This window comes from Aplidium turbinatum, chromosome 6, assembly GCF_918807975.1.
Source record: "Aplidium turbinatum chromosome 6, kaAplTurb1.1, whole genome shotgun sequence".
In the NCBI taxonomy this organism is placed as follows: Eukaryota; Metazoa; Chordata; class Ascidiacea; order Aplousobranchia; family Polyclinidae; genus Aplidium; species Aplidium turbinatum.
The window spans coordinates 28384363-28456451 of NC_137477.1; the positions used below are offsets into that span (position 1 = coordinate 28384363).

A 72089-nucleotide genomic window follows, 5' to 3' on the forward strand; every position below is an offset into this window, starting at 1 on the left:
GGTTTCATTTTGCCTTGTTTATACGTTGGCCAGGGGTGTCCAAGCGTTTCTCCAGGCGGCCAGATTTGATGAAGCGAAAGTTCTTTCGGGCCAACAATTTCTGATAATCTTGTTTTTTGTAAAGAAAAATGCATATTTAGTAACATTGCATTGTTCAATGTCATTTTGATACAATGAAGCAACATGCAGGTTTAACTCTTTTGTTAGCCTATAGTGTAGCCTAGGCTAGGCCTACATATCACGAAATATGATAAGTTAGGCAATATCAGTCATCTGCCTTTTCATTATAAATTGAAACACCCTGAAACTTTGTAAAACGCGACTGTTTTGGTGTGAAGAATGAAACTGGCGCCTTGATGTCAAATCCCTGGTCAAGTCTGGTTCGAGGTGAAGGACAAGCGTAAAACATCACGTTGGTGGCAGTCGCTTAGTTTTAATCTCAAGCGGTTCTTATTTAGGTTCACAACCGAAAACGTGGCTTGGTGTATTAATTTTGATGCAATTGCATGTTTAATTTGAAAATTCAACGCTCAAAGCTGTTCATCTGGTGTGGAAATTTAGGTTTTAGTTCGTGTTGTTTTTCGCCAAGCTTAATTTTGCAGTCAACATATGGCTATTGGCGATAGATGCTGCAATGCAAAAAACCTAACATCTTCAGGATGCAGTTAGAAAGTTTTGCATATTTTACATTATTATTGCGTAAATTGTGCTAACGTATACACCTAATCTCCGGCTGAACACGACAAAAAGATGTCAAGGTGCAAATATTAGGCTACTAATTTTAGATACTTATAGAAATCGGAAAATGACGGGTGTGTCATAGGTATGGTTGTAACAATTAGGACTCTTAGAAATTTTTCCAAATAGCAACATATTCAGCCGTGTTCTAGCACACCGTGGTGTAACTAAAGTTTCCTTTTTGCAAAACAACAAGCGTAAATCGACATGAAGCTTCTTTATTGCCCGTCTGATGAAAAATAGGAAAGGAAATAATTCTATATCAAAAAGTTTCAGAGTAAAAAATTGGACAGTTAATTCAAGAAGTGGACATTCCTTCGATAGGGGTCCCTAATTGAATTTAGCAGCAAAATCTTCTCCCTTCTTTATTGATTTCTGTAGTTCGGGCACACAATTTTGCACCAAGGTTTGTTCATATGCTGATAAGGGTCCAAGACCGAGGTTCGTTTTGATTCCATTCGGCTGCAAAACAAAACGTCGATCAAAGTCAAACAAGTTTCATAAAACACAATAGGCCAACAGGGATTCCCAGGGTTTTTAATCTGGGACACACGCTGACACAGCTCTAACTGATGCGAGATCGGTTTCCAGTGTAGGCTACGTTAAATAATTTGGCTTAGTTATAATGACGAAACCTATTTTGTAAACCTATACTTGCTCACCGTGGGGCGGGCCAACAATTTCGATTGTAGGTGACTATTATTTTTCAGCTATTCTGAAAAGGGGGTGCGAAAGCTGGTTTGTGATTTCTCTAGTGCCAACGAAGGAAAAGGTTAAGAATTACTGCACCAGTAGAATAATGTAGGTCGTCTTCTCTTGAGTAGCCTATAGGCTATGTGCCTTGATCAGATTTCTAGTACACTTTTACTTAAGGTTGCATTATGCAAAACTAAACTTTTGTTTTATTTTATTAATCTAGCTTCAATGAAAATATTCGCAGTAAATTTGGAACATCTATTAATAGTTTTCTAAATAGTATAAAAAAAATTGATTCAACCAGGCTGGCAATACCATAATATACCAATAGGCGATCATGATCTCATAAAAGGCAAAAAGGGTTTATATCAGAAAAGTAATCGTTTGAACTTTTTTATCAAGAAAACAATATTTTTGACAAAAATACTTGCAAAAAAGTATTGTCTGAAATTTCAAAATATTTTTTTTTCAGACTATTTTTATGCTCTCCGACTGACGTGATATCATGGGCGCGGTGACGTGAAAGCACAGACAACTGATCGTCACGTCAAAACCAAAAAGCTCTCACCCCAAGGACCAGAGGAGTTGAAAAATACTTTGCTTTTGTGACATCAGAACGCACAAAAGCACATTCCAACACTCCTTCTTTTCCACTCAACGCGTCCAAAGAGGATGAGACAAATCTTGCTCCAGCGTAGGCCATCGATAAAGTTGCCGAGCCCTGCAAAGAAAATCAGCAAAATGGTGAAGATTACAGGTTAACTCTGCATTACATGATTGGTATATCATTCTAAAATCACACATAGTTTTTAACGCTTACATTATGGATTAACAAGATGTGTCTGCGCAGTTTAAAACAAGACAAAAATGCATTTAATTCCATCAACACTTTTTAAGCAAGTAACTGTGTAACTGTAAGCATTACTGTAGTTGGTGTGCAGTCAGAGATAGGCATGATCTTGAACTTGAAGATCACAAGTCATCTTGTAAAGTCACTTTTTTTGGTGTGATTTTGAAAAACAATAAAATCAAGATACCTTTAAAATTGGAGTTTATTTACAAGTTAAAGGCATTTTTTTAGAACTCGTACAGTACAAAGTAATGAGTAGGAATTACTAACATTAAGCCACTGCTAATATGATATGAGTCCAAGAAAAATCGATTTGAATTTTTAATAATTTGGTCAGTGTTGCCATTTCAAAATTTAAAAAAATTTCTGAGTTGGTCATAATAAATAAGTCAACTTCTGTGTACTTTATGTTGACGTATGATAAAAAATGATTTAACTTTGTTCACAATTGTTTTGTGAATTCTAAAAAGTTGTTTGCATTTTTTGACCCAATTTTAAAATTGAATGTTCAAAAAGTTTAGAATGGAGGTGCTAAAAAAACTAGACTCGATAGCCGAGTTTGGTCACGTAGACCTAAGTGGTTTATTGCAGAAAATCAACCAGACTAATAATTAATTATGTAAGGTCTGAGTATAAACAAATATATTAAATTTGAAAACATATGCTGCTTCTTATTTGCATAACTTTTGTATTTTTGCTTGGAGTGGTTTATCTGACTGCAGACCTCTGAACGTACTTGATAGTGCAAACTCCATGCAAACAACAGTATCAAGGTTGCCAGACAGATAAATGGTGCAATAAACATTGATATAATCCAGTGAAAGTTGAAAATACATAGTAACATGAATCAAAACTTCCCATATAAACCAGATAAAAATTTGGGAAAAAATGATGTAGTTTAAAGGTGTTTTTTTTTTTAAATAAAAAGCATAAAACTAAATGCAAATTTTGTGACTTTTTCCGTAGCCTACTGTAATTACCCTCGGCCTTGGGTGTGACGTTGCGATTCTACGCAAACTACAACAACGATTGATAGGGCTAATAGCAGCCAAAAGTCAAGTATAGCAGCCAACTAACTTGCTACAATTCTAAGGCCAGCGATCAAGTAGTTGAAAGCAACAGTTAGCAATAAGCTAGCAACTACCTTTACCTAGGTTACTTATAATAAAATTCGGGTTTTTTTGCAACGTCATTGATCAAAAACTTCATTCTTTCAAGTTTAGAAAAAGGGATCTTGATCTTCAAGATCACCAAAATTGGTGATCTTTTCCATTAGTATGGGCACATTTGTCATGAAAAACGGTTTCGTGTATTTTTTTTGTTAAAAGCAAAAACTTTCTTGATTTTGTCAGATGATACTATAAAGATAAAAAAAAATTAGGGTGGCATTTTTTCTGTGCATTCTAATGACCTGAAATCCCCTATCAAAAGGGCTAAAAGGAAATTTGGCCCCATTCATTAACAGTAAAATATTTACAAAAATACTTTATGACGTAATTACTTTGTAACAAAGTTACTTTGTGACGCACATACAGCAAGCTTATTGAATTATTTTAATCAGCTGTTGTTTATAATTTGTGACGTCATAGATGAATGACAGCAGGCTATCAGAAAGAACCCAAGCTTGTATAACGGTTTTTACAGGTTTACTCAGGCTGCTGGATAAAAATAACAAAGAAGTGATACTGGAGTAAAGGGCGAAACAGCCTGTTAAAGATTTTTAATAAATTGAAGAACTCATAGTGGCTGCTTTTTATGTAGAAATAGTTTCTGGCGATGATCTGTGAAGCAAGCAGTATGCGAGTAGCCAGAGTGTCTAACGATCACATCATCATCATAATCCATCGTCGGTTTGTTCCCCACTAGTGGGGGTGGCCGATTGTTTCCGCGCAGCAATTGTTTTAATCCCTTTTCTCCATTTCACCCTGTCCCTTGCATCTTCCTCCTTCAGTCCGACTTTTTTAAATTCATCCTTCACTTGTTGTTTCCACGTTCTTCTTGGACGACCGCGTTTCCTCTTCTCATCCACCTTTAGATCTAGTGCCTTTCTAAGAAAACTTCCTTCCTCCCTCCTTATCACATGTCCATACCATCTTACTCCATTTGCCCTTGCCAGTTGGTCTATGGTCTCTCTCATCTCTAGCATATCCAACAATTCTTCAGTCCTTTTTTCCCTTCTCGTTTTCACCCCACACATTGCTCTCACCATTGACCTTTCCGTTCTTCTCAGGATTGCCAGTTCACTCTCTCTCAATATCCATGTCTCGCTACCATATAGCATTGCAGGCCGCACACAGCTCCGATATACTTTCCCTTTCATCCTTAGTGAGAATTTTCTGCCATACAACATTTCCCCACATTCCCTGAACTTTGCCCAGCCCAATCTTGCCCTTGTTGTCACCGCTGCTTCACATCCACCACTTCCATTTATCCGATCACCCAGATAACAGAAGTCTGTCACTGTTTCGATGCCATGGCAGAACTAATCATCATGGCCTTCCACTTCATTCCTTCCTTTACTGCATTTCCCACAAACAAAACACTTCGCCAATCTTGTTGCGGCTCTCTTGACATTAGCACATCTTGCATGTACCCACTTTCCACATTCCTTGCATTGCATTGCATTGAATTTCTCATCACTCTCTTGCCACATATTCCACAGGGATCTACTTTGCTCTCACCAACTGTTCCTTCTGCTCCACTCACCATCACTTTTGTTTTTTCAAGATTCACCTTCATACCCTTGGTTTCAAATGCTTCTTTCCATTTCTCAAACTTTCTCTCCAGTCCCTCCATACTATTACTTGTCAAGACCAGGTCGTCTGCATACAAAATTTCACTCAATAAGCCCTCCCTCACTCCTTCAGTTACAACGTCAACCACAATAGCAAATATCAGAGGTGACAAAACTGATCCTTGGTGTACACCAACCTTCACAAAAAACTCGTTTGAATAATTTGATCCAACTCTCACTTTTGTTCTTGCATCCTCATACATAGACATCACAGCTCTCACTAATACCTCCGGTATACCTCTTTTCCTCATTGCCCACTCCATCACTTTCCTTGGTACTCTGTCAAATGCCTTTTCTAAGTCGACGAAACACATATATAGTTTTCTCTGCTTCTCTCGGTATTCCTCCTGCATTCTTCTCAATATAAACAGAGCATCCACTGTACCTTTTCCTGGCATGAATCCAAACTGCATATCATTTAATTTCACCAATGTTCTCAACCTCTTTTCTAGTATTCGCTCCACAATTTTCATTCCATGCTCTAGTAGTTTTACACCTCTATATGCACTGCAACTTCTCACATCCCCTTTTCTCTTGAACAATGGAACAAGAGTACTATGCTTCCACTCCTCCGGCATTCCCTCTCCATCTAATACCCTTTGGCTAAGTTGTAGCATTACTTCAATTCCCAACTCTCCACTTGCTTTTATCATCTCTACGCTCACTTCTGATGGACCGGCTGCTTTACGCAGTTTCATTTGCCCCATTGCCTCCACCACTTCATCACGAGTAACCTTTCCCACTGGACCCTCCACCAGATCAACCTCTGTCATATGATCCCATACATTCTCCTTATTCATAACATTTTCCATGTGTTCCTTCCACACTTCTCCTCTGCTTTCCGGGCTGAAATGCAACTTCCCATCTCCACTCCTTATACATCTTCCCCCTACAATATCATTCCCATCCTTTTTCATTTGCTTTATGAGTCTGAATACTTTGTTTTGGCTTTCCCCCATTTTATTAAGTTCCTCCTCAGCACCATTCTTCATAGCTCTTGCAACAACCCTCTTTGCCTTCTTTTTCATACTCTTATACTTCTTTTTATTCTCTTCTGACCCATTTTTGCGCCACTGCTTGTATGCATCTCTTTTCTGTGAAATCGCATGCTTCACCTCTTCATCCCACCACCATGTGTCTCCACGATCCCTCCTCACTTTCTTTTTCCCACATACTTCATCACATGCTGCTAGGACACCTTTCTGAAATGAAGCCCACAAGTCCTGCGCACTCATGTTTACCAGCTCTTTTGCTCTTTTCATAAACTTAATTCTCGTTTCTTTTTCCTCCAGTTTCCACACATTTCTTACAAAAACTCGTTCTTTCTTCACAATTTTCTTCACTTTTTTCATATTTAAGTCTCCTACTACTAGTCTATGCTGCAACTCCCACGGAATTACTTTCACATTCTTCAAGTACTTTCTCTGTTCCTGCCCAACCACAATAAAATCAATTTCCGACTCATGTCCTCCTGAGCTGTAAGTCACCTTCCTTTTCTCTTTCTTTTTAAACCATGTGTTGGCAATACAAAGTTTCCTTTCATCACAAAATTCAAGTAGCATTCTTCCTTCCATGTTTCTCTCCCCAAAACCATACCCTCCATGAATGCCCTCGAACCCATTTGCTTGTTTTCCAACATGTCCATTAAAATCTCCTAATCCAAACACCAACTCTTTTGAACTCCGTAAATCCCATTCCTCTGCCAAAACATCATAAAAACTTTCCTTTTCTAAGTAATCCCTACCACTTTGAGGTGCATATGCACAGATTAGCCTCACTACCTCCTCTTCAAAAGCAAGTACCATTGTCATCACTCTGTCACTCCTTCTTCTAACTTCTATTACTTTCTCACACAATTCCTCTTTTACCAAGAAACCAACACCACCGATTCCTGTGTTATTTCCTGACCACCATAACTATATCTCCTCTCATTGACACCTAAAAACCGCGCTGACTGTCCCCTCCATCTTACTTCCTCTAGGCAACATATATCCACCCTTCTTTTTCTTAGTTCTTCACATATTTCAGTTCCTTTACCACACAAACTTCCCACATTCCAGCATCCGATTCTAACACCATAATCTTTTTTCAATGTTTTTTTTGTTTTCTCGGAACCCAGAGATTCTTCGCACCCCTTGCCCATCTAAGGGCTGCTGGGGACTAGGGGCCATTTTTAGCTTTTGCTGCATTTAAATAATATTTTGGAGCAAAGATTTTCCAGCCGGATGCCCTTCCTGACGCTAACCACAGTTATTGGCGGTGGGCCTAGCCTTTACTTAAAAAAGTATTTCCTGCAAGGCAGCAGGATTTCTAACAAGTTTTAGCCAACCAGTCGAGGTTGTTGCCCATGAGGTGGGACGTGGACCCACTTGTTAGTTTGGTGTGTGATCAAGACCAGTGTTCCCCGAGACCCATGGTGTAACAATCCATGGCGACTGCCCAGGGTTCAAAGGTGCTACTTGTATCTCACACCTACCACATGTGATGCACAAATAAACCACTATTGCCCATGAAGCCATGACCATTTAAATTATGCACGCCTTTTACCACTTTACATTCTACAATGCAGCAAGCAGAAAAGGAGCACCCAAAGATCTGGGCAGAGTTCATGAAAGGGAATTTCTGCGTAACCAAAGGTGTTGCTGGATTCACATCAATAGGTGCAGACCACGGGATTGAACAAGAAAATCGTAAACTCAAGGTTATTGGAGGCATAGTTGGAATTACACAGAATCAAAAGTCACTGGACAAATACTTTCTCATCGCACCCGAGCTCTCAAATTTGCAGCATGACTTTGAGAAAAAGTACTACTCTGGTAGCAAGGCAAAGAGAACGCAACACCATGAGCTCACAGGAGGAAAACTCTCCCGAATAACGCAAATGCTATCAAACTCAGCGTAGTATTTCACGAGCATAGAAACCCATTTGAATCCTCTGACGAAGATGAAATTTACAATTTTCTCACCAAAGCAGTTATGAATGAAACTGCTACCAACGACATCCTTCGGCGTGATGAGATTGGGCAACAGATTTTCGAAAGTTTCGTCACTGAACGAGTGAACGTCATGTAGAAGGAAAACTTTCCGTGTGGGGCAAAATGACCAGAAAGAAACTATCTACATTCAAAAGTGCCAATGCAATTGCAAAAATCAGCATGGGAGACAAGGTAATCAAAATTAAAGAAGAGCGAGGACTGTTGCAGCGTTTCATTGTAATATCAAGAAGTCAACCGGAGCTGGACCTCAAGGAATGCATCGGAACGTATGAGTTTGGTGTGGTGCCCCGATCACTCTTTGCTTCCGATGGATCCCTCCTGCTGGCATATGATAAGGCATCAATACTCCGTTATCTTGAGAAGCTGGATACCGGTGGTAACAGACAACGGGTACAAGTTGACAGGAATGAGGTAACTGTTACTTAGCTGTCTGATAACCATTCATTCCAAGTACCCTTAAAGATGGCAGACACAGCAGTTGAATATACCACTGTGGACCCACAAGATGAACTGACAACTCACCGAGTGATCATCACTGATGGGAGGGCTATGGTAAACGCAGTTACCAAAACGGAACAAATGAAAACATGCCAAAACTTTGCCGAAGCCATTCTTCAGATAATTTGTAACATGAGTGGGTACACAGTATGACGAGATCAGGTTGGTGTTTGACCGGTACATCGAAACATCACTCAAGCAACAGATGCGGACAAAGAGGACCAAGGGAATGTCAACATATCACCACTTGAAAGACAACACTTTAACTCAGAATATTTCCGTAAGGGACTTTCTCTCAGATATCCGCACCTAATGAGAACTGACCGAGTTAGTAGCTGAAAAGGCTGTACATCACAGCAAGGGCTCCAACAACAGACTGAAAAAAACTACTGGTGACATTGGAAACACAAACTAAGGGCAATGTTAATATTCCAGACTCGCTCTTGACTCACAGCCAAGAAGAGGCAGACACTTTGATTGTTCTGCACGCTCTAACTGTTCCCAATGAAACAGAACTGGTTGTTAGTTCCCCAGACTCAGACATCTTGTTGTTGCTCATCTACATGTATCCACACCTACCCGGGTCTAAAACTTTCCTTACGGGAAAGGGCAGATTAAAGAGGGACATTTGTGTGCGAAACATATACAACAACTTGGGACCAAAGTGTGCTTCTGCACTTCTAGGTTTTCATGCTCTGACTGGTTCCGATATGACTGGGAGATTTTCTGGCAGAACCAAAGACTTATGCTTCAAGGCATTTATGTCTTGTGATGATGAGATTTTGGATGCACTAGCAATGCTCGGAAATGACACTGATCTTCCTGCTGATGTATGCTCGCAGGTGGAACGCTTTGTCTGTGTTTTGTATCGATCCAAAATCTACACGAAAGTGAATGACCTCCGTTGGTTCCTCTTCTCCAATCGTGCAGTCGAAGGAGAAAACCTCCCACCAACTTCTGGTTCACTAGATTTGCACATTCGCCGGGCTCATTATGTATGCTTGATTTGGAGAAAAGCTAGCAAAGCCCATCCCTGCCTTCCAGCACCAACTGCATTTGGTTGGACGTTTGATGCAGGTTCAAGTCACTTCACGCCAGATCGTTGTTTAAATCCACCACCTTCTAAAGCAGTATTGCAACTCATAAAGTGCGGGTGTAAACTTAGATGCGAAGGAAGGTGCAGCTGCCACAAGAACAATATTCCATGTATAGAAGTCTGTGGCTGTGGTCTCAGCTGTAAAAACAAAACTATCCAACCAGTGATAAATGAAGACTGAAAATTTGAAGATGAATTGCTTTCTTTGACATTCAATAAATATTATAAATTCCGTAGATGTCGGTTGTTAACGATAACTGCTATTTAATCAGAAGGTCTAAGACTTCTTACATCTTTCGCGTGTCATACGACTTAAAGGCATACTAAGTGAAATTTTCAAACGGGAATTAAGCATTAAAATGCGTAAACTGAACATTCAAGAATACATTTCAAAAAAAAATTACCAAAAAAAAATTGTTTTCAATGGCGCTGGCAAGGCCCAAAGTCCAATGCTTCATTCATTTTCTTTTCAAAATGACCAAAAAGTGCAAACACAGCTCGAGAATACGTCATAAAAGACAGCAATAACAAAATAGAGCGAGAGCCAGGTCGATTTATTTGAATGTCTGGGTCAGTAAGGTTTGACAAGTGTTTCTAGACTGAAATTTTGTTTAGATTTCAAAAATAAACCTCTTACTTGCACTAGCCTGACCGTTTTTGTTATATTAAGCATTTTCCGAGATGATACCTGCCAATATCGCTATATCCGACTAAGGGTGCACCATTTGTCCCCGATCTTTAGCAAAAAGCCTGAACTTTTTTTTGCTTATGAGGTTATCTTAGAAAACAACTTTTGCAAAGTTTCATTTTGATTGGACAAAGTTTAACCGCCCAACCCGGCCATTTTCTAAGTAGACTAATGGCATTTTCTTCACATTATCGCCATTAGATGGAGCTGCTTACAAGATACAACTGCATATTTACTTTGGAAACATACCCCTCTTCATTCTGCATAATTTAAAAAAAAAATTTATCTGAATTGGCCAATGGGAAGCAGAAATATGGGCAGTTTTGTACTCTCCCTTAGCGCAATACTGCCTCTAGTGGCCAAAACAGAACAACAATTATCTCCTTAAATGTTCATCCGATTGAAGCAAAACTGGTGTCTAACCCCCCATTTTCAAGGGTGGTGAGTTCATTTTTGCTGCTAGTTTTAAAGATTCTAGCCACTAGGTGGCAGAAAACCTGCTTTTCATAAGTTTAAGCTAACGTAACCGCTTGGACTTGACTTTAAATATGCAAAGTTTCAACAAATGCAACTCATTGAGATGTATATCATTGAAAACAAACAAAGAAAGAACAGTGCAACATCTATTGTAATTGTGATAGATATTGTACAGCAATGACCTTACTCGAATTTCACATCATAAAGGTCACACAGGTAACGAAACAGTAAACTCGCAATTAGATTGTCAGATACCATGACGCTGAATCTATTTTCCTATTTCTTTGGTTTGGTAGTTTTTTTCGGGAATTCTCTACTACTTGTAAAATGTTTTGGTATCGTTCTTCCTTGAGAGCAGTCCCATGAAAATCCAGGACCAGTTTGACTCCTCGCTCTGCTGTGTCATTAACCACACTGATGTTATTCACAATTGTTTTTGCAATTTTGTAAGTCTCATTGTCATCCTAGCTTTCGATAGGTTCACTTAAAAATGCTGAGTCAATTTTCAAGATTTTAAAAAATGACCAAGAGTCTTCTCCAATCTAGTCCTGGAGATCCCTGGATGTGTCTGCTGGGAGTTCAGGGAAACAAGGTTTTCCAAATCCAGAGCCAAACCTTTTTGTGCACACACCGTCATTTTTAACTAAGATCATTTTTTGTGCCATCAGTTCTTTGATTGAAGTTTTCACACTCTGACTGAAAAAAGCCAACGGTACAAGCTCTTCTGTCAGATACCACATATGTTTTCCAAAACTTTTCAGAGCTACACCGGCAATGACACCATCTATTGCTTGATAATTAAGGAAGGAGTGAATGAACAGTTGGTCATTTTTTGGAGCAGTTGATGGTTCAGGAGCAGTTAGCCACGACCTGATATAACAAAATACAACAAATTTCACAAAGCGGCGAAGTTTCAACAATGACCTCTTCCAAAGATTTTTCCTGAACAATAACATCATTTATTCATAAGAATATGCTTGCAGTACGGTATCAAATGTTAGTCTAATACACAGATAAATTTGCATAAAGGGTAAGGTTGTTACACTTTCTTGTCTGTGCTGATTTAATGTTCGTTTGGTGTTGTTTATCTAATTAAACAATTTCTTAATTAACCGTGGACACTGGACAGTGCTGTTTCGACCTTGCGGGTCTCTTCAGCATGGTGAATATGACCTAGAAGCACAAATGCACAATTTCTTAATGTTGAAGGTCACTTACCTCTCATATTATCACATATTTTGGACCCCAATAAGTTCAGCTTTATAGCGTATAAGAGCTTAGACATCCACCGCGCTTTGTGCAAAGCACCAGATCTGTTAAATGATTTGAAAGTTTTTTTGTGTTATCATCAGCAAGGTATAAAAGAGTTAATAGAACCAACTCCTTGTAGTCTCCTCTGCGAAATGGATGTTCAAGAAGTCTGTTACATATTTCAACAATTTCTTCTCTTTTTTCAGCTAACTCATGTGAAATATCAAAGAAGTTAAAGTTTTTGTCTGCTACTGGAATGGCAGAGAAACATTTCTTAAACCCTTGGAAAATAGTAATTTCAGGACTCTTTGATGGTTCAATTTGTAAAGTGTCCCAAACATGGGTCAACACAATCTCACCAATATGGTGACGACATGCAAACCAAAGCAAAGGTTTTGAAATAATCTTTTGCAAAGCCACACATGCAGCTGTTATAGCTCCAGTGTTAGAGCTAGTGGTGTCAAACACCATTCCAGACAAGCTGCTTTTACAGTCCCATACCTTTATGAGCTCATTGGATGCTTTGGCAATGAGCTCACCTACGGGGTCAGAAGATTTGTGTGGGATAGCTGGTACAACTGGCAACTTCGTACCTCCAACCCCTGACAAAAGGATTGACAGTCTTTCTACTTTCTCATTCCCTTCTAATGTATCCATAAGCTTACCATCCCAATGGATGTTGGCAACTGATGGAGGTTTCCAGTTTCCTGCAATCCTTTCAGAGATTGTTTGAACTGCTTCAACCCGATATCTCTCAGTGGTAGTGTAACTTAAGTTTACTTTTGACATATCACCATCTGCTGTATCGATGACTGCATGCAACACAGCAGAAGCAGCAGAAGAAAATTGTTGAAACTTCGCCGCTTTGTGAAATTTGTTGTATTTTGTTATATCCTGTGGTGGCTAACTGCTCCTGAAGATCAACTGCTCCAAAATATGACCAACTGTTCATTCACTCCTTCTTTAATTATCAAGCAATTGATGGTGTCATTGCCGGTGTAGCTCTGAAAAGTTTTGGAAAACATATGTGGTATCTGACAGAAGAGCTTGTATTGTTGGCTTTTTTCAGTCAGAGTGTGAAAACTTCAATCAAAGAACTGATGGCACAAAAAATGATCTTAGTTAAAAATGACGGTGTGTGCACAAAAAGGTTTGGCTCTGGATTTGGAAAACCTTGTTTCCCTGAACTCCCAGCAGACACATCCAGGGATCTCCAGTACTAGATTGGAGAAGACTCTTGGTCATTTTTTAAAATCTTGAAAATTGACTCAGCATTTTTAAGTGAACCTATCGAAAGCTGGGATGACAATGAGACTTACAAAATTGCAAAAACAATTGTGAATAACATCAGTGTGGTTAATGACACAGCAGAGCGAGGAGTCAAACTGGTCCTGGATTTTCATGGGACTGCTCTCAAGGAAGAACGATACCAAAACATTTTACAAGTAGTAGAGAATTCCCGAAAAAAACTACCAAACCAAAGAAATAGGAAAATAGATTCAGCGTCATGGTATCTGACAATCTAATTGCGAGTTTACTGTTTCGTTACCTGTGTGACCTTTATGATGTGAAATTCGAGTAAGGTCATTGCTGTACAATATCTATCACAATTACAATAGATGTTGCACTGTTCTTTCTTTGTTTGTTTTCAATGATATACATCTCAATGAGTTGCATTTGTTGAAACTTTGCATATTTGAAGTCAAGTCCAAGCGGTTATGTTAGCTTAAACTTATGAAAAGCAGGTTTTCTGCCACCTAGTGGCTAGAATCTTTAAAACTAGCAGCAAAAATGAACTCACCACCCTTGAAATTGGGGGGTTAGACACCAGTTTTGCTTCAATCGGATGAACATTTAAGGAGATAATGTTTGGCCACTAGAGGCAGTATTGCGCTAAGGGAGAGTACAAAACTGCCCATATTTCTGCTTCCCATTGGCCAATTCAGATAAATTTTTTTTTTAAATTATGCAGAATGAAGAGGGGTATGTTTCCAAAGTAAATATGCAGTTGTATCTTCTAAGCAGCTCCATCTAATGGCGATAATGTGAAGAAAATGCCGTTACGCCCCTTAGAAAATGGCCGGGTTGGGCGGTTAAACTTTATCCAATCAAAATGAAACTTTGCAAAAGTTGTTTTCTAAGATAACCTCATAAGCAAAAAAAAAATTCAGGCTTTTTGCTAAAGACATGGGGAAAATGGTGCACCCTTAGTCGGATATAGCGATATTGACAAGTATCATTTCGGAAAATGCTTAATATAACAAAAACGGTCAGGCTAGTGCAAGTAAGAGGTTTATTTTTGAAATCTACACAAAATTTCAGTCTAGAAACACTTGTCAAACCTTACTGACCCAGACAGTCAAATAAATCGACCTGGCTCCCGGTCTAAAAGCCACGTTGCAACATCTGATGTTTTAACATCAGATCTGAGGTTTTGAGCAAACTGTCTGATGTTTTGACGTTGAAATCTGATGTTTTGATGTACATACATACATAGCCTACAGTTAAATCGCCGGCAGTAACAACTGTTGCGTGATCAGCTGATTGCTCGTCTTTTGTTGCGTAGACTGTACAGTCGCACGCTTCGCTGCTCAGGCTCATTCTGGTTTTGAAAGCTCTGACAAAAGTATGCGCGGAATGCTGATCAGACCGCAATGGGGCAAAATTTTATTGAAAATCGTTTTATGGTAGCAGGTTAAACACAAAGAACGTGGAAAATCGCCAAGTCAGGTTTTTCCTTTAGTATCCCTTTAAAGGATCGAACATTAATTCAAGTTTCATTGTATTTAGATCAGTTCATTGGCTTTCTAGTTACGTATTCTTTGTGAAAAATGCACGCATTTAAGTTAATACAGTCTTTGGTGTAAAATTACAAAATTACGTAAGTAGGTTAGCATACGTTTCGGGTGCGCGGGGTGTTTGACACATGTATCATGTATGTCATATGGGTCTGCTACTATTCGGTGAGTCCGATTCGGTGAGTCTGATTCGGTGAGTTCCTAACCTCTAACCCTAACTCCTAACCCCTAACCCTAAAACGGCAATGATAATTAGGCCACGGTACCCAATAATGAAAAAAAAAAAATGAAAAAATCCCCCGTTAAGGGATCGGACTCACCGAATCGGACTCACCGAAACGGGCCATTCCGATATCATATATATAAGTAACCTAAATTCGATGATCCCATTAGATTTCCTGGCTCAGAAAACATATATTCAGATATTTTATTTGTAATTGTAGGGTGGCATTTTTTGTTAAATATTATTTACACACAGAGATGTAGTGTAGGCATATTTATAATTTCGTGTTGTTTTTGTTAAAAGCAAAATCTCACTTGTTTTTGAAAGAAAACATAAGCTTAAAAAAAAATTAGGGTGGAATTTTTTCTAAACATTTTTGGGGCACGAAATCCAAGATGGCGTCCAAAATGGGGCACAACAGATAATTATGCAATATTTTCGCAAGTATATTGCGAAAATATTGCAAAAACTTACGAAAATTACTTGCGAAAATATTGCATAATTATTGTTGTGCCCCATTTTGGACGCCATCTTGGATTTCGTGCCCCAAAAACGTTCAGAAAAAATGCCACCCTAATTTTTTTTAAAGCTTATCATGTTTTCTTTCAAAAACAAGTGAGATTTTGCTTTTAACAAAAAAAAAACACAAAATTACAAATATGCCTACACTACATCTCTGTGTATAGATAATATTTAACAATTACAAGTTAGTTTTAGGCAAATCGTCGTGATCGATTTCAAGTGTTGTGGCGTAACAAAAAAATCTTGACAAATTTAGTACAGTATAATGATAATAAGACTAAAAGCCTGAAACACTGTCAGCTTTGAAACTTTATAAGCAAGAATCCTACATATCCTACGAAAGAGAGCGGGGAGGTAGCCATCAAGTTTCAGAAAAGATTATCTTGGCTGAGATATCCATCGAATTTCTAATCAAAACCAATCGTTTCTTCAGATTTTAAGCTGAAGTCTGTTGCACCTATTTAGGACAAACAAACTCAGACTAATCAAAACAAAATCTACTTGAAACAAGGATGGTAGCCTACCTTCCTTCAAGCAAACGATGAAATACAAACCTCTCCAGCTTTTGCTCTGACCACTTCGGTGCCAGCTTCTTGAATTCTTTGTGTGATCGCCTTGATAGCTTCTTCTTCAATTCGGGGCCGGGATTGTGACATCAAAGGTACGATGGTTATACCGGCATGGCCCCCAACAACATGAACGTCTACTTTTGACACGTCCAAGTTCTGATAGATAGAATTCATGATAGAAATTTCACATTAAACATCAAAATGCATGAAACTATACGACATAGTTTCAAAACACACCTATGTGGTGGTAGGTTATTCGTTGTAGGCTACTAGACTTTTTAAGTCACTCAAAATGGTATATTCGTGAATAACCAAAAATTTAAAGTTTTGTAAAGTGGAATAATAATATAATTAAGAGATCGAAAACAGAGATTAATGAACCACACGAGGTGAACATCTTTAGTTCAGACAGTTCGCCAGCAGGTATACAAATGTATTGCAGAGAGAAAATAATCTTATCATCATAAAGAAAATTCATTTAGCCTACAACTAGACTGCTCGGCTTTCAACTGTGATCGTATCGTTGTCCGAATAACTATAGTCCCATGGTCCCACACACGCAGCAAATGCTTATCTATAGTTTTCAAGTATTATAAGCGGAATTATAAAATTACAAATTGCTCATAAGGATTGTGCTAGAAAGTGGAAAAAGCGATCTGGTACTGAGACACTTCCTCAAATGGGCGATCTAACCAGCAATCATTAAAAATCAAATTAATGGTTTTGTATCCAAAGTCTAAACCAACGGTGGGCAAACTGCGGCTCGACAACATAAATTTTGTGGCTCTTGTATTGAATGGTAATTTTACAAAAAAATTCAGATTATAGTTTATAAATGTTATCTCGCGCTGTCAACCAAGCAGTGGCGTACCTAGGGTATGGCAGGCATGGCTCGAGCCATGGGCGCCACATTGATAGGGGCGCAAAAATCGGTTGGTAAAAATTAAAATTTGTAACACTTTATAAAATCTAATTTGCGCCCAATACAATACAAAAATCAAAAAAGGAGTCTCTCTTTTACTGTAGCCATTGTTAAACAATAGAATTGTGACGTTGCAAATTTACAGGAGCTAAAGCCATGCATTGCATTCCTTGTAAATCCATTCATCATCATCAATCATCATTTTACTTTTCGTCATTAACGTCACGTAGTAGGCTATATCTCAGTAGTTAGCACGGCCACGAAACTCAAAAAACAAATAGCAAAAAAATGCAATACTTTTCCCAAAAACATGTGTTTCTCGACAGCTGAGTGTAGCAAGAACTCAGCGATAGACACGTGTTTCGCCCATGAAGCTGGGCTCATCTGCATGTTTTTGAGAAAAGTCTTGATGGCTAGTGTGGAGGCTACACCGGTATGGTTAGCGAAACACAATGCTCGCTGTTCTATAGTGAGTAGTCAGGTAGTGCTGACGCCAGGAAGATCGCTCCTTCTCAACAATCTATTCAACGTTAATGTAGTCAGGGATGGCTGTCCAATTCGCCAACCTTTCGCCATTAACAAGTCCAGAACTGACTGACATGCAAGAAAATGTGGTTCTAAAAAATTTCAGTAAGTGCCAACTCAAAAATACCAGTGTACTACTCATTTATGTTTTATCTAGGACTTATTTTGTGAATATTTATTCTCTGTAGCCTAATGAACTTTGTAAAATCAAAACATCGTGCAACCTTGACAAATGAACACTTGGAAGAATTAATTCGCACAGCATTAACAACTTATCGTCCAAATTTTCAGAGATTAGTGAGTCAAGTACAAAACTAATATGGATAAGTAATCATTGTGTTTTTATTGCTGATATGTCATTTTGTGTCGATTTTGCGGTTTGCTGATGTTTATGGTTTATCCGCAAGCGGCTCTTTCTTTGAACTGTGCCCACCCATGGACTCTAAACCTTAAAATTGTTTGGTTAGGTTATTACTCACAACAGTGTTTTAATAAAATTTTAATTGTATAGAATAGGTCATCGACCATTGGGGCTCATCAGTACAGCTATAACAAAACGAACGAAAAATTACATGTGTAGATTGATAAAAAGTAAGTAGGTTGTTCAAGATCTTTATTTTCTTCTTTATTGCATGTATAATAAACTATCAGTAGTTTGGATATTATATAACAAAAACAGAAAAAACTGTAACAATCAACAAGCAAATACATACAACAGCCAACAGTCGAATACGTCAAAGATAATCAACACTAAGTGGGCTAAAGAAATGCTATGTCGGTGATGGTTAGAAAAACTTAACACAAAAGCTTCTATTGCATTGTTATGCATAAGGCATCAGTTTGCAAAACGTTGTGGCAGCAGAGATTCCATGATAACATAGCCTACCGTACCTTAGATTCGGCAACAAATGCTTTGGACCGGATGACGTCTAATGTTGTAACACCAAAGATTTTGCTGACGTCATGGATTCCAAATTTTTTTAAAATATCACAACAAATGGGTACGGTGGAGTTTATCTAAATAAAACCAATAACTGTACGTACAATCAAAATTGACTCAGTTTTCAATAAATTCTGAAATAGTTTTAACAGTCGAACGTTTTCGGCTTAACTTAAGCCCTCATCTGGAATCTGAACATATTTGTAAAAAGATTCCAGATTTCTGATGATGATTTCAGATTCGTGATGAGGGCTTAAGTTAAGCCAAAAACGTTCGACTGTTAAAACTATTTGTAAATATGTAAAATATATTGTTACAAAACGCTCAGCCCTGTTGTATTGTTGTGTCTTGCCTGTCTTTGATACAAGAAAGCAAACTTTCTCCCGAAACTATAAATTCTGAAATCTTTAACTGGGTCAGAGAAAACTTCTTTGTAAACTTCATCCAGAAACTTTCGCATAGCCTACTTGAAGAGGCTTTGAACTACTGACGCAGGTCCAGTTAGCAAGATATGCCGAGTGAACTTTCCGCTTGTTGTTGAAGTGTTGTTGCTTGAATAAAGAGCTATCTAATAAATAGCTCCTTGAAATGCGTTGCTCAAGCGCAAAGCTCAAGAGATACGAAGGCTACAGCAAAAAAGTTCAGGATTTATTTTGCAACCAAGTATCACCAAATGAAATATTTTCCATCACCCGCATCACTAAACGGCAAATTACTTGAACTACGTTGGCCTACACTTGTATTGGCCATTGTTGTGTTCGCAGTCAGGTTGTCAAATAGTTGATCAACAGTGTGAGCGGCGCCTATTATCTCCAGACGAACAAAAGCCGAATTTGAAAGTTTTGGAAACTAAAGGACTCCAGAAGGTTAGAACACTAAGCAAACTTTATCCTTACAAAGTCATTTATTTCCTAGTTTGATCGTACGAAAAACATAGATAAGTTCTTTCCATGCTTATTTTTTCATGTCAACTTAAAAGAACACTTCAAATAAATAAAGATATTTAAATAAAGGGCAGCAGTAGGAGATGTGGGACCTTTCGGACACGGGGACCAATCGGACAGCGGTATATTTTTGATACCACGTGACCGTGACGCGCCCTTTTTCTTCTATGGATTCGAGATTTCATTCTTTATCAGACCACATGTTTTTGTAAACATTAAGCAAGAGGTGTAAATTTGTAAAGAGAAAAATGATTTTCATGCTTCAAAGTAAAAATAGTGAACCAGATAATTTTAGAGTTTTAAGACATTTTTTAAATATTCTTGTAACTTTATTTATGCTGTTTGGTTAAGTTTGTTAAATGGTTACAGAAGGAATAGAGTTTAGATAAAAACGCCTTTCTTACTTCAGAAAATTTTGAAAGTTTGGTTAAAATGGAGGTCAGCGGACCTTTCGGACATGATAAAGAGACACTGTCCGAAAGGTCCCCACTGTTCCAAACGCTCCAATAAAAATGGATGCAAGAATGCAATAAGTACAGATACTCCAGAAAAAGAAATTATTCTTTCACGTCGCAACAAGCTGCCGGCGAAACGCCCAAAAAGAGCTGTTTCTTCCACCAACGAAAGTGATATATTTGTACACTTATCATCGGACACTGTAAGTGACGATGATTCTATCTTAAATGGAATAAGTGAAATCTCAGGTGTTTCAACTTCTATGGAGCACAAGGTGGAAGTTGGAGATTTTGCTGACATTAAAGATTTATCATCAGAGGAAAAACATAGAAATTTTATCGGAAAAATCTGTGCCGGGCCTGATGAAGATGGTGGTTTCGAGGTAAATTTTGTGAAACAATCACAGAAGATCAAAGCCAGCTTTCACTTTCCTGAAGAAGTAGATGCACCATCAGTTACGTTGAATAACATTGTTTAAGTGTTTCCCAAACCATCCCAGTTGCCACTACGAAACGACTACGTGAAGTTTTTAGGTTTGGGGCTGATCTGGCTTTGTACGGGTTGTAAATAAAATCGTGTTCTGAAGACGATTTTTATATAGCCAATCTCTACAGTTTTTGTAACATCGTCATTCGTCAATTGTTAAAGCTGTAAAAATATTATTTCATGGTATTTTACTTCATTTTTTTATGTCCGGAAGGTCCCCACTCTGTATCCGAAAGATCCTCACCGGTGGGGACCCTTCGGATATTTGAGTCATTTTTTCATATGTAAATAAAATTACTGTTATTATTGGGAACCGCTGTCTATGGGTCAGTATGACTTCGTTATAAATGTAAGTGAACAAAAACACATAAGAACATTCAACACCACTTTTAAAATTAGAAATAATAGGAGTTAGGTCAATTTTGTCCGATAGGTCCCACATCTCCCCTAATGGTTTGGGTGACCGTTGGCATCCACTTGACGGCATTGTCGGTTCGACACCAACCAAGAGCACTGCTTCTTGTCGAGACACCAAAAGATATGTTTGAAGGTAGATACCAAGATTGGCTTTCTTGCCTTTCAATCCATATCCTCAACATGCAGTCACATTATTTTCGAATAAGACAAAAGTAGTACAACCGGTAATACTCTACCAAAATGAAACACTAAACACAGGTATGCTAAGTAAAAGCATGTTCCTAAGTTCTTAAATAACTTGATTATTGACATTGAACACAAACTTACTGGGTTAGTGATGATGCAAATGAAAGCGTTAGGGCAGTACTTAGCACAAGCCTTGGATAACTCAGCAACAACACATGCATTTGCTTTAAACAAGTCATCTCTTTTCATACCTGAAACCATAATTCACAATATTGTTGTGCAATGAAGTTCCCTTTATAAATGGGTCTGCTACTATTCGGTGAGTCCGATTCGGTGAGTCCAATTCGGTGAGTTCCTAACCTCTAACCCTAACCCTAAAACGGCAATGATAATTAGGCTACGGTACCCAATAATTTAAAAAAAAATTGAAAAAATCTCCCGTTAAAGGATCGGACTCACCGAATCGGACTCACCGAAACTGGCCATTCCGTTATAAATGGCCACAATACGCTACAATGCAAACTGTCTAAATCCCTCAGCAAAAACTTTGGTTATAAAAAACGTTGATCAATCAATTTCTCCAATCCGTTGCAAAGTGTTGAATCGGTTATTGTCGGCTTGTACACTCTCGTTTGCTCTTTACACAAAAGCGTTGAACACTTTTAAATTTTCAAACAATCGAACAATAAACATCCGTAATATTATACCATGATGATATTAAGTTTAAATACAATTTTAATAATCACAAAATATGAATTGCACAGGCGAATAACATAAGCGTTTAAAGCGTGTTATAAATTATAGTTTTCCAATTAGGCCTAGACAGTCATTTTGCCGAGGAAATTGCAGTTTTTTTCATCTAAATGAAGAAATTTCAGAATAAATTGTCACATGAAATTATAATAAAACTATTTTCCTGTCTAATACGCAAAACAAGACACAGAAAGAACAACACCTATGCTGTAGCTTATGAGAGAAAGACTAGTTTATTGTGACATTGACAAACTGAGTTATGTGACATTCAAAAAAAATAATTATGTTAAAATAAACAATAAAGATAAAAGGTAATGTACAGTAGAATATTATACCTGGCTTTCTTGGTTTCCCGGCTGAAATGACGACCACATCTGCGTCTGTGAGGCAAACTTGCAGGTGGCTTGGTCCGATATAACCTATTGTTGAAAAATTACGGCTTGAAAGCTTAAGCTCTATGGTTCAACATTGTCTTGATAAATCTGCTTATTCCAGCAAGCTTTGCTGAAAAGTAAAGGACCGAATTCGCATACTTACAGAAAGTGAACAGGGCTACGTTATTCAAGCAATTGAGCAATGCACTCTAACGACAGCTGTCCACTCAGCGGCACCAAGTGGATGGAATGGCAACAACATTTCAACAAAAAGCAGATACCTCACTCTGTTATTCACGGTAACTGGACCTGCATCGGCAGATCAATATTTTTCGAAATCAACAATGTTTTTGACTTACCAGTGACCTTGGCAGGTGTGTCAATGTGACTCAAATCAGCAACAATCCCTGGTGTATTAGCAATGTCATACAAAGGAAGATGTGTTATTTTGGGATCTTGTTTGAGCAGTAAGGACAGCGGCTGTCCAATTCCACCAGCTGCCCCAAGAACTGACACTTTATAATGATTCTGTAATGAAAACAAATAACTGTTTCACAAAAATCCTATCAAAATAAGTCTTCATACACTTGTAAACTTTTGTCTTACACTTTGAAAAACTAAATTCAAGACAAAATATAAGTTGAAGCAAATAGAAAATTTATGAAGTTGCAACAACGTAAAAAACCTTCTTTATGCAATAGGAAAGCATAAGCTATTTTGAAACAATCTTTTGTCTTATAATGTAATTTATACGAGCGTATGCTGCAAAAAAAGGTGATACAAACTTATTAATGCATCATCAGTAAATAGCAAGCAATAGCATTTTAACAAATCATAGCAGAAAAGGCACGCTTTGCGCTTTCATGGTTTTAAAAATCAAAAAACTTACTTGATGTATGAAAGTATATTTAATTTGCTAGAAAAAGAAACGATGAATCGAAGAATAAATGAATGCAACGAATCCAAATATCGCCTACTGTTGTTCTTTAGCACTGTGCGTAGTGCAAACCAGATCAAAAGTAAATGAAAAGTGTTCAGCCATCAGTGAACTGTGCTGTTGTATCATCATCAACTTGATTACAGACCAACCCAGCACGAAATCAATCACAAGAACTAAAACCAATAGGCCTAATCATTGTGGAGTTTTTTTAACCAGCAAGCAAAATACAACACGACTGCACCCATGGAATACAAATTAACCAGGCAAGTGTAGACCCTACATTTTATGGCAGGTACGGTGTCGGTAGGCTACATTGATTATTACACTTTTCCTTGTCTGCTTACTACTTGCTGCCCTTTGAGTTCAATTTATGTAAACCTTTATGACAGCAGCGCATAAAGAATAGTGACCCTACTGTCATATAAAAGTTGTTTCAGTTCCACAGAGTTTCCAATCCCGTAGTTATAGATATCCCTGTTGCAGCCCACCAGTAAGGTACATCCCAATGATTAAAAATTGCTGCAACTGTATTAAATTCAAAAGTATAAAAGTATGGCATTTAGCTGGTGTAAAAAAGCATATAGCAACATATCATACCTGTGAAGAAAGAGAGAAGGCGCGAAAGACAGTATTGAAAGTTTTCAAAGTGTTAGTTTTTAAAAAGCAGTTAGGAGAAGTCATTTTCATTGATTAAACAAAACAAATATAAAAATTTACAAGCAACATAATATGTTGCAGGCCTACAACACAAACAATTTCAGTGAAGGATAAATTCTGATTTAATCTACAAAAACTGAGCAATAAAAAAAATTAACAACCATCACAAATTCTTTTTTTTATAGACACAAATAATAATTAAAACACTGACTACAGCTTTAGCAATTTGAATGCTGTTGAATGAAATTTCCTCATGATTTGTCAAGCATATCATATAGCTCATAGCTTTTTTAATAGTACGGTACAACATGAAGAAACAATATGTTTAGCAAAATAAATAGATAGCATATGCAGTATGTACTTGCACAAAACAAGACAATATTGAAATTAGAAAAACCTATTTCAATCTCATAACAAGAGTCTGGTTTCAAAACTAATTTCAATGGAATACATAGCTTAATGTAAATAAAACAAAACTAGCTGAAATTAAATTGATGATATCATAGGGCAAACCAGGGCATGTTGTCACACTTTCTACAAATCAGCATGTACCGTACCTCGTTCTGTACCTATGGTACCAAGATGCTAAATAGTGCAATTGAAAGAGATATCATTTAACTTATTTTATTGCTAGTTCTAATGTTTGTATTGATGATTTCGTCTTTGCATAAATGCATGTTTAATGCAAGTGGATGGGCTGTGAGAACATGCCCCAACCCAAGGCATACAAGTTCGTAGTTTCAACAACCACATGTCATGTAGCCATCACTACTGAATGTCTTATATGCTTGGGATGATGAGAAGAGCAGATTTTAAGCTTGGTATCTTTGCTGATCAGTAATGAGTGACCCATACCTAAGTTTGCCAGACCATTTTTTAGTTGAGATAGAAACCCTCATTTTGTCTAAAAATTCAATGTCATTCCTCATAATTTCTGCTACAGTGACCCAATCTCTTAAACTTTACTGCTTGTTCGAAAGAGAACTGAAAAAGTTCTATGTCTTCCACTGAAAACTTGTGGTTTTAAGCTTGGGTTATCACATGGAAATCATACTGTGACAACATGTCCCTGTGACAACACGCTCCCGGTTTGCCCAATTATCAATAGACAATTATGTAGATATCATCTTCTAGGCCAATCTTTTTTCTAATTAATTTACATTTGGTTATTTTAAAATTATAAATCTTTATCTTCAGACCTAGAAAGCCTCTGGTAAACTATTCCTGGCAGTTTAATATACTTGTAGAGGCGTTGAACCACTGACGCAGGCCCGGTTATCGAAATTAGCAGAGTTAGGTTTTCGATTGTCAATGTGCTGTTGCCAGTAAATTATTATTCATTCTATTAGGTGGCATTGTAGACTATAGAGAGGTGTCCTTGACATGCATTACTGAAATGCACACCCTGAACGCCAGTGCTGCTTAACCTTGAGGTTCTGTTTCTTCATGCACAAAATCAGGTGCTTAACTGCGTTATTAGGAAGGAGTGTAATCAATAGCCTACAGATTATTTTCCAGTACAGTTAATAAGCCTATATTGTCCAATAATTAACAATTTTCATAAAAAAACATTATGTAGATAGGCTATGCAATATGCATTCCATTTCAACTATAGAATAGCCTATGGTCTGCATAATGGATAGGCTGAAATGTCTACTGATAAGCAAAGCGGCTTATTAAATCTTAAACAACCGAAGCTATAACAACACATCAAAACACATGCAAAATTTGCAGCAGCTAACCAAGGACTGCATAGTTTTTCCTTGTTTTAAACAGTTTTTTATGTTGCATTTATGTAATTACACTTACTGCATGTTGTCACAATAGAAGAAATATTATCCAGTTGCTTCATGTTATTTTACTGGCTAATCATTGATGTTTTTATAGACTACCGGTAATCCGGTATGTTTCAGTTGTTTCACTTAAAAATTGAGATCACAGAGGTGAGTTTACAGAGCACCATTATTAACTTTATTGTGTGCTTTGATTATGTTGTTTCCCATGAAATAATGCATAAATAAAATTCGTTCAGGAATACTGATTTCTTCCCTTCAGCATTATTTTCATTAGTAGCCTACCTACATAGTCTTTGAACTTCTCCACTTTTATGCTCAGGAAATTCACTCTTCCACTTGTATTGTAATCTTCTATTTTGAAAAGCAGTAGCCTACTGTCTGACACATTGAAAGAGGGTTGTTTCTGGACATTGAAGTGAACTTACACTGTCTCCCTATCAATAGCAAAACTTAAACATTGTAGGCTATGCTTTATTGTTTTATGCATTTTTTTGGATAAATAAACAATTGATTGATTTGACCACTGGTTGATTGCTAAGTCAGGCAGTCAGCTGACACTGTTTACATTTGCAGACGATGGACATGCATGAATGATAACGTGGTAAAGCCAGACAAATGACAGACTAACTGACAGATTACTGAGCAATAAAAAAAATTAAATTATGACAATTATGACAGACTAAATGCTAGACAAGCTCAGTGTGAACCCCGCATAAGATTTCATATCGACTAATTTCTTTTTAGTTCAGTTTAGTTGTTTTTTATTTCTGACCATCATATCAAAAACAATACACGTGTCAACATAGCAAAGGTCGAGAAAAAGGTAGAAGCGACAAAACGCGAACGTTAAAACGTGCTTTGTGACCGAAATAAGTTATTGAGTTGAAAGAAATTTGGCACGGTCGCAACACCTTCAGAAAATTTTAAGATATAAAGGGAAAATAAAAAAATAAAATGTTACAAACAAAAAAATAAACAAAAACAAATAAACAACTATATTTAGGCTATAGCTTTATTAGCCCACATAGCTTTAGCTGATATATTTAAGATTTGTATGGACAGTTGCTATGTCTCCCTATCAATAGCAAAACTTAAACATTGTAGGCTATGCTTTATTGTTTTATGCATTTTTTTGGATAAATAAACAATTGATTGATTTGACCACTGGTTGATTGCTAAGTCAGGCAGTCAGCTGACACTGTTTACATTTGCAGACGATGGACATGCATGAATGATAACGTGGTAAAGCCAGACAAATGACAGACTAACTGACAGATTACTGAGCAATAAAAAAAATTAAATTATGACAATTATGACAGACTAAATGCTAGACAAGCTCAGTGTGAACCCCGCATAAGATTTCATATCGACTAATTTCTTTTTAGTTCAGTTTAGTTGTTTTTTATTTCTGACCATCATATCAAAAACAATACACGTGTCAACATAGCAAAGGTCGAGAAAAAGGTAGAAGCGACAAAACGCGAACGTTAAAACGTGCTTTGTGACCGAAATAAGTTATTGAGTTGAAAGAAATTTGGCACGGTCGCAACACCTTCAGAAAATTTTAAGATATAAAGGGAAAATAAAAAAATAAAATGTTACAAACAAAAAAATAAACAAAAACAAATAAACAACTATATTTAGGCTATAGCTTTATTAGCCCACATAGCTTTAGCTGATATATTTAAGATTTGTATGGACAGTTGCTATGAAAATCGGCCATGGTGCGTTATCAAAGAGTGCTGGTGGTTGGTCATGAAGGGAACACGTCTTAATGCGTTTATCTAGGCTTACCATACGTCCCGTTTTAGGCGGGACAGTCTCGCTTTTTAACGTCTTGTCCCGGCGTCCCGACCAGTCAGCCAAACGTCCCGCCTGGGCGTTCAGCCAGCCAGCATAATACACGAACATTACTGGTCACAGCGGTAAACCATAATCTCTTCGTGGGAAAATTGTAACATAAGATTCCCGAATCCGTTCGTCTGTATGTAATGACCGAAAAAGAAACACTCCTTCGAAACGTCTTTTCAAAATTGTATTTCTGTAAAAATAGCCTCAAAGCTGTCGAAATTGGATGCAACGCCGTACACCACTAAAACTTGTCACTACAGAACAGATTACTTAGATAAAAGACGGAAAATTTGTCCAGCTAGCAAGCACCAAGCAAACAGTTAAACTTGCGACTGACTTCCAACAAACAATTTTACGAATGACTAGAATAATTTGCGATATCTCAAATGCACGTAGACAGTAACTGTGACGCAATAATGAAAGACATTGTCACGCAATTCAAACCGGTGTTCAAAGGTAGTGATGCAATATTTCATCAGGTCTTACGACCGATGGTGCAATATTTGGACATTTTCTAGCAATTTCCATGACGTAAGATGCCAGCTAGGTTAAGTAGACCATAACGATTTTTATATGACGTTTGATTTGGTGAAAATTGTCGGGAACATAGCGGCCCCTAGTTATGACAGTCTGACATGGCATAACTAAAAAAGAATTGACGACAATTGTGAGCCAATGAATAAAAACACACGATACACAAATTGTTTGAATCACTCACTTTTAAGTTAGTACGTAAATACAAAGGGCATGCAAAGAATGAACAACAATACGGAATAATACACGACGATACATGAAATTAGTACCATAGGTACATGCTAAAATGACGCTATATACAATGGTTGCGATAATAACCGACTATTCCGGGCTCAGACAAGGGTCGGCCACCGCAGACAAAACCAGGCTCAAACCCTAACACTTAGGTGTTCTTTACGGGGGCGAGGCACGAAATATCCTTCAACACGTAGTCTACTTTCACTTTCCCTGTACTCTCATCATAGTTGCAGACGGCAACTTTAGCTCTACGAACCACAGGCTTCCCTTTCCTAATTTGTGGAACTACCTCATGCACCCTCCCAAGTTGATACTTCTCACGTTTACCAATGTCTTGGAGAGAACCCACCACTACAAGTTGACCAGGCTCCAAATTCTCGGCCATTTTTAGCCATTTTTTCCGGCCCTGAAGCCCTGGCAAGTAAAAATCGATCCATTTACTCCAAAACTGCTGAGAAAGTGACAAATTGAACCGATAATCCCTCCTTAGTTGGTCACGATCATGTGGCTGCCCAACAGCACAGTATGGGTCTAAGTATGGGGTCAAAAGTGAGGCAGGGGTGATGACAGTAAAATCCCTAGGGTCGTCACTCAAAGGTACCAAAGGGCGTTTGTTCACGATCCGAACAGCACTACTGGTGTACGTAAGCTTTTCAATAAAATTGGGCTTACGTATTGAAGAGTCCAAAATGTGAAAAAAGTAGCCTACTTGGTTATATCGGCCACGAAACCAAATCTACTCAGCCGAAATCTAGCCAAGAGATCTGCCAGAGGGTTTAACAAATCAGGACACAAAAACATTACATCATTAACACAAGTTCCTCGAAATTCAGACTTGCCATCGTAAACAATACGCTTTTTTAATTGTGACGTCACAAAGTATGGTAAATACCACTGAAAGCCCTTTACATTTCCTGCTTCACCAGCACGCTCAATATAACCATTAGATTTAAGATCTTTCATGGTGTCGTTAAGGAAATCACGAAGTTCAGGTTGTTTTAAAGCCTTCTTCCTTAAAGCAGCAGCTCTATCTGACGCCAACACAAAATTGTTAGGTAAATCAATATCTTCCTTCAACGGAAGAGGTATCTCAAATCGACCATCTTTCAACTCAATATTCGGTTCGACAAGTTCTCTAGCCAAAATATCATTGCGAGACAATTCACAGGTTTCATTTTGCAAGGTCAAATCCTGAATGACTTTATTCAGGTCTGCTATTTCCACATCACGAGACTCAATTTTACGCTGAAAGCCAGAGATGACATCCGACTCTGAAGACGTCTGCACTCTGCACACATTTGCAACGCTTTCATCCAAGGGTGACTTACCACCACAAGCCAACCAACCGAGAGGAGTGAGCAAAGCATGTGGTTCACTACGATTTTCACCAACACGCTCTTCTTTAGCACACATCAAATAAGCGTTGTCGTTTCCAATCAGTACATCTACAGTACTACAATCATTCAAATGAAACATATTCACGTCATGAAAATGATGGAAACTACTTAAATCCTGCTTATGTGGTAAAGTTTTAACATTGTCAGCCCAAGCTGGGTTAACCACCGAAGTTATATCACAAAACAGTTCATCTGTCTCTAACGACTGGATGTTGAGTTTAACAAGGTCAGCACAAGTAGGTTTCTGACCAGCCAGAGTATCCATTTTAAACGACGCTTTGTCATACGGTTTAAGACCAAGTTCGCACACCAAATCACTCGAAACAAACGTCAACTGCGAACCAGGATCATGCTGACAATACACCAACTTCGATTTGCCAGTCATTGGATTCAAAACACGAGCAGCAGTAATGCGGTTAAAGGCTGCTTTAACATTTCCAATCTTAACATTACGCACAGGAACTCTGGCACCAACATCATCTTTACCGACCGAATCCAGAGAATCACGTGACGTCACATATAAATCATGCAGAAGAAAATAGTGTTTCCTATCGTTGTTAGGGCCACATTGACGACAGTTGTTTGCATGAACGCAATCCCTAACCATATGCTGGCGCAAACAATTCAATCATTTGCCAGCTTTCACAATGACATCTCTCCGATCTTTAGGTGTCAAGCGCAAAAATTCTTTACAATTAGACAAAAAATGATATTCAACTTGACCACGTGACGAACAATAAAAACATGCCGGTATGTCTCTACGTCTGGCCACACCACCGCGCGGTGCGCCAACAGCAGTCGAGTACTGCGAACTCCCTGAAATCACATTATCATGGGGTTTTACCGACGTCTGTCTAACCGGACATGAAGGCAATTTTCCTTTGCCAAACTTTTTAAAATGCTGCGACTCACCAGAATCGCCCATTAGCATAATGCTAAAATCAGTCGACTTGCGCGTTTCCTCCCGTACTACAAATTCAAACAAACTCTGAAAAGTAGGCTCATCATTACCACCATACTGATCACCTAAAAAGTCAAGATAACGCTGCTTAGCGTCAAACGGGAGTCGCTTAGCCAAATCCAAAACAAAACGTCCTTCCAATTTGTCACGCTGACCATAACCTTGCGCGTAAAGCAGACACTGCGACAATTCATCTTTAAACTCTTTCAGATCACTGGAAGAGGTCGAAGTCAATTTGCTACCATAGCGATACTTTCTAATTTCCGGTTCGGCGAAAAGACCTCCACGAACCCCAAAACGCTGGGACAAGCGAGCTAACGACATTTCTATCCTGTCTTCTTCTGACAAGCCAGGAGTGTCGGAAACCAAATTAGCAATCGTTTGCGCAGCTGTTCTAACACAAGCTGCTTGTAACAAAGTCAAACGAGTTCTCTTAAAGGGCGAAGCTGCCATTAAGGCCGTAACACGATTTTTAAAGAAGATAAATGGCATATTATTACCATCGTAACCAATCAAGGCCGCCTTATAAAAAAACGTCCTACTATTTTGGTATTCAAAAAAGCAATCCTGTTGTTGAGAACTCGATTTAGCGGGAGAAGACAAGCTATATTCCTTGGGCTGAGTGGGCTCAGTCACATGCACAGCCCGATCACGATCCTCACACACGTTAAAATCAGGAGACGCGATACGCCTCTCACAACCACCCAAATTACGTGTAGCTGGGAGATCAAAAACTAGCGGCGCAGAAAATTGTGAAGGGGGCAAAACATTACTTCTGATAGCGGCCCCGTGACCTGTACGCTCTGGGGGAGGAGTTCGGCTATAATTCGCAGGCCTTGGCTCTACAGCCTTCGGAAGACCCTTAGCCGCGGCCCCGAGACCTCCTGAAACAGCTGGAAAACGTGTGGATTGCACTGGTCCACTTACAGATTGAACAGGCGTCTGGAAAAGGTTAGGTAAATTAAACTGCGATTGATGTTCATTTCTGGAATGGCTAGAAGAGCCCTTCTTAGAACTACGCCAGGAGCCCAACTCTGATCGATATTCAGCTAAAACTACCTCTTTACGTTGTTCAGCCCTCAACTGAGCGTCTTTGAGTGCGAACTCAGCAGCTCTCGCTTCTGCTCTCGCGGCGGCCTCAGCAGCTCTCGCTTCGGCCTCAGCTCTCGCAGCGGCCTCTGCTCGTACGGCCTCAGCAGCTCTCGCTTCGGCCTCAGCTCTTATGGTCTCAGCTCTAGCCATGGCCTCAGCAGCTCTTGCTTCGGCCTCAGCTTGTATCTGGAGCACCTCTCGTCTTAGCTGTAGGTTAATTTGTGCCACTATACGAGACGAACTCGTAGACATCCTAGTGCTTACATTTGAGGCGCTATCTCAGGATGTATGTCAGCATCCAACATATCTGAGAACTCACTTACTTTTTGTACAAGGTTATTTTTTAACGAGTTAAATTCGGGGTCTACCCTATCACGAAGTTCTGCCAAGATTGCAGAGTTAAAAATTTTAGTCAAAAGAGCATGGAAATGCCGTAAATCCTCTTCCAAAGTAGAGAACTTAGATCTAAAAATTAACAGTTCCTGCTTATCACTCAAAGAACCTAGGGCTACAGAAAGTTCCCCAATTTCAGTCAAAATATCCCTTCTAAGATGCCGGGCCTCTCGAACTGACTTAGCCTCATCGTTACTGGGTCCCTCCTCAGAATGGCCTGCCCGACCGCAAAGAACACCATCAGGCTTAAACTCAGTCGAGTCGACGGCGGTCGAGTCCTTGTCGCCACCGAGTGTAGACATATTAAATGTTGGGGCTAAATTTAACAATTAAAAAATTAAGTTACACAAACACACAAAATTAAGTTATAAAAAACTTAACTGCAAAGACCGTAAAAATACAAAAAGAATTTAAATGCACGATACCGTAGTTGTACGGGTATATTTTTGTTTTGTTTGTTTATCTTTATCCTGCATTGCGGGAAAGCGGACTTGAGCGCTATGCATCGGTGTACGCCTTCCGACGTACACCTGACCCACGCTGCAGCCGACTGCAATGTCTGTTTCCGGTTGTCTACTCTACTTATGACGTAAATTTGGTACTACCCATTACTCGAAATCGATCACTAGGTAGAGGCAATTATCGTAAAGTTTCTTGCCCAGAGAAACAACAGCAAGTGCGGGTGGCTGGAGTCGAACATGCAGGCTCTCGACTGCGAGCCCAACGCGCTAACCACTCGGCCACGGCTGCCGGCTATATGAAGTCCTAGAGTTCCACAAAACTTGCTTGGATTCGTTCACTTGAATCTTCAAGCACAGATCGATTGTCTTTAATCTTTTTTCTTCAAATGAATGTCAATGTTGTTTTTTCTTCAGAACCAACAAAAAAACGCCTTTAATTTTTAACTTGAAGTTCTTCAGTACCAATTGAGAAGAAATGTCTTTAATTTTCTTTTGCTTCTGTAGACTACCAACCAACAAGATCTTCTTTTATTATTTTGCTTTAATTTCTTCTTGACCTACCAACTGACAAGAACTCGTCTTTTATTTTTTATGCCTTCAAGTGCTTCTTGGCCTACCAGCTAACAAAAACGTCTTTTATTATTTATGCCTTCAAGTGCTTCTTGGCCTACCAGCTAACAAAAACGTCTTTTATTTTTTATGGTCACAGCGGTAAACCATAATCTCTTCGTGGGAAAATTGTAACATAAGATTCCCGAATCCGTTCGTCTGTATGTAATGACCGAAAAAGAAACACTCCTTCGAAACGTCTTTTCAAAATTGTATTTCTGTAAAAATAGCCTCAAAGCTGTCGAAATTGGATGCAACGCCGTACACCACTAAAACTTGTCACTACAGAACAGATTACTTAGATAAAAGACGGAAAATTTGTCCAGCTAGCAAGCACCAAGCAAACAGTTAAACTTGCGACTGACTTCCAACAAACAATTTTACGAATGACTAGAATAATTTGCGATATCTCAAATGCACGTAGACAGTAACTGTGACGCAATAATGAAAGACATTGTCACGCAATTCAAACCGGTATTCAAAGGTAGTGATGCAATATTTCATCAGGTCTTACGACCGATGGTGCAATATTTGGACATTTTCTAGCAATTTCCATGACGTAAGATGCCAGCTAGGTTAAGTAGACCATAACGGTTTTTATATGACGTTTGATTTGGTGAAAATTGTCGGGAACAATTACCAATTAGCATGTTCTCGTTACTGTTGTTGCTGTGTAGTGTACCGGCCGGTAGCCTAGTTGCTGAAGGTGAATGCGTGATTTTGTTTGTTTCTTTGTTTTCGATAAAAATGTGATTTGTTATATCATTTAAGAAAAATGTGAACACTATAATATAAACGACGACCTTTTAGAGTACATGTTAATATTATGACACATTTATGCATGTACTCATAATATTAACATGTACTCTAAAAGGTCGTTGTATATGATAGTGTTCACATTTTTCTTAACTTTTTGATGCTTTTGTATCTGCTTTGCGCGGATCCTCGATTGACTTTACGTTGATACGGGTTTAAAGTAATCGCCCCTTTTTTTTACATGTTATATCATTGTTAGCGGATAATTGGTAGACTACAACTTGTTACGTGTCAGCCCTGTAGGCCTACGTCAAGAGGGTGCTGGTCAGCCACTTTCGACCTAAACAAAGAAATATCCTGGGTGCGAGTGTGTGAGTCTGCGAAAAAGATCAACATGATGTTTGGGAAGCAGGTGATCAACAGCGACTCTCTTTTCGACTAACAAGTACTAGTGAAACGGCACATGTCTGAACGTTGTAGGCTAAGGAAGAGAGCTGGAAAAATGGGTCTTTGGAACAAAAGTGGGTCGAGATGTTCAAAGAATTTGAAAAAAAATGCATACGCGTTTCAAACTTTCAAAAGATGGTAGAGTTCATATTTTGTTTACCCGGAACATCCGCACCCGTTGAAAGAATTTTTTCCATCATGAAGAGCATGTGGTCTGAGAGCAGAAGCAGGATGCTGGAGCAGAACGTGAAAACCGTTATCACATGTAAAATCAATACTGATTGGTCCTGCTCTGACTTTTACGAGAATGTAAAATTGAACAATGTCTTTTTGAAGAAGGTGTTATCTACAGAAAAGTATGATTGGGCGAATAAGTAAATTCGCAAATGCTTGTACGCAGTGTTGGGTAAATTCAGTCCAACTGGGAGTTACTTATCGACTTTAAAACCGCAGGCTATTTTATTATTCTTTCTTCCTTTTGTTTTACAGAAAAAATCTAAATTCGAATTATTTGGTATCGTTACGTCAATTCCTTTTTATTTTTCGAACTGAAACCGATATTTAGACAGAGAATATGCGCATGAACTCTCGATGACAATACGGTCAATGAAGACAGCCGGGATGGCTTTAAATGTAGGCCTATGTAATAATATCGGAAAATGTAAAGTTAAAAAATCACAGCTAAGTGGTCTTGGTCTTTGGAGGCGTCCTGTTTTGAAGTCACAAAAATATGGTAAGCCTACGTTTATCTCATAGCAAAGAAGAGCAAGGCAGGCAAAGAAAACCCTACGAAAAAATCCTACCACGGGCAAAGCCATTTCAAGCGCAACGCACCAGGCCTTGCACAACTCACAAAATAGATAGGTTATAACTTGACGACATGAAAACATCAATGACTAAAACAAACTAGCAAAAACAACATCATCATCTTGCGAAAATTCAATTTATAGCCTACCCAGAGAAGTTATGTCTTGAAGATATCAAGCGTGTTTTGATATTAAGTTGCGTTGATAAAGCGATAATTTTAGACCCCAGTCAGCTAAACTCGTCACCTCCACACAGTGGCGGATTCAGTAGGCTACGTAATTTATGGGTGGGCCTAGGAAATATTTTGGTAGGCCTTCACCAATAATGCCACGGCGGGCCAGCATACAAAAATTAAAGTGGTAGGCAATAGTGGTACAAAGGTTAAAGTGGGAGCCCATCATGCTGTGAAATCTTCTTCGTTTGAACCTTCTTCGCCACTTCAAGGGTCGAGGGGCTCTGCCTTTTACCCCCCTTGGGCAGTGGCGGCGACGCGGTCTAGATGTTTGGGCAGGTGTCGAGCAGCCATTTAATTGATTCGTCATCCAGTTCACGCAGACCACGCACACCATTTGGTGCATGGTAGATGGCGCAGTTACAGATGGTGTGGTCTACGGTTTGTTCCTCCTTGCCGCACTCACAGATCGCGCATGGAGCCATCCCCCATTTGTGCATGTCGGAGCGGAATAGTCCGACGCCAGTACGCAGGCGCTTGAGCCGCACCCAGGCCTTCCTTGGCAAATGCATTCCGGTTGGGTGAGGGCTGGTGTCGGAAATGAAACTTTGAAGTCTTGAGGAGTTCTTCTTCCACTCCGAGCTCCATTGGTGGTCCGCCCAAGTAGCCGCACTGATGGATTGGTTTTCAGCGGTTTTCATCAGGAGTTGTGCTGCACGTACAAATGGGTGTCTCGATTTCAGTCGCCGAGGTTGCACGCTCGCAGACTCGTAGAGACTTGAGTGAAGCAAGTGGCTGGGGTTCTAAGCGCGGCGAGTAAGGTACAGGATGGCTTCTTCGGGACGAAGCTCAGCTGGTTGGATGCCTGCAAGGACAGGGAGATTGTCCGATGGTGTAGGTCGTAGGCATCCTGTCACGATACGCAAGGCGTCGTTTTTGGCAGTGTCGATTTGATGGCAGTGGGCACTGCGGCTCCAGACAGGTGCACAGTATTCTGCTGGAGCATGAACTAGCGCAATGGTGGCAATGCGCAGGGTGTCAACTCCGGCTCCCCAGCCTGAGCCGGCCAGACGCCTTAGCAAAGCTGTGCGTGTTGAGATCTTTTTGCGTAGCGACTCAAAATGTTGACGGTAAGTGAGCGACCTGTCCAGGACTAGCTTACCCCTAGATATCTAGGGTTTGGGCAGAAGGGCAGCGTTTTTCCATTGGCGTTGGGCTCACGCTTCGTTTCCCGGTTGTTTAAGTGGAAGGCTGTCGTCACTGTTTTGGTTTCGCTGAGCTTCACTCTCATGCTGTGAACTAGTGATGCCACAGACAATTCAGTGCCACTTGGTTGTTCTAGTTCTACACATTAATATGTTTTTTTTCATGAATCTGATTTTGGGTGGGCCCACTGTCAATCTGGGTGGGCCTGTACCAATCAGGCCCACCCGGTAGATCCGCCCCTGCCTCCACACCGATCCAACGTTAGCAAACGTTGAATTAATGCAAAAATGACAGCCATCGCTAGCTGGGATGTAATAGTGGCATGTCACAGTAATATGAGAAATTTGGGTTACCGTATGTTTTACGCATGGGCATATTACGTTAGAAAATGGATAAACAAACAGACAATAGCATGACGATCCAGTCCAAGATGTTAATATAAAACAACTGGTTGGAGCACATGGCCACCGCTTCACTGAAAGATGGCGATTGGTCAAAGAGGATGGAAAAACTTCTGCAGACTCTGTAGAACTTTGTAGACAAAAAACACAAGAACCAGAAAGCCAGTAGGAGTATTTACAATTAACCTTACTATTTTTTAGTTTTAAGAACCCCAACCGCTTGCTCCACTCAAGTCTCTACGAATCGCAAGCGAGCAACTTCGGCGATTGAAACCGATACACCCTTTTTTCCTGGCCACACATTTCTTGATGAAAACCTCTGAAGACCAATCCACCAGTGCAGCTAGGTGGTCGGACCACCAATGGAGATCCGAGTGAAGAGGAACTCCTCAAAGTCAATACTTCTAAGTTTCATCTCCAACACTGGCCACCAACCAATCGGAATGCTTTTTCCAAGGAAGGCCTGGGTGTGGCTCAACCGCTTGCGCAACTACTCCCCTCCAACATGCACAAATAGGAGATGGCTATTCATCCGCGATCTGGTGGCAACTATTTGCAAGAAGGAACACATCGTAGACCACACCATCTACCAATTGGTCCTGTAGTCCCGGCAATTGGTGCGCGTGGTTTGCGTGAACAGGGTGATGAATCAATTGAGTGGTTGCTGGACACCTACTTAAAAATTTAGACCAAGACGCCGCCACTACGGTACTTGAAGGGTGAAAACAAGAAAAAGTCAAAGCAGTTTGAAATTCCTAATTCGAAAAATACAGAATAATCTTTCTTTAGAATAGCCGATGTTAGGCTATAACTGTTAATATTTTTACAAAAAATAGATTTGCAGCCTTTTGTCCAGTCTGAAATGTGGACTAGCCTAGATACAAAGAGCGCCAAAAATATAGTGTCCTGGTACTCTCCATTGTGTCTCCACATTTTTAAAATAACATTTGTGTTATTGAAGCCCACATGCAGTGGCGTATGCAGAGGGGGCATTGGTCCATGCTCCCTCCCCCTTTAAATTGTTTTTTCAACGTTGTTGTGATTATGCAATGCACACATGTTACTGTTTAAGAGCAATCTTGGGAAACAGGGCCGTATTCACCTCATTCAGAGGGGCGTGACTGTTTTAAAGGCCCACTCATTTCAGTTTGTTGAATGTTTTACTGTATTTGAAATGAAAAAAAAAGTAAATACTGCTACAGAAGCTCGATATTTAATAGCTTTCATTAGGCTACCTGAGGCTATATCTATCGCTTCCTAAAACCCGGTTAGGGGGTCCATCTATATTCAAATTTAGTTGGTAAGCTATAGCGCTTTTCGGCTATTTGAAATTTAAAATGTGACTATACCGCTACAAAAACTCGACAGTTCATAGATTAGGTTGCATCCATCGAGTTTTGTATTGATGATTATTATTTAAAACAACTATTTTAAATCAGCAAAACCGGTAAATTTATGCTATTTTGTTAAAATGTATAGGCCTGCCCTATAGCCTAATAAGATTAATAGGCTACTACCCTCTTGCCTTCTTCGAAAATGTCTTTCAACAGGTGATAGCACATAAGACTTGTCCAACAAATGCTCGTAAAACGGCGAAGATGTTCGATGTTGGCAGCCATAAGCGTTGACAGGGATTATCAAGCGTGTGCGTTTGTACCCGACATCATTTTAATAATTCAAAAACTTTTTAGAGGGAGGAGGCTTGCTATTGCATAGGCTACGGAAGGAAACTTCACAACGCTAAATTTTCTGGAGCCACCTTGTTGAAATATTTTGCACTCAACCCAGTGTCTTATTTTTCAAGACAAACACTGGGTCATTCTTTTCCCTGTTTTTAGTTTGGTTTTGAATCTTTATCCTCGGGCTGACAAAGCCTTGATAGATTATTCCTGGTAGTTTCGCATACTTTTAGAGGCTCTTTACGCAGGGCCGGTTATCGAGATTGGCAGAGTGAAGTTTTCTGATAGTTGAAGTCTTGCCGCGGGTGAATTATTCCATTCATTTGGTGCTGCTGAATGGAGAGCAGTTCTGAAATACGTTGCTCAAGCGCACACCCCGAGAGTCGAAGCAGCGCCGCGTGATTTTGAGCCGGGCGCCTAACCACTGAGCTAAGGGAAGGATTTTATGATCAACTAAATCAAACGGTGCTAGCCTACGGTATATCATTCATTGCTTGATATTCACAAGCACTGACATAATGAGAGAAATTGTGCATTATTTTAAAAGAATCAGTGCAAGCAACACGTATTCGCTTTGTAGCGCTCTGCGGCTTATGTGTTTTTCCAATGTTTTGTTACCGTCATGAAACCTGTTTAGGACTTTGTGTCGCTCAGATATGTGGTACGCTAGCTGGAAATTCCCCAAGCTTCAAACATTTGTTCAATTTTGTGCATTTGTGAAGAAAGGGGCGTTCTTCCCGGCTATCAGCACAAGGCTGAGCACTCACTAGTACAGCGAGCAGTTGCGATTCGCTAACCATAACGGTGTAGCTTCCACGCTAGCCATTCAGACCATCCAATCAACAATATGTTTCTCGGCAGCCGATTTGTAGCAAGAATTGACAGCGACAGACACGTGTTTCGCCCATGAGACTGGGCTCATCAGTATCGCACCGTATTCTAGCCACAAATTTATTCGACCACCGCTTTACCAGTCAGTTTAACTGCGACAGACACAGAGAGAAAAACGGCACAACTAATAAGAAAAGGTTCTTTTGATAAGAGGTTCTTTTGATGGAAAATCATTTTGATCATAACGTTGTCATGAAGTTTTCATAAGCTTAGCAAGTGTTGCCGAGTAAAGTTCTCCAGTAGCCTAAAGTTTTTTTTTGGTAAAGATTTTCAGTTGACTGTCACTGCAGTGGCGTAGCCAGAAATTTTGAAAGGTTTTTTTTATGGCGTTTTTCGCTTTCATGAACAGGCGTCATCAGCGACGGGGGGGCTGGGAGGCCTCCCCCAGAAAATTTTGAAAAATTACTTTGAATTTGGTGCATTCTGAGAGTATTTTCAACAAAAATGTGGGTATGAATATTCCTGTAAAATGGTGCTGTCCGGTGGCATAGAAAAAGGATAAGATAATGTTTTCTTCGGGATTTTTCGGAAATAAAGCTACAAGTCTGTATGTTTTTTGTTGCTAATTCCTGGCTGAGATATTTGAATGTTTGGCAAAGGCAAAACTCGCTCTTTTAATGCAGCTTCGTTTAAAATTAGGCAAACTTTGTTTTAGAGACATAGAGGCTGAAAGCATCATTCTCAATATCGTGACGTCACACGCGTGCCAAAGGGGGGGTTGCAACCCCCAACCCTCCCCCCCTGGCTACCCAACTGACTGTCAGTCATGACACAGTCAATTCTCAGTATGCCATTCGTTACTCAGTAGACTATGTTCTATAAGCATTCGGCATTCAGCTTTTTATTTGAATTCAATTATGGCTTCTTTTGGCTCGTTCTCTCAGTAGCCCATGCAGTAGGCCTACGTCAATTTCATTTCTATCGACCGTTTAGTTCTTTTTTGTTGGAATCTAAGCCATGGCTCCAGATCGGTTGTGGTGATGAACCTATGATTTGGATTACGTTTGATTCTATTTAAATTCAAGATGGTTGCAACCTTTTAAGTTATGTGGTGTGTGAAGAACTTACTGGAGTTACTGCTACAATAAAATTATGATCTGAACAGCCATTGAGCAAATTGCAAACCAAGTGTAGGCTATGTTTAAAGCCTGCTGAAAAAAAGCGAACACTCAAAAAATGGTCACATTACGTCACTAATGTAATGGTTTTCTTCAAGCAGTTACAAAGTCATTTTCAACTAACCACCTAGTCAGATAATGGATAATACAGAATAGTGTCTTCAACTTTGTTTTTTGCTAGATTGTTGGTTAAGCAGTTCTTAAATTGCTCCTGCCTGACTTAAACAAAGTGTTAACTTTTCAGCTTATGAATTACTTCGTGGAAAACATGCTGCCTTTAGATGTTGTGGAATGTGATAGTTTAAGTAAGAGATGGTTAGGGGAGGATGAGGTAAGTTGAGCCACTTTTTACTTAAACGCTTCTACTAAGAAAACCGCTTGGTTTACAATAAAAGTGAAAGTGGCAGCATAATGGTTGATGCTTTGGCCTTAATTTAACAAAAAAAATTTTTTCATAAGAATATTAAAAAAAACATGTTTTAAATATTACGTCATTTTGGCTCAACTTACCTACCCCACGTAGTAAGTTGAGCCGGGGTGTGAGGAAAGTTGAGCCACTCGTTTTTGTTCAATAACAAAAGCTGTAGCGATGGTAACCTACATTATAAAATGCTATGCAATACATATGTTCACGAAATTATTGCCCAGATATTTGTCCCGAATTGTAACATGGACTGTGACGCAATGGTGACGTCATCATTGCGATGCACTGTCATGCTTGAGCGACAATCTCTCATTGTTTTTTCTCTATTCACTAACTCGTGTTTTGCTGCTTGGCGATAACGTGGTTCGGCCTTTTACGATGTGATAAATCTATCGGACGGACGTATTAGTGTGTGCAGTGACTATTCCACATCACAATTGAAGCCGTCTCTTTTTGACAATATACAAGCTTAACTCAACACATGTGAAACCTGAGTCGAAAGTTAGAAAGAAGACAAGTTGGGTAGCAGTTAATACATAGCTGCTACCAGGAAGAAAGAACAACATGTAAAAGGATAAATTTATTTTGTTGTGACCAGGGTCGGATTTAGCTGATGGGGGCCCGGGGCACTTTTAGATCGGGGGGCTCCCCTGCAAAATTTTTTTTCAAGCCTACGGCGCGAACAACCACCTCTGCGTCTACAGTAGCATCAATCCAGCATTGCACAGCATTTTGCAGAAACTTCAAAGGCTGAAAGGAAGAAAAAAATAACACAAAATCACATTTTTTCCACGTAGGGGGGCCCTTCAAAAGTCGGGGGGCTCGGAGCACCTGCCCCCTCTTCCCCCCTAAATCCGGGCCTGGTTGTGACTGTTCGACTGTGAAATTGCGCACTTCCCAGCCGACAAATCTGCCACTTTTTTGTTGATTAAACGTCAACAGACGTTGAATCAATGTAGTACTAGCAGATCGTGTCAACTGACCTGCAGAACACAAAATAAAACGATGAATTATTACACAATCCTGATTAAATAAACCTCCAAATGTGAATTTTCTAAATCAATTTCCGTTGTCTGTCAGATCTAAACTTATTCCATATGCCACTGATCAAGAGAGCATGGAAACCGGAATTTCTGCTGAAGGCAGAAAGTTTCTCCAACTGGTGGTGTGAGGAAGCTTTAACGACATCCTCTTTAAGAAAAGCACACTCATCGTCTGCTTTAAAGACAAAGGACAACTTTTCCTCGGACTTTCCAGGCATTTTTCTTGTTGGCCTCAATTTCTCCATCTTCATTGAAGCATTCGATTTTACCAATGTAATGCACAGGTCGGGTTTTCCCTTGCATGTTGCTAGTAGGCTGCAAGTTACACTACAAATAAATTTAAACTTCAATAGACCAATGGACAAATTATTTTTTCCAGAGATTTAGACTATTAAAGAGTAAAATACACTTTGTTATCTATTTAATGGCTACATATATCATCACTTAACACTGGCAGCTGAAGTGAGGTAAGTTGAGCAACCGGCTCAACTTACCTGTACATCACTGGCTCAACTTACCTCAAGGCCGCCATTAAAAGTTAAACGGGAATTTCTCCAGTCATATATGAGCTAGCAACCTCACTTTAATAGTTTCTGAATAAGCTAACATTAGTGATTACTGTTGGACATATCAATACTGGTAAATGCCATAGACATTTTGTAAAACTCAAAAAAAAATTTTTTTCAAAAAGTTCAAAAAACTTCCTAAAATCACTAAAAACAGTTTTTCTGTCTTTCTACAAGACAAAGACCGATAATCTTTACAGAACAGCTCCATATAAGATAAACGGTCAGGTAGGTGGCAGTAGAAAGTTGATGCGATTTTTATTTTTCGAGTTACGGGGGGTGGCTCAACTTACCCACTGGCTCAACTTACCTCACCTTCCTACAGTTTGCAACCTAAAGCAAAAGTGTTTTCCCGAAGAACCTTCACCCGTCAGATTGAAGGAAAGTAAGTAGAGAAGCTTGTGTTTATTTTTAACAGTAAAGAGTTGTTTTGGTATTTCAGATTTTGTGTTGATGTCTTTGTATGTGCAGCCTAATGAGATGTGTGTGTTTCGACTGTATTGCAGATTCATGGAAAAAAGAGGAACGGAATTTTTAAAGACTGTATTCTTTGCGGCGACAACAACAGATGCATGGTCATGTAAAAACAGGTGCTATAAACCAGTAGGCCTAGTGACCTTGATTAAGAACACTACGGTAACGGAAACGTCTGCTTTCCCAATCTTGATGCACATTGCACTCATGGTGCATTATTATTAATGTGAAGGCCAACTAAGAGTTTAGTGTAATTATATATATGCCTGGTCAATCAACTCTTGATACAATTTTTGAACTTTCTTGGTCTTGTGACTACAGGTCAGCCAGCGAAACAGGTCCTTTTTGCATTGATTCAACATGTACAGGCGTTGAATCAATGTAAAAAGGACCAGTTTTGCCTGCCTGAGAGTGACTAAACTGAGAGTGACCTGCTGTGACCTGCCTGCCTGAGAGTGACTAAACCTTTAAAGTGAAGTAATCTTGTTTTCCCATTTTTTTAGGTCCTACTTAGGCATTTGAGAAAAATGTGAATATTATAGCCTAATATTAACGACGACCTTTTAAAGTAGCCTACATGTTAATTCAAACAGAAAAAGAAAATGGTTGGTAGTGGCTAGTAAGGACCTTTGCAATTCTTCCTTGAAACCTTTGTAATTCTTCTGTTGCATATCGCGATTTCGGGTATTGAACCCTCTTCAGTACAACTTTATCAACAGCATAGTACAGTAATTAGTTAACTACCGTACTTAGGCATGACTGTGCATTGGATAGATGAAGGCACTTCAAAGGAAGAAGGTTGCATTGGCTTGTCGTCGGCTGATAGGGCGTCATACGCATGATGTTCTTGCAGAAGAAATGCAAGCCATATACTGGGAGTTCCAGATCGATGGGAAGGTGTCCATGACGACAACTGATGATGGATCCAACTTCGTCAAGGCGTTTAAGTAAGCTTTTAAACTGTACGTATGTACATGGTGATAAGTGATGTAACTAACACATTGGTTTAACAACATTGAAGCTTTGTATGATGAAACCGTGACTGAAAGTATGGTAGTAGGCTACTGTTCCATTTATATTATTTATATTCCATATACTCCAGTAAATATTTTTAAACAGGTCTTTGACTTTTTCAGTGTTTTTCTCAATGGAAGATGCTGACGGTGCATGCAGTTCAGCCACAGAAGATGCAGTTCAACCGACATGCATCGCCAGTGTGTTGGAGCAAGATGTTGCCAATGCCAGCATTCTTCCAAGGCATGCTCGATGCGCTGCGCCACGCTCTACCTCGTTGCGTCCTCGGATGCAAACAAGGCCTTAGCGTGTGATGTTTATAAGAAACATCATCCGTCTGCATTTGCAAAAGCACAAGAATTGTGGAGTAAGCAATCAAGGTACAAAACATCTTAAAAAACCCATCATTTAGTTCGCTTGATTGCTGCGTTGAAGCCGAGACTATCTTGCAACGTCAAATCCTATTTAGGAGCCCGCAGTAGCCGACAACCTCAAAGGAGTTGGGAGTGTTGCTCGTCATCTAGGTGCTTACTAGATGGAACTCCGTCTATGACGCAATAAGCCGCCTGGTGGCCTTGCTCATGACCGAGAGAAGCGAGCTGGACTGGAGCGTGTTTGTCGGAAGTTGCAACTTCCTGTCTTCATCCACGGCAAGCCTTCGCTTACTTTCTAACAAAACGCATCCCTGACAAAACGTTTCTTACTTTCAGCCATTCAATTTTCATCAGCCCTGCTTACAACTTAGAAGTTATAACATAGTTTATCTTATTTCTAAACAGCTCATTTATTTCTAGCTGACGTCAACTTCTTCGGCGAATATCACCGTGTGATGTCCGGCGAATATCTCCGTATCTGCCAGGCTTTAGACATTCTCCAGGGTGTCCAAGGCGTATTACGGAGTCTTGCTTCCAACCAATATAATTTGCGCGAACAAATTGACCGGGATCAGTGATCTTGTGTGACCTGTGAGGAGTTGAGAGTGAAAGTCCTTGAAGGGATGAAGAAACGATTCAACTAGGGACAGTGGAATACCGGGACGACTCACTTTACTGATTTTTCTTGCAATAGGCCTATGGACAGCTGGAGGGTCACTGAGAAATTCAAAAATTGGCAGAACTGCAAAAGGTTTTTTACTTTTACATCAGTTTGTTTTTATAAAATTAAACGCTATATTTTGCTTAAAATTTTGAACGCTAGAACGACAACAGAACCTTACTGCAGCAGCGTGAGGCTACCTATTGTTACCACTGTAGCGGGAAATCTACCGCTGCATTATTATGACTTGAATAGTGTCAAGTGAGCATGAAAGAACGTATTCCCAAGCATTTATTTTGGCAATACACACGTGGAGAGCAGGGGCGCCGGAACGATTTTTGACTGGGGGGGCAAGATTACGAAAAAAGGGCATTTTTGTTTACTAAAAGGCCAATTTTTTTTCAAGTTTTAAGATAAGACATAGCGATAATGCTAATCTATCAGCTCACTATGTATTGAGTAATGATAGCCTACAAGTGTCCGGTATACAAAGAAGGGCATCATGCTATTTTATAATGATGTAACCTACTGTCAAGCCTTAAAGCAGCCTGCGGCCATGGCCGCTAAGTAGTGCTTGAATGAACCGCCGGTGTTACCTCCTCAATCGGCCAAGTTTGGCCGCCGGTCTCTCCAATTATTTAATTTCGCAATACAATGATCGTGGATTAACTGTCGAAAACATGCAGTATCAAAGAGTGACGCAAAGTTAGATCAGCGCGTCATAATCGCCACTGTTGCATTGTGTGGGGAATATTTGTTATTGATGGAATATCCATCCGCGATCGCCAGCGCTGTAAGTCTTGTTTGTAATTCCCGTCGTTTATTTTAACAAAGTCTTAATCCGAATTGCTAATTTACATCGTCTGGCAATATTGTCGTTTTTATGTCGATTCGATGTTGTCGGACATTGAACCGTTGTTAAAAAGGGGAACAAAGTTAGTTGACATCAATGGGAAAACATTTTTTGATCATATTTTGCAAAAATTATGCTTCTTTTAGTAATGTCTTTTAGTAATGTACATCATTGAAATAGCTAAAACCTCAATTGCTAAGGCAACAGGATCAGATGTCAGTAGATTTAACAGAAAAAATATTTCGCACTTGCTAGTGCATCGTCAGTTCTGATAAAGGGCAGTTAAAGCCTACAAGTAACGTTTTAGCCTAATCATTGAAATACTTATTTTATTACCTTGCCGTCATCGTCAACACATGTCGAACATAAAATTAATTTGCGTTCTTCTGGTGACTATTTACTAGGTTACCTCGTGATGTTAAAGATGATAACTAGCTTTTTTTTTCCGACGTTTCGTCAGTCAGCACGACTGACTTTATCAAGGTGGCTAAAACAGGTTAATACAACCTGTTCAGCAACGATGGCACAACACAAAAACATACTGATAAAATGAGTAAAGTAAAGCAGCAAGAATCAGAATTAAAACACGCAACAAGATACCTAGAGGTTAAACTAAATGCAGTGAATGCCTAAAACCAGTAGGCTACTTCTCCGCCTACTGGTTTTAGGCATTCACTGCATTTAGTTTAACCTCTAGGTATCTTGTTGCGTGTTTTAATTCTGATTCTTGCTGCTTTACTTTACTCATTTTATCAGTATGTTTTTGTGTTGTGCCATCGTTGCTGAACAGGTTGTATTAACCTGTTTTAGCCACCTTGATAAAGTCAGTCGTGCTGACTGACGAAACGTCGGAAAAAAAAAGCTAGTTATCATCTTTAACATCACGAGGTAACCTAGTAAATAGTCACCAGAAGAACGCAAATTAATTTTATTACCAAATGCCTGGTGAACAGTCTCTCTCTGTTTTTACATGTCGAACGTTGTTTTTCGTTGCTAAAAAGAATTCTAGGGGAGTAGCGAACTTTTATAAAATCAGCCACATTGGAGACACTCATGCGAGTGTCGTTTGAATAGTACTGGATTACAATCCCGATAAAGCAGTTATTGCGTGGTGCAGCGATTCTATTGTAGGACGTCGCCCAGGCCCAGACTTCAACAACGCTAAGTGATCATTTTAGCATTGTTGCAAGTTTAATTCTATTTACTTGTGCTATCGTTATTTTTATTTTGTATTTTGGCCTCCAAGCACGCAGATTTGGCCGCCGAGAAGGAGCTCCCGTTAGGCCACGATGGCTGTCGAAAAAAAAACGAGTTTTAAAGCCTGTACTGTGTTGCAAAATTTTGTGCCGTAATTATTATTTTGAGGCAAATATGAAAGATTATAATTAGGCTAAAAGCGAATGGCAGAAATTGTTATATTGCAAAATGTGCAGTAGCTTACATGACTTTAAAAGGGCACCATTGCCCCCCCTGCCCCTCCATCTGCAGAAAATTTGAGGGCAGGGGGGGCATTCGCCCCCCTGCCCCCCCGCTTCCGGCGCCCCTGGTGGAGAGGTCAAATACGCTGCACCTGGGTATGCACAGAGATGGGCAAGATCACCAGTATTGGTGATCTTGAAGATCAAGATCACCAAGCTATGTGATCTTGAAGATCAAGATCGTGATTTTGAAGATCAAGATCGTGATCTTGAAGATCAAGATCACTTTCAAGATCACTTTTGTGTAGCCTACTTGAAAAAAGATGAAGTTTTTGATCAACGATGTTGCAAAAAATAATTACCATAAGCAGCCTGGGTAAAGGTATATAGTTGGTATTGCTAACTTTTAGTTAACTACTCGATCAATGGCCTAAGAATTGTAATAAGTTAGTGACTGTTGCTATTAGGCCTATCAATTGCTGACGTAGTTTGCGTAGAACTCCAACGTCACACCCAGGGCCGGATTTAGACCACGAGAGGCCCTAGGCTATCCCATTTGTGAGGCCCCTCCCTATTTTTGAGCTCAGAATTTCTCTTTAAACAACATCACGTGTCATTGCTTAATGTTAAAAATATGAGTGCATTAAACTCTTCGTTCTTTTCATTTTCCACATTCATGGGTGCAAATTTTTAATTAAAAGAATAAAAATTTAGTTAAGGCAGTTTTGCTTTTAATTTCTTTGATCAAACAACCGTTACAATAATTGTAAAGTTTATATACGAGGACATAAGAAATAGTTACAGCCATCAAATAGAATAGGCCAATAGAGTAAGACTAGGCTACCAATTTTTTTTTTGTAGCTTTCATCCAGGGATATCTACAACTACGGGATTGCTAACTCACGTTTAATGACTCAGCAATTTTGTCATAAGCGGGCCGACGGTATTTTTGAACTTTGAAGTGTTTCCACAATTCCTTTGCAAGTTTGCAGTGTGCTGACCAGAGAATTCATAACTCTGTGCTTATTAGATTGTCACTGCAGAATTAGTTTTGTTTCTTGGTTATGATTTAAGTAAAGGGAGTAAATGTAAAGCTTTGTAGTGGTTCTTTGCTTAGATTGGCTGGCTACTAAAATGGTGTGCTAGGCTAGGGGTTCAGCAGAAGCAATATATGCAAGTTAGGATATAAACTTTCCTGCTAACTAGTCAAAAATTTTAAAAACTTGAGTTTAGGCTATTTATAACTATATAGAAACATCTATTTTTGTAATCTGACAATTCAAATAGACTTTCCCCCTTGTCTTTTATGCGGCATTAAATGCCATTAACTTTTTGTATGGTACCGTAGCCTACTACTACAACAATCCTATGCCTGCCCTGCATGTACTAATCGTAGGCTACTCTGCAAAGTTGATGGCAGGTTGCATCAGTACATGCTCACACTATGGGGTTATTAGGCTTACCAGTACCAACATTGTTGCTGATTCTCACCAGCTACGGTACGTTGATAATCAAGTGGCTAGGCAAGTTTCACTGAAGGTGCTGACCTGATCACAAGTTTGATTCATGGCAGTAGGTATCACTTGTTTTTATGAATGAGCAGACAGGAAAGGCCAGTTCAGCTTCTGGAGTAGGCCTGGTTAAACTAGACTTCAAGAATTTTGTGTGGCAGTCACCAGTAAAGTGAAACTGTCACTTTACTAAAATTACCGGTAGCCAGTAAAAATATTTCATGACAGCCTACCTTAAAAATATTTACACTGCTTGTACCATTATCGATCCATGTATATTGCTTTCAGCTAAATTGCAGTGTTAAGTTTCTATCTGTATTTAATGTAAACTGAAAGATGGTGTATAAATGTTGTGTACCAGGTTGTAAAACTGGTTATAAAACGAATGACAGTAAAGAGAAAATTGCTTTATATAGGTTTCCTAAAGAACATGAGCTAAAACAAAAATGGATAAAAGTAATTCCGAGGAAAGATTGGATTGTCACAGAGTCATCCAGAGTATGTTCCCTGCATTTTCATGAGAATGACTTTGTAACGGATTCTTGTGATACAAGAATTGATCGAATGGAAGTACGGGGTTCAAGTACATTGCAAAGAAAGCGATTAAAATCTGTTGCAGTTCCTCGTGTTTTTTTGGCTTTACCCCAGTATCTGACAAAGGCAAGTTCTGTGCCTCGCAAAACTGCATCATCTGCATCTGCCAGGTTGAAAAAAGAAAATTCTGTCATTGAACAACAAAATCAAAATCTGTTCCAACAAGAGGTGATCAAAAATTTTGCTTCATTTAAGACAAATATTCAGAATGAAGTATTACCAAGTGGTTATGTCGTTATTTTCAAAGAATCAAATATCCAGTTTCATTATATTGCCATTTCTGAAGACTTCACATTTGCACCCAAACTTCTATCCTCTGTTGTTGTTACTGATGCTTTGGAAGTTCAAGCATATGTGTGTTCTGCAGTCCTGCCTCGCATAGTTTATAAACATCTCTTCGCTTCTCAATGTTTAACAACCATTTCTGAGCTTACAAATTTACTGGCATTATGTAAATCACTATGCAGCAAGTCATTTGATAGTATAAGTCATACTCAGTTGTTGGAGTTAGCTGCATCATGTCTAGAGCAATGTGCATCCATAGATTTGACCATTTGCAATGAAAACACATGTGTGCCTTTATTAAAATTTATTGTAGAACAAATATCTTTACTCCAAGTACCAAAAAATGCTCGTCGCTATTCCACCAATACTATCACTACTGCATTTTTATGGCAACTGACCAGTTCATCCCTTTATAAAAAACTACGAAATTTTTTTGTATTGCCTTGTCGAAGCCGTCTTCGTCAGCTTTCTACTGGAATGACTGTTGACTTTGCAAAACTGGATTTGGAATATTTAAGATTACGAACATCTGAATTATCTCAACGGGAACGAATTGTCGTTTTAATGATGGACGAAGTGTATACTGCTCAGCGTGTTGAATATACTAGTGGCTCTTTCATTGGTTTAACTGAAGAAGGTCAGCCTGCAAAAACTGTATTGACATTTATGGTCCAATCAATAAGTGGAAAGTACAAAGATGTTGTTTGTCTCATTCCTGTAGAAAAACTTGACACTAATTTGTTGAAGAGTTGGTTTGAACGTGTGATGCTTGCACTCAATGATATCTTTTTTGTAGTTGCTGTATCTGCAGACAATCATGTCTGTAACAGGTAAGATAACATTTTTCTAATTACATCATAGTACCGGTAGTTTGTTTGGGTACTTACTGCGTAAGCTGTTCATATATATAATTGTTTAAATAAAATATTTTATTATGCTTTCATTCTCATATGCTCGATAGTCTCTTAGATCTCAATGAAATAAAAACTCAAACTTTTGCCTGTTGCATTTGCAACTTTTTATAAACATTGTTTAAAAACAAAGTGACATCTATTGCTGTATATACCATTTTCACCACTTTAAGCTGTACTTTTTGTTTTATAGGAAATTGTTTGTTGATCTGTGTGGTGGAAAGCTTTCGCACAGCATAGAGCATCCATTGAGAAAAGAGGAAAAACTGTTTTTATTTTTTGATTTTACTCATAACCTGAAGAATATTTACAACAATTTTGTAAAAAGGAAAAGGATGCATCTCCCTTGTACTGGCCATGAGCACCTGCTTGGTCAGTCATGTATTGCAGAATTTCATCATTTGTCTCGCCTGTATGCTATGGAAGAAGACAAGGCATTAAAGGTTGCTCACAAACTGAAGAAATCCTCATTAAATCCAAGCAGCATTTCACGGACATCTCCACTACATGCTCTCAGTAGGTGTTTGGTTAGTGTTCTTATAAATGCATTATTGTACAAATGTACAACTTGGTAGAAAATGCATTCAATGTAACTTCTTCAAAAACTTGAAGAACATGTAATCAAGTGCAAATTGTATAATAGTGTTGACCAGATATAGCATTTTAAGATCCTGAGACGAATTGGTAATTTTAAACGTTGATTGGTTAAAATATTTTTTCTTTTTTCCAAATGTAGTTCTTGCAATTTCTATCCGTCTCAAAATTCCATGGTCACACCTCCCATCTTCAGTTATTAAATGTCCAAGATAGGAAAAAGATTTTACTTTTTGTATAATTTCATTGTCAATTATAATTTGGAGTACTGGAGTGTCTGATGATTTTGAGATTATTATTGATTTGGTCTTTTTAGCGTTAATTTTCATATTAAATTCTTTACCAATTGGCAATTGAGTTAACATTGTCCACTATTTCTTGAAGATCTTCTTGTGATTCAGCCAACAGAACAGTATCATCAGCATAGCGTAAATTTGTTATGTTCAAGCTATAGCTATATAGCTGGTAATAAATTTTATGTATTTATGTGCAAGGTGTGTGTTTGTGTTCATGCCAATGCTTTACTAGTATTTTTGTGTGACTATTGACTAGTTATTTTTTGGCATGCAGGTGTTTTCAATGAATCAACTGTTCGTGGCTTGGATCATTACAGCACAGCTTGTTCAGCATTTTCAGAAACTGCTCGATATATCAATTTTGTCACCAACATTTGGAAAGTAATGTCTGTTAAAACTTGTTTTAAAGGTATGTACAGTCTATGGAGGTCAAAGAAACAAGCACTATAGTGCAGATAAGCTGAGCCTATGTATAACCCTATAAAATTTTGGTACTTTGTTTAGGAGAGAAGAAAAGAGATCCTATGTTCATTCCATTAAGCATCAGCCATGAGACAAATCATGTTGGGTTGCTTTTTTTGAAAGAAGCAACAAAAATTTTTGAAGAATGGCGTGTTTGTGGAACGGCTGGGCTTTCCAACGAGACATTCACAGCTTGCATTCAGTCCATGGGAGCAGTAGTTGAACTTGCCACCTACCTTCAAACCAATCATGGTTTTGATTATCTGCTTTCAGGCAAGGTTATGTCGGATCCTATTGAAGGCCGCTTTGGCTGGTATAGGCAGGTCAGTTTATATTATTCTGTACTAGTATTATTAGAGATCACTGTATGGTTTGCTAAGGATTCGCTGGTGTTGCTTTTAGTGCGTTACATATATTGAGTTTCATTTTTTGTATACAGGTCAATGGCGGCAATTTCTTTATTTCCGTCAAGCAGCTGCTTTTGGCTGAAAAGAAAATACGTTGCTTAAGTTTGCTACAGCAGCAAACTCTGTTGGCAGCCTCAAGAATTTCTGACATTTTTTCTAATGATGACGATGGTAGTGAAGTTAATGAAGAGCAGGTTTGGCTTGCAGACTTTTTTCTTGGTATTGTATTAGAGGATATGTCAGAATCGGATGCTGCTATTGCCTACTATGTCAGCGGATACATTGCACGCAGCATTGTACGCCGCACGAAGTGCTGTGCTTGCAAGGAGTTGCTAATAAAGGGAGATGATGAGCCTGATTTGAAGAGCTCCATCCCAAATGAGCATAAGCATCTGTTTGAAATGGCTAACCGAGGAGGTTTATGTGAACCGTCTGAATTTTGCTTTGGGACAACTGTACTGGCTGCTCAGTGTTATCAGGCCATCATTAATGATCCTTCTATGATGAGAAAGTTTTTATCTTTAAACAGTCATCAGCGTGCCTTTGTTGATGCAATCAAAAAGATGCTTTGCTCATCAAAGATTCTTGTTAGTTTACTAAATACAAAATGTTCTACTGGGCATTGTAATTTTGACTTAATTGTGCAATGTGCTTTTAATTGTTTTTCAAAAAATCAGCTTAAACGTTTTAACAGTCAACCAACTGTTGATACACCACAACCTAAACTGCTTCGAAAAATCAGAAAACTAACATCAAAAGCTTCTAGTAGCAGCTAATTTTAAGTTGTAGGAAATATGCTTACATATCTTCACATGTCATTTGTATTGAACTTGATTTTTTCATTTTTTTCACACTATATGTATTATGCGTATGATTGTCACCAGACTTCTATCCAGTATTATTTGTGCATAATGTTATAATTCATTGCGATTAAAGGTGGGAAGTACTTTTCCGATACCGCTACTGGTACCAACAATACATTTTGAGCCAAGTATGGAGTACTGAAGTACTTTTCAAAGCTGATTTCAGTCGATGCCGGTACTTTTTCGGCTCTTGCTTAGCTAGCATTATATCCACATTAGCGAGAATGCTTTCAGGTGTTTGGCTCATGAAAGTTGGAATTTACGCAATATTATCACACCTTTCAGGCTCCTCGGTTATCAGTAGTCTGCAGACGAGCTAGTCACTGTCAACGCTTATTTTGGCACTAATGTCTGTGTGTGCTTGGTTATTATACGTCTTTACTGTATTCGCTATTCCAACCACGCCACTGCTCTATTGTGTTTTAGGGTAGTATTTTTATGCTTTATTTTGTGTAACTAAAAGAAAACTATCTGTTTTATTGCTTCATATCTACTGCACACGTTTTAATTTGAATTTATGACTCCTGTTACGATGCATACCCATTTTGTTTTCTCTTATTGCTTACCGTATTCATAATTAACGTTTGTGGTAGAGCTTTCTTTAGCCTGATGGCTACATGCCGACGCAAGTTGAATATTCCATAAATATACGGTTAGTTACATGGTACACTTTTGTACTTGTACATAGATGACTGAGTGCAGTGGCGTTGCCAAAGGGGGTTTAGGGGGTTACAGCCCCCCCTTTGGCACGCGTGTGACGTCACAAGAGCGAGTTTTGCCAATACCAAACATTCAAATATCTCAGCCAGGAATTAACAAGGAAAAAACATAGAGACTTAGCTTTATTACCGAAAAATGCCCAAGAAAACATGATCTTATCCTTTTGCTATGCCACTGGACAGCACCATTTTACAGGAATATTTATACCAACATTTTTGTTGAAAATGCTCTCAGAACGCACCAAATTCAAAGTAATTTTTCAAATTTTTCTGGGTGAGTTCCCCCAGATCCCCCGCCGCTGGGTGTCGCCTTTCGCGAAGACAACGTCGGGCTTCGCCCGCCGGCCGTCAACCCCCCCCCCCTTTCAAAATTCCTGGCTACGCCACTGACTGAGTGCCTCCTGATTGCATCGTATCTTCACAATGTGGTGATTTTGACGTCGGCCCGCTCCTGTCATAGATATTTTCTAGTTAGCAATCCCGTAGTTGTAGATATCCCTGCTTTCATCAAAGCAAAAGTTCATCAAGATTTATCTGTTTAAGTTTGTCACTCTCAATGCTCAGTGCGGACAACCTTTCTTGAGACATTGTCGATCTCAGTTTATTTTTTATGCTTTTGAGCCCGAGAAAGATCTCTCCTGAGCAGTTAGTGACCATTAAGCGTAGAAACAGTCTTAATATTGCTTCCACATTAGGAAAGGCAGTGTTAATTTTTTCCTTGCACGTAATTTCATAAAGGTCTCATGAGATAAGGAAATAGATTGCTCTTCTATACCGGCAAGCCCTAGGTTTTGTGTTTGTCTCACGTACAAATGAAAATGTAGAAGTTCATCAGTACGTTTCAGGTCAACATCTTCCGGATACGCTTCCTTTAAAAGTTCTACTCGTACAATTTCTGCCTTAGTTGCTTTCAGATTAGCAAAAAAGAGGAACATTTCTGCAATGTCACTGTACACATTAGCTCTTCTTAAATTGGCTTCAAGTGCGTCGAGCATAGGGATAAAGGGATTTATTTTAAACCTTTCCTTTGAAGAGAGTTCACTTAAAGCGTCAGGTGCATTCCTTTGTCTCCAAGTGACAGCTCTGTAGTTAATATTCGGCAAGGTTACTTTTGCTTGCTGATCAAACTCATCTCTAATGTCGCTTAGAAAGTCTGTCAAACCAGTTTTGTATAAAATTTTCTACTCTGAAAAACTTGATATATCTATACTTTAGGTAGAGTTTAAACTTGTCAAGTTTTTAAAAGAAATACAAAATTCGAAACCGAATTTCGAGGGCCCCTGGACGTTGAGGCCCTAGGCTTCAGCCTGCCTAGCCTATTGGTAAATCCGGCCCTGGTCACACCCAAGGCCGAGGTTAATTACAGTAGTACGGTACTGAAAAAGTCGCAAAATTTGCAATTAGTTTTATACTTTTTATTTATAATAAATAAAAATAAACTTTGAACTGCATCATTTTTTACCAAATTTTTGTCTGGTTCATGGAGTTTTTATTCGTTTTACTAAGTATTTTCAAGTTTTACTGCATTATGTCAATGTTTATTGCACTATTTACCCATCTGGCAACCTTGATACTGTTGTCTGCTTTCAAAAACGTTCAGAGGTTTGCGGTCAGACAAACCACTCCATACTCAGACGCAAGTCTTGGTCTGGTTGATTTGCTGCACTAAACCACTTTACATGACCAAAGTCGGCTAGAGTCCAGATTTTTTAACACGCCATTCTAGACTTTTGAAACATCTAAAATTGAGTCAAAGAAAGGAAACATTTCTTTAAAATTCACACATGGTAATTGTGAACAAAGTTAAATCATTTTTTATTATACGTCAACAAAGTACACGGAAGTTGACTTCTTTATTATGACCAACACAGAAAACTTTTTCAATTTTGAAATGGCAACGCTGACCAGATTAGATGGTCACTTTAAATCGTCTTTTGTTGGACACATTTTATATTAACAGTGGCTTAATGTTAGTAGTTACCACTAACTACTTCGTACCTAGTAAGTAAACTTCAATTTTAAAGTGATCTTGATCTTATGGTTTTTCAAGATCAAGATCACACAAAAAAAGTGATCTTAGATCAAGATCACCAAAAAAAAAAAGTGATCTTCAAGATCAAGATCACGCCCATCTCTGGGTATGCAACACACAGAGATGTACGTATACGCCGCAAATTCTACGCCGTTGACTTTTTAACATTTAAGCCTGGTCTACACTACAAAATATTTTGAGCTGAGCGTGGCTCATTCTTTGTTTATTTAACACAAAGCTTCTCTCGGCAACAGCGCCGCCTTCGGCCTGAAAATGTCTGGTCATCGCGAGCTTTTTTTACGCTCTGGAGAGACTCGCTTGACCAAAGGTTCTGGCGCAAAATTTAGTTTGAGCTCAGGTCTTGGCATTTTGTGGAACTTTGGTAGAAAGGCAGTTTCAGTTTTCTGGAAGGATGGTACTCTGTTTCAGTTAATAGGTTAGTTGGTGTGTGTAGATAAAAATTAAGAGGTTAGGTTTAAAAAAGTCTTACATAGGCCTACTTAACTGTTAGTTTGGTTAAGGTGGCACTTCACTAGGCTTCTGGTATGATTAAAGTTAGCCTTCCAGTGAGTATGGTAGTCCTACCTCTTAGACTGATTTAAATTATCTTTAGCTGTTGGTCAGGTTCGTTTTTTGTTTTTCATATCTTTATCCTGCATTGCGGGAAAGCGAACTTGAGCGCTATGCATCGGTGTACGTCTTCCGACGTACATCTGACCCATGCTGCAGCCGACGGCAATGTCTGTTTCTGGTTGTCTACTCTACTTATAACTTAAATTTGGTACTACCCATTACTCGAAATCGATCACTGGGTAGAGGCAATTATCGTAAAGTTTCTTGCCCAGTGAAACAACAGCAAGTGCGCAGGGGCGCCGGAAGCGGGGGGGCGTATGCCCCCCTGCCCTCAATTTTTCTGCAGATGGAGGGACAATGGTACCTTTTTAAAATCATGTAAGCTAGTGCACATTTTGCAATAAAGCATTTCTGCTATTCGCTTTTAGCCTAATTACTGTATAATCTTTCATTTCTGCCTCAAAATAATATTTAGGCTACGGCACAAAATTTGCAACATAGTATAGACCAGGGGTGTGCAACCTTTATTACAGGAGGGCCAGATATAAATAACTGGGTGAAACCGCGGGCCGCACGTTTATTTAATATGTGATTTCTATAGTAGTTGCAGGCACAAAAAAGTAGTTTTTTTGTTATTCTTATGGTATTATTAGGGGTTGTCTCCTTGCAGAAATAATAAGTTAAGACGCATAAATTTCTGAAGAAAACTGTTATTGCAATTTACTTTCACACCGTCTTTAAACGAGTTCGGTGAGAAGTTTGCAGCTGGCTTCTTATCCCGAAGGCTTTTTTCAAATTTACTTTAGGGAACGTTCAAATATTACGTAACGCCTTCGAGGGGGAGGGGGGGTTTATGCAAAGCGTTACGTTAGCGTCACATAGGGGGGGAGGGGGTTCAAGCAAAACGTTACGTAACGCTTTCGAGTACGGAATGGTAGTTTTTTGTGCTGAATTCGTAGTGAAAAAGCGTTACATGGGGGAGGGGGGGATTGAAAAAAGCGTTACGTTGGCGTTACATGGGGGAGGGGGGGGTCAAAAATTCGGAAAAAAAGCGTTACGTAATATTTGAACGTTCCCTTAGTGGAAATGCTGGCAATTCGAAGTCCATTTTCTAAGTGTTCATCTGTCAGAACCGATCGATAGGGAGATTTCATGACGCCCATTTTAGAAAAAAAATTGTTTGCACAAATACGTTGAGCCAGAAAGAGCCATTTTTGAAGCAATCGATTTTTTCCAATGTGGAAAGTCATCTTGGTTGATATTTTTTCGGTAAAAATCGCCAAGATTCATTTCTAAATAGCCTACTTTGCTTTCAAATCCGTTTTCTCTTGAAGATCAATCAGTTCAAGCTGGATATCAGATGGTGCTTTGTTAATGTCTGTGTCAAATGGCGAAGAGAATATACCAAACAAATATTCATGAGATTTGAAGTCCTTGAAGAGCCAAAAATTCATACAACAATTTTTCAAATTTAGTTTTCTTCTCAGGATGCATTCCATAGTCTCTCAAGGTAGGAATGTGGAAAAGATTTCCTATCTGTATGTGAGCTTTCCAAAGTCATAATTTGTTCATAAAGCCTTTTATGTGACCATACATTTTTACGTTCCAGTTAATTAAACACAATGGATTGGCGGTGGCCTCTGGGAGATTTCTAAAATGGTTAACAGAAGGTGCGAAATCTATAATAATCCACTCCACAATGAATTGTTCGCACGTACTAGACTAAACTAAATTATAAACACGTTTCGCAGGCCTCATACAATTCAAAATTAGCACATCTTTGCGGGCCGCACAATTTTTCTTCGCGGGCCGCATTTGGCCCGCGGGCCGCACGTTGCACACCTCTGGTATAGACCTTAAAACTCGTTTTTTTTTTTGGCAGCCATCGTGGCCTACCGGGAGCTCCTTCTCTGCGGCCAAATCTGCGTGCCTGGAGGCCAAAATACAAAATAACGATAGCACAAGTAAATAGAATTAAACTTGCAACAATGCTAAAATGATGACTTATAGCGTTGTTGAAGTCTGGACCTGGGCGACGTCCTACAATAGAATCGTTGCACCACGCAATAACTGTTTTATCGGGATTGTAATCTAGTACTGCGGGACCATCTAACGACACTCGCACGAGTGTCTCCAATGTGGCTGATTAGAAGTTCGCCACTCCCCTGGAATTCTTTTTAGCAACGAAAAACAACGTTCGACATGTGTTGACGATGACAGCAAGGTAATAAAATAAGTATTTCAATGATGTGAAGGACATTACTAAAAGAAGCATGATTTTTGCAAAATATGATCAAAAAATGTTTTCCCCTGGGATGTCAACTAACCTAGTTCTCCTTTTTAACAACGATTCAATGTCCGCCCACATCAAATCGACATAAAAACGACAATATTGCCAGCCGATGTAAATTAGCACTTCGGATTAAGACTTTGTTAAAATAAACGTCGGGAATTACAAACAAGACTGACAGCGCTGGTGATCGCAGCTGGATATATTCCATCAATAACAAACATTCCCGCACAATGCAACAGTGGCGATTATGACGCGCTGACCTAATTTAGCGTCACTCTTTGATACCGGTACTACATATTTTCGACAGTTAATCCACGATCATTCTATTACGAAATTAAATAATTGGCTAGAAGAGACCGGCGGCCAAACTTGGCCGATTGAGGAGGTAGCAACGGCGGTCATTCAAGCACTACTTAGCGGCCATGGCCGCAGGCTGCTTTAAGGCTTGACAGTAGGTTACATCATTAATTATAACATAGCATGATGCCCTTCTTTGTATACCGGACACTTGTAGGCTATTATAACTCAATACATAGTGAGCTGATAGATTAGCATTATCGTTATATCTTATCTTAAAACTTGAAAAAAAATTGGCCTTTTAGTAAACAAAAGTGCCCTTTTTTCGTAATCTTGCCCCCCCCAGTCAAAAATCGTTCCGGCGCCCCTGCAAGTGCGGGTGGCTGGAGTCGAACATACAGGCTCTCGACTGCGAGCCTAACGCGCTAACCACTCAGCCACTGCTGTTCAGGTAGCAGTTTACCAGGCTTTTGGTCAAACTTGGGTTGACCTACCTGCTAGCCTTGCATTGATTGCAGGGTTCAACTCTACAAGTTTTAGGATAGCTCTAGGTCTACAATACTATTCTGGATTATTTTCAGTTGACCTATTACGCTGTGTCAGTACAATAATGAATGCGTTTGATTGATAAGTTTGAATCAATTGAAGGCGACTTTCCAGTCAGATGACGTAACCAAGCAGAAAGTGACGTTGTTAGCGCTTGAATGCACACGGTCGCAAGATTAAATTTGCCAGTGTAGACAGTTTTTAGTCAGTCGCAAGGGTCATTTTTGCGTCACTAAAGAGTATTTCCTAGTGTCATTTTAGATAAAAGTAGCGATAGCGCGCGTTACTTTGGTCCGAGTAGCGGGTAACGCGCTACTTTTGTAAATTGGTAGCGTATAGCACGCCCTATATTGGTCCAAGTAGCGGTAGCGGATGGCGCGCTACATTAAAAGTGGCGGGTGCCCACCTCTGCAACTTACCAAATGTAGCCTGGGCTTGCAGTAATTGAGCCCAGGCTTGCAGTAATTGAAATTTAGACTAAACTTTTTCGAAATTAGAATTACACAGCAACACAGTCTCAATTACATGAAAACGTGTATCCTATTTAACTACATTCAATTACAATTGTAATTAATCCAACTCTGGTGATAGCAAAGATATTGAAAAGTTTATTGCTAAGGCCTTAAACTACTGTTTTAGAAAGCTGCTTAAAAAAGCACATAGATGAAACTCGTATGAAATGAAATGGTAATTTCGTGTATAACAACATCGCTGCGATAAATCATAAAACAACATTTCCTTTAAAAGAGGAAGCAATTTCTATGAGCTGTTTTCCGACATCTTCGTTTTCTCCACTAGGTTTGAAGAGAGATGACAGTTCACGAAAAGTGCAGCAACATCGCTTTGCTGTGATGTCTTTTCTGAAAAAGAAAGTGTTTGAAAGTAAAGTGCAGATAACAAGCGTAACGCTCTGGAAATAAGTCCCAATATTGCGATTGAAATATACTTAAAAATATTTCAAAAAAGTTATTGTTTTAGCAAATAAAAATTACGATAAATCGAAACATCACGTACTTCGCCTAAGGGAAGGTTAGCATTCAGTTATGACCTATTTCCAAATGAACAAATTGAAATTTTTTTTCTTCAGTTTTTGCATTTTTGTTCTGAAGCAAATAGGACACAAAAATAGGCTACACATAACCTACCAAGTGGTCAATTTAGCACAATTCTACTACAAGTAAATTGAAGTCAAGTCTACACTCTAGAATTATCCATTACAGATAGAGATATACGACAGCGTTCACACCAAAAGATGAAGAATACGTTGCAATAACATTCTTGCAGACAGTTTACTTTTGCTACAACACAAAGCTCCAATGTCAGTATGTATTACGTTATGTTGAAATTACTGCCACTAAAGCTTTTCTCGTTTTCCCAATTGCCACATATGGATGTGAAATTTGGACATGCAAAAAACGTGAAGTTAAAAAGTTTTGAAATGTGGTGTCACAGAAGGCTATTACGTATCAGCTGGATGGAAAGAAAAACAAATAAATTTGCTTCCCAAAAAATAAACGATAAATGGAGTCTGATAAACAACATTAACCTTAGAAAATTTAGATATTTCGGACACATTGCAAGAAGCAACTCGTTGGAAAATGCAATGTAAACTGGGATGGTGCAAGGCAAACGAACAAAAGGACGACAAAAAATGAAATATTTTGACAATATCAAGCAAATTACAGGAATAAAAAGCATGCCGGAAGCACTAATAAAAACAAAAGACAGAACAAAATGGAGGCAGTTCATAAGGGAGATCACAGCTGATCAAACATGATCAATCTGTTGAAGAAGAAAGCTTTAAAATTTCCTGTTTCAAGACAATATCCTTTGAAACATCACACCTACCTTTCAATTGCATGCTTCCATTGGTGGCGCGCGGGACCACTTAAAATAACCAACGAACGACGTTTCAAAGGAATTTTTACTTTAACGTTGCTTTTGATTAAGTTTTCAAACTTTTCTATTGGCTGTTCATTATCAAGGTGGCACCGGATATTGTCCTCAACTGTATTGTTGTTCGATTCAAGCTTGCAGAATTTTCCACTGCTTGTGGTCATTGTGAACCAAGTATCGGAAAGCAAATTCAAAGTTACTAAACGCTCTCCCCAAAGCCAGTCGTCGTCAAAATGCGCTTCAATTTGTGACCCTCTTTCAGGAACGTATTCTAGATTACATTGTTCCACTACGTCAAAATCTCTAAGGTGGTCGCTGCTTCTCATTCGTTCTATAATATTTCGCATATATGAAGGAAGTCCTGAGAAAGATGAAAGTTTAACTTTGCGTTTCTTAAAATTTACTTTAGGTCCATAATCCTGCTTCCTTCTCCCCGACTGGGAACTCTTCCAAGGAGAAGAATCTATTGAAGTTACAAGATTTAGTTCTTCAATTTGAGTAATGAATTCATCCAAGATAGTAACTCCAGAAAATTGAAATCCAACATAACTTTGAACATTACTGACTGTCTCTTGCTCACAAGGTTTTCGTTCAAATGCACTGAGACATAAACCCGTTTCTTTTGAGTAGTAAAATATCTTTTGAATCTGCAAAAAAACACACAATTAGGATCGAAAAAGAACATTTTTGTTGTAGTTATATAATGATGATTTTGATATTAACTTGTAAAATTATGTTTTTTGCGTCATTTTAAAACGGTTACCAACAGCTGGAGTGCCAATACTGCTGGAAAATTGTGCGCAAATATTATTAATAGCTAATAGGTAGGCCTACTACTGCGAAAAGTAAGCATCATTGTAGTGTAGGTTAAGCCTATTCACAAACGCACTGTCAAAACAATTGTTGATTATGGCCATGCTGAAAGTCACAAGACCATTCAATGACGTGTACGCTTAAATACAGTAGCTGAGTTGTAACAGTTAGACAATTAGACACACAACCGATTATGTTTTTCCAACTATAAAGATACATAAAATAAAGTAAACAATATCACACCAAATCAGAAGAATCGGTTTATTTAAATACAGAGCTTTCGCCACACAAGTGTGGCTTCATCAGTATAAACTGCAACAATAATAAAGAATGATATACTATTAAGATGGTTATAAAATTTAATAAAAGTGGTAAAAAAGTAGATAATATAGTAAAGAAATAGAAAAGATCAAATATTATACATAACTATAAGACTTTAGGTCAATACACTAGATAATAAGATGATAATCAACATGTAAAAATTCAAATCTATTAAAATTGTAATTAGAGAGAACTTTAGAGAAAATTGGAGAGAACTTTTAACTATAAAACTAGTTTCTACGTATTGTCGCTCCTATCATTTGTCTGACTTGTCTGACTTCTAACGATGACATAGCCTACACTATTTATTATCGTGATAGCAAGGAATGAAAACAAACTGAACTGCTAATTCAAAGAATATTGAGATGCAAACAAACTGAACCGCTAATTTAAACAGAACTAAATTCTAAGAATGTTGAGATGCAATGACATTGGCATAGCAACGATAGGTTAAAAGTAAAAATGCATTTCAATAATGATGTCATAATGAAAATTTATATTAGAAATGAATTAAAAATGAACAAGGGAGTAGTAAAGAAAAAAACGTATTGAAGTGTTTAAATCAATTAGTGAAAGAAAAGAACATCTAAATCTAAAACGAGAGAATTAGGAAAATAGACAAAACAAGAAGGTCTAAAAAGTAGTTAGTAAAAAGATCGTCAGTAAAAGAGTGATAAGATTGTTTATTCTCTAATGTTTATCCCAGTAGGTTCTTGTGAGTGAAGTGTTTTAATCCAAAATTGTTCTTTAGTTTTTCTATATTCACACGTTTTGTTAAGTTTATCAATGGCAATGGCGTGAAAATCAACAGTGGTATGATTTTGTTTGTTGAAATGTGAAGCAACAGCTGTGTTTTTATTGTTTTTGATGTCTCGTAAGTGTTCACTGATTCTGATTTTAAATTTGCGTCCAGTTTCTCCAACGTATTGTTGGAAACATTTTTGGCAAGTAATTAAATAAATGATGTTAGAAGAATCACAATTAACTGACTGGAAAATATTAAACTGTTTATTTGTAACACTGCTGGAAAAGTTTTCGCAAGGATTAGAATGAGCACAAGTGGAACAACTTTTTCTGTTACAATGGGTGAAACCAGGTGGGGTCAAGGTGGAATGTAAAGGTTTAAGGTTAGTTTTGACTAGAAGATCACGAAGAGTAGGGCATCTTTTGTAAGCAGGAAGTGGAGGATCAGGAAATAAAGTTTTCAAATTTTCATCAATTTTTAAAATGTAATCAAATTTATTAAATACTTTTTTGATGTTAGGAAGTGCGGGATGATATGTGGTGACGAATGGTATACGTTTAGAGTTAGTGGTTTTTATTAGACTTTGTTGCTCAAGAAGACTTTCACGATTCATTGCTTTAGCTTTATTAATGGCATCAGTTATGATTTTAGTTTTGTAATTTCGTGTTTTGAGATGAATGCTTAAAATTTGGGTGTGTTTATCAAAAAATTGAGTTGTCGAGCATATTCTGCGAAGGCGTAGTGCTAAACTGTATGGAATATTTTTAGTGACGTGAGATGGATGGCATGAGGTGGGTAAAAGGTATTGATGTGCATCTGTAGGTTTACAATAAAGTTCTGTTTCAATTTTGTTATTAATAATGTGTACAGTTGTGTCTAGAAAGTTTATTTCATTTGAAGAGTAGTTTAATGTGAAGCGAATAGTGGGGTGAAGTGAATTGGCAAAATTAAAGAAGTCTAAAAGTGATTGTTCTATCGTTGTCCAAATGATAAAGATGTCATCAATGTATCTTAAGTAACAGAGTGGCTTGTGTTTTGTAGATTGAAGTAGCTGGTTTTCAAAGTTTGCCATGAAAATGTTAGCATATTTCGGAGCCATTTTAGTGCCCATGGCTGTGCCTTGAAGTTGTAAGTAGTTTTTAGAATCGAAGGTGAAGTAATTGTTTTTTAAAATGCAATTAACAGATTCTTTTAATAATGTAATGAAATCGTTGTTAACATTTGTGCTGTGTAACATTTGGTCTAATGCATTGATACCATCTTCATGCGGAATGTTTGTGTACAAAGATATAACATCAAGTGTGACAAGCAATGATCCTGTAGGTATAGATTTGATTTGATTTAAATACGAAAGAAAGTCTGTGGTGTCTTTAATGTGGGAAGAAATGAAAGATCTGTTCATGAACTTTGAGAGATGAAAGTCAACAAATTCAGATAGTTTTTCAGTTGCTACACCATTACATGATATAATAGGTCTGCCAGGATTATTAGGTTTGTGGATTTTTGGTAAAAGGTATAATCGTCCTGGATTGTTATTTTTTGTACAAATTCCTTTGAAGACTTCTTCTGAAATAAAGTTTTTATTTTTTAGTTCAGTAGCAATGTTTTTGACTTTTTTAGTGACTTGTGAAGAAAAATCTTTTTGAAGAGGTTTGTAGACTTGGGTATCATTAAGCTGCCTTTGTCCTTCCTTAATGTAATCATTTCTAGACAAAACACATGTTCCTCCTCCCTTGTCAGCTGGAACAATAATGATGTTTTTACCAAATAAAGTTTGTTTTATAAAGATACAGTTGTTTTTTTGTTTGAAAGCATGTGCAGACAGCGTCGATACAAGCTATCAATCTTCATACTTCGCGCAACAACATTTTAAACGGTCTAACCAAGGTCTAACACACAGTTTTGACGTGACGTTAGTGGTTGTACATAAGATTGTGCAGACGGATTTTAGTGAGAAATCTTGTAACCTAGCAACGCCACAAAAAGTTATAGGCTACCGTAAACAGTGAAGTTCTAAAATGATACAACGAATAGTTTGAAGCTGACAAAAGTAGTGTTTTTCTTCAGTGCATACCTTCTCATCTGATTCCAACGCGGGAACGCATTTCTTGCCACTTTCACACAACAAGCAAGTGCGACAACCTTTGCAAGCACAAGCTTTTGCTGATGGTAGGTTAGGCATGTCTTTATTCATGTTTGGCAGAACATGTGCAACATTTTTTTCATGAAGTCACACTTCTTTAATGTAAGCTACTATTCATCACCTGAGGCAGCCTTCAATATAAAATAATCCATTGACCAACACCAAACGATTGTGAACATAACGACTACAAGAAAAAAAAGACATTTGTATGTAAAGCGACTTGAAATCCCCATAGAAAGGTCGCAGCATAGTACTATTAATTGAGGCAAGCAAAATATTTTACAACAAGTCGTTGTCGCATTATCAATGAAAAGATGCAGATAAACAAGTAACTACAATAGCATGATAACTGAAATTTTATAGACGTTTTGCTTTTACAAGTTGTCATAGGTTTGTATGGAGAAGAGTACATAAAGATCAGCGAATCATACCATCGCATGTACTCTCAGTGCTTTAAAATCACAGCTCAAGTTTTTAGATTCGAAAAAAAAATGTTGAACACTTGCTCTTTATAGCTAGTTTAACTAGTTTTGGATTGTAGAAATGAAACAGGTAAAATATCGTCTTGGAAAATTAACCAAACGTTTTACAAAAAAAATCAGTTAAGCGAAGTCAACCCTGCTTAATCGGCCAATTTTTATTCATAATACAAGCTTAATAAAAAAAAAAGACTTAATCGGGCAGCTTTGGCTTGGTCCCAATAAGCAAGGTTCATTGTAGTAGCTTCCAAAAAAAAAAAACGGTTGAAAGCTATAATCGAAAATTTACATTGTATGTCTATCTTTTCAAGAAGATAGGAAAAAAACTAGCACAACAATTGTTGCACAGAAGTACGTTTCAGAACAAAACAAGCAAACACGTTTCTTTGGACAAACTGAACTGACACAGCGTAAAACAAGCAGTTTTTTTCTGCTAAAATGCATTCGTTTTGCACATGTCACCAGGAGTTGGTCAAAACTTGGGCAATCACCACCAGGAAAGTAATGAATTCATCATGGTTATCTTCATCAAACACAGAAAAAGAATAAAGTTTAAATCTCGCCAAGATATAAATTTTGATGCCGTCTTTGTCTTAAAAAGAAGAGGAGATGGAAATGTTCCATTTAGATCGAGGAAATGAATTTAATTTTGAAGGTGCCAACTGATGATGGTCTGGTGCGGGACAAACATATAGTTGTAATACAGTATACAGTACACATGAAATGCATAGCATAGTACAAAAACGAGCACTAATGTAACAAGCCCAAGGACAAGGCGTCGCAGCTGATTCAAGGCAATGATGCTCTTAGGTAGTCTTGGGATCAATCAGAGAACGATATACAGTACAGCTTTGTTACAAGAAAAATACCGATTGGAAAGTAAAAATACCATAAAACATGAATGACATAGCCTACATTCATACAATACAACACACTGCCTCTGAAACGATCTTGTGTTTCTATTTAAATTACTTATACGTACAAGTAAGCCCTTGATCTACACTACAATCAGCATAAATTCGAGAAAATGTATAAAATGTTACTACTACCAGAAAATGCTTGATTGACGGTGCTATCTTTGAGGCAATTTTAATATTTCTACATTATTTAGTAAAGACATTTGATAGTTTCATGTCAATTTACTTTTTAATACAGTGGTAAATATGCACAACTTTTATTAGGGATAAAAACGCAAAAACAATAGAAGCAGTTTTAAACCCACGTGATTTCATTAATTATACTAAATGCCACAAATAACGCGAAACAAATGTAGTTTCGTCAAATGGGAAACGGAGAGCGTTATGATTAGCTACATATCAATTTGAGTCATCAAATTAACGTTTTTTGTGTTGAACCAACGTCTACAGATATTTAATCCATGTTAACTTGCTTACTAAGATAAAAGATGAGCTTTGGTGGACATGTACCATTCAACAGGATATGCAGAAGTTTCCAATTTTCAGTGTGAATGCAGTTCTTATAATTTGAACACAACTCAGAAGTACGTTTTATGACACCACTAAGAATTTAATCCAGGTATTTAGACTTCTAAATACAGATAACACTAAAATAACCAACTTCAACGGCAGAATCGCATATGACGTGTTTCAGTAACTTCTTGTACTGAATTTAAGAGAAAAAGTCATTATAAGGCACTTAAACATATACGAGAATACAGCTCTTTATCTCCTATGATATATAGTAGTCTGCAGAAGACCAATTTATGAATTCCAAATAAGAATTAAACAGCTACAATAGATTTAAACAAAACTATTAACTATAGCTAGAACAAATGTGGAACATATCGGTTATACTGTATGATACGATATATGGCCTATTTATTTTGGGTCCACGTCTTTTACGCGCAGACAGTTAGGTAAGGCGCAGGTCAAATAGGCGCGCACACTGTGGCGTCCGGATATTTAGGTGCGGAGCACTGTGCCGCCGTTCATACAGAGACAACCAAAGTAAATTCAATAATCTTCACATTGCTTTCAGGCTCAACTGCTGGATATGGACAAAATCAAATTGATAGAATACAAAACAAAAACGAATGATATTTTTTATCCTTAAAGTTGATTGGATATAATTTTGAAAATTTTCAGGACAAAAAACAGAAAATGTTTTCATTTCCCTTGCGCTTTTGGTAGAATGTCACAAACACACCCATACATTCATACAACAAATAACAAAAAGTTATATAATGTAATAAAAAAAACAAAAAAAAAAACAGGCTGAAATTGATCAGACACAAAAAAGTTGTTCTGAAATGTCATATATTTCTTGACTTTCGATGTCATACATAGCAGAGAATTATTCTTTTAATAATGCATCTAAGCTGATGTCATAAGCGGAAGGCCGCAATTGAGCATCACTGTTCAGCATGGAATGAACTAGATTTGATTCTTCAGGAAATTTTGCAATAAAAGTATTGGGAAACTTGAAAGAGCGAGCATCAGACAAATGCTGCGCTCTTTCCATCTGCGTTCCAAATGGATACACGAGTTCAAACAATATTAACCCAAGTGCAAAAATGTCCACTTTTTCTGTGTATGTTCCACTTGACTGTTCGGGGGCCATATACATTGTTGTGCCCACACGTCTTGTATGATGGTCGCCTGTCTCATCATCATATCTCGGAAGAATTTGTGAAGAGAAGTTCTCACCATCACCAGCATGGGTCACTAAACCAAAATCACCGATTTTCACAGTACCATCAAGTGAAAACAAAACATTTGAAGGTTTTAAATCACGATGAATGAGCCCATGATCATGAACATACTTTACAGCATTTACCACTTGGCGAAAAATGCTGACATAAACAAATTTGTCTCGTTGAGAATGGTTAATTATAAGCCACTCCCTCAAACTCTCTTTTTTGCATAGTTGCATTTGAATGTATAAGTACATAGAACTGGGTCCTTGAGTTTTTCTGTCTTCATGATCAGCTCTGTTGTATTGACTACAATCAGAGTTCTTTTGTGAAGATTTCTTATGATTACTGCTGTCTTCAACTTGAATTTTTACTGTTTCAATTGATGTAGCAGTTCTTGTGCTGATTTGGGGGACATTGCTGTTGTCTGGCTTAGCATCATTGAAGACAATACTTTCAGAATTTTCTTCATAATTTTGGAATGGAATGGATGGAGTTCTGTTGCGTAAACCGTTATCACTTGTATCAGATTCAGAACTATTATTTTGAAAGAATTTTCCTGGCATTTTCTTAAACTGAAGGCCTGATGAACTGTCACCCCAGCTGCTAGCAGAATTCTCATCAAAAACTCCACTAAAACCAGTGTCAGTGGTTTCCTCAGTTGCTTTGTCGTATAGGCAAAAACCCTGAGTGGTACCAAAACTTGGTACTTCAAAAGCACTGTCTTTGTTGGACACAGTGGGTGTGAAACCTTGGGTTTGCTCAAAACCGCTTCTGCTGAAGGTCGAATTGTCTTTCGATGTTATGTTTGACCTCACATCATATGTTCCTTGAAACTGTGTATTGCTCCAGGAGCTTAAGTCACATAATAAGCTCTCATCTTGCATTTTTTGCCACGCCGGTGGAGGTTGCTCATTCCATGCATTGAAATATCTAACAATAGAAGGATGATCGAGCTTAGCTAAAGCACGTACTTCTCTTAAAACTTTCTCACGAGCACTCTCACTACTTGGAAGCAATATTCGCTTCACAGCATAAGAGCAATCATCCATCTTATTTCTAGCTTTAAAGACAATACCGAAACCTCCCTTTCCAAGACATTCCAAGGGCTCAAAGTCTTGCAGAAATCTTGACTCATATTCTCTTTCAAGTATATATTGGGGTGGCGGATTAGTATTTTCTGCAGAGTCATATACAGTGGAAGCCACACTTAATGAATTTTCTTTCTTTGCAGAAAAAACGTTGAAGATTTTAACTACTAAGCACTGTGCGAATATTGATGCTGTTATCACCAAGATAAAAAGTTCTTTCCACCAGTACAAAGCAAGGGCATACAAATTAATACTTTCAAAATCTTCAGGAGGCTTTTTGTTTGTAATCACAGGCTTCACAGTATCTTTTCCTTTACGATTGCCTGTTTGTATTCTTGAGTAGTATGACAAGTCTCCTTGATAATACACACCCTTCGATTTGCCATCTTTCAAGTTAACTGGGCAAAAAGGAAGCGTCTGTGTGATAATATTTAAATTGTCATCTTCATTGACACTTAAGCCAGTTTCATCTGGAGTGGTTGTATCACTGCCTGTTGACAACTCTAAGTATTTAGACTTAGCAACACAAGGCTGGTACCTAAACTTAGGGGAATTGTACTTGACTAAGCTCTGTGATGAAGATTGCTGTGATGAAAAAGTTTGTGCAACGGCATGCTGAACTGAGGGGGAAGCTTGGATGTACATGTTGTCTTCATAAGTACCCATATATATCACACCTGAAGCAGGTGGTGTAGTGCCACCTTTCTCAAGTGCAGGCACACTGCTAGGATCAAATAAGTTAAGTTTATGTAGTTTTCCATTAAGTAATAACCAAGCCGAAGTTACAGCCGAGTCAAATTTATGTTTCCAACTAATCAGGTGCTTGTTTTCATGAGTGACAAGACACACAGTCCCATCTGGAACAATAACTTTGATGCGTGATATTTCAGATACAGTAAACCGATTGGTCTTAGCTTGGTCATATGAGCTTTGTGCGTTTCCATTGGAACTTGTTGAAATATCATTTGGCCCTTGAAGCAAATGAGCAACTGTGCCTTCTGAAAACTCCATTTCAATCTCACCAACACTAAAGTTCCAGTTCTCATTGCCATTTCGGTTTTCTATAGATCGCACGGTCTGCTGTTGGCGTTTTATGACAAGCACATCACTTGATTCTGGTACGTTTTGGTCTCGATGGCAACCTTTAACAGAACAGGAATATAAAATTCCTCCCGATGATATATCTATGCCAGTAGAACTAGTTTCCTTTCCTCCAACAAGAACAGTGCTATCAGCAAGCCTGAATGATGAACTTAATAACTGGTCAGCATCAAACAGAATAGCATCCACTGTGTCACCATCATATTGAAACAAGCCACCATGTAAAGAAGGAACTAGGCGAACTCGTTTACCATCTTGCATGTAAGCTAATTCTTTCAATGAAGATGATACAAGTGGTCCATGATCATGACTAATTGTCCACAATAATTTTCCATCATTGAGACTTAATGCTGACACCTTTCCATCGACAGTACTTGCAATGATCACTGGCTTAAGATTGGTGGTATGGTTTGGTTTAAGATGTTTTTCTTCTGCTATTGCAGGCAGCAAACAGAGAAAAAGCAAAAAGAGTAATACATTAGTTTTAATACTTTTTAAACAACCTTGTACAACTTTCTTAAATACACTTGTCATTTTTAAAAGCCTGCAGTAAAAGTAACAATAAATTAATTACTGAAAACAAGTCAATCAGACAACAGTGACAAAATGAAGATTCCTATCAGTATTATAAAATATGTCATTCAATTTAATTGCAAGGACTGTTTCTATGCTTTAAAACCAGTTCCTCTCTACAGATGAGGGTAAATAGTTATGGGTTAGTACACTAGTGAGTTAGGCTACTACACTTTGAGAACAAGTCAGCAAATGGGTATTATTCAAGAAAGCGAGCATTTGTGGTCATTTCACTGCCTCCTTTTCATTTAGTAGAAATGGTGAATTATTAGTTCCTTTGTGGTTGGTTAGTAAAATCTTGCTGTACTACAAAAAAAACTTGAACGACTGATAAGTGTGTTCAATAAGATTTTGAAATTCTAAAAATATATTGTTAAATCTTAGGAGTTTAACTGGACTTCAATTACCACTGGTCAGGGGTATTACAAAGCATTGTTTTCACTTTCATACCATCATATAA

The 72089-nt window shown here is 38.4% G+C and overlaps 4 protein-coding genes across 5 annotated transcripts; 1 reads left to right on the forward strand and 3 right to left on the reverse strand.

Moving 5' to 3' along the window:
- Positions 1-940: 940 nt before the first annotated feature.
- Positions 941-23875, reverse strand: LOC145771667 (malate dehydrogenase, mitochondrial-like). 2 transcript variants are annotated; one of them, XM_082583397.1, is made up of 8 exons: positions 23737-23875; positions 22559-22727; positions 22161-22244; positions 21214-21323; positions 18535-18660; positions 16182-16352; positions 2003-2155; positions 941-1200 (listed from the first exon to the last, which is right to left on the reverse strand). In XM_082583397.1, the coding sequence occupies exons 1-8, from the start codon at positions 23824-23826 to the stop codon at positions 1069-1071; spliced, it is 1035 nt and encodes a 344-aa protein (XP_082439523.1). In that variant the 5' UTR covers positions 23827-23875; the 3' UTR covers positions 941-1068. The 2 variants fall into 2 exon arrangements, with proteins under 2 accessions (XP_082439523.1, XP_082439524.1); XM_082583398.1 differs by lacking the exon at positions 23737-23875 and adding an exon at positions 23555-23664.
- A 25373-nt stretch (positions 23876-49248) lies between these two features.
- LOC145772104 (uncharacterized) lies at positions 49249-54042 on the forward strand. Its single transcript, XM_082583939.1, has 5 exons — positions 49249-50651; positions 50926-51248; positions 51897-52031; positions 52127-52407; positions 52524-54042. Exons 1-5 carry the CDS (start codon positions 49279-49281, stop codon positions 53265-53267), a joined length of 2856 nt encoding a protein of 951 aa, XP_082440065.1. The 5' UTR covers positions 49249-49278; the 3' UTR covers positions 53268-54042.
- A 6276-nt stretch (positions 54043-60318) lies between these two features.
- LOC145772718 (alpha-ketoglutarate-dependent dioxygenase alkB homolog 4-like) lies at positions 60319-65858 on the reverse strand. Its single transcript, XM_082584592.1, has 3 exons — positions 65664-65858; positions 61663-62357; positions 60319-60674 (listed from the first exon to the last, which is right to left on the reverse strand). Exons 1-3 carry the CDS (start codon positions 65781-65783, stop codon positions 60536-60538), a joined length of 954 nt encoding a protein of 317 aa, XP_082440718.1. The 5' UTR covers positions 65784-65858; the 3' UTR covers positions 60319-60535.
- Positions 65859-68524: 2666 nt separating this feature from the next.
- LOC145772566 (eukaryotic translation initiation factor 2-alpha kinase 3-like) lies at positions 68525-71590 on the reverse strand. The gene has a single exon (XM_082584429.1). It carries the CDS (start codon positions 71588-71590, stop codon positions 68525-68527), a length of 3066 nt encoding a protein of 1021 aa, XP_082440555.1.
- Positions 71591-72089: the final 499 nt, after the last annotated feature.

Coding starts and splice junctions, on each gene's coding strand:
- LOC145771667 (XM_082583397.1), bottom strand. CDS start 23,826: ATGAAAATGACTTCTCCTAACTGCTTTTTAAAAACTAACACTTTGAAA. Junction 16,353..18,534: donor CATTTGTTGCCGAATCTAAG/GTACGGTAGGCT, acceptor TCTATCTATCAG/AACTTGGACGTGTCAAAAGT. Junction 2,156..16,181: donor TCAGAGCAAAAGCTGGAGAG/GTTTGTATTTCA, acceptor TTTTCTTTGCAG/GGCTCGGCAACTTTATCGAT.
- LOC145772566 (XM_082584429.1), bottom strand. CDS start 71,590: ATGACAAGTGTATTTAAGAAAGTTGTACAAGGTTGTTTAAAAAGTATT.
- LOC145772718 (XM_082584592.1), bottom strand. CDS start 65,783: ATGAATAAAGACATGCCTAACCTACCATCAGCAAAAGCTTGTGCTTGC. Junction 62,358..65,663: donor CGTTGGAATCAGATGAGAAG/GTATGCACTGAA, acceptor GTTTTTTTGCAG/ATTCAAAAGATATTTTACTA. Junction 60,675..61,662: donor TGGAAGCATGCAATTGAAAG/GTAGGTGTGATG, acceptor TTTCTTTTTCAG/AAAAGACATCACAGCAAAGC.
- LOC145772104 (XM_082583939.1), top strand. CDS start 49,279: ATGGTGTATAAATGTTGTGTACCAGGTTGTAAAACTGGTTATAAAACG. Junction 50,652..50,925: donor GACAATCATGTCTGTAACAG/GTAAGATAACAT, acceptor TTTGTTTTATAG/GAAATTGTTTGTTGATCTGT. Junction 52,032..52,126: donor TGTTAAAACTTGTTTTAAAG/GTATGTACAGTC, acceptor TACTTTGTTTAG/GAGAGAAGAAAAGAGATCCT.